The 61,454-nt window shown below is 34.2% G+C and overlaps 5 protein-coding genes, 2 long non-coding RNA genes and 1 pseudogene across 8 annotated transcripts; 4 read left to right on the plus strand and 4 right to left on the minus strand.

Annotated features, from left to right (window-relative positions):
* Window positions 1-8,140: 8,140 nt before the first annotated feature.
* Window positions 8,141-14,668, plus strand: LOC132064480 (disease resistance protein RPV1-like). Of its 2 annotated transcripts, none has more exons than XM_059457473.1 (6): window positions 8,141-10,370; window positions 10,701-11,805; window positions 11,877-12,278; window positions 12,367-13,272; window positions 13,361-14,024; window positions 14,116-14,668. In XM_059457473.1, the coding sequence occupies exons 1-6, from the start codon at window positions 10,207-10,209 to the stop codon at window positions 14,238-14,240; spliced, it is 3,366 nt and encodes a 1,121-aa protein (XP_059313456.1). In that variant the 5' UTR covers window positions 8,141-10,206; the 3' UTR covers window positions 14,241-14,668. The 2 variants fall into 2 exon arrangements, with proteins under 2 accessions (XP_059313456.1, XP_059313455.1); XM_059457472.1 differs by having other exon boundaries at window positions 8,151-10,370; window positions 13,361-14,030.
* A 539-nt stretch (window positions 14,669-15,207) lies between these two features.
* On the minus strand, window positions 15,208-16,361 carry LOC132062721 (putative germin-like protein 2-1). The gene is made up of 2 exons (XM_059455239.1): window positions 16,177-16,361; window positions 15,208-15,933 (listed from the first exon to the last, which is right to left on the minus strand). The coding sequence occupies exons 1-2, from the start codon at window positions 16,304-16,306 to the stop codon at window positions 15,371-15,373; spliced, it is 693 nt and encodes a 230-aa protein (XP_059311222.1). The 5' UTR covers window positions 16,307-16,361; the 3' UTR covers window positions 15,208-15,370.
* A 1,374-nt stretch (window positions 16,362-17,735) lies between these two features.
* On the plus strand, window positions 17,736-18,929 carry LOC132062722 (putative germin-like protein 2-1; annotated as a pseudogene).
* A 936-nt stretch (window positions 18,930-19,865) lies between these two features.
* LOC132062723 (uncharacterized) lies at window positions 19,866-20,735 on the plus strand. The gene is made up of 2 exons (XR_009416242.1): window positions 19,866-20,030; window positions 20,274-20,735. It is a non-coding gene; the product is annotated as an uncharacterized LOC132062723 (long non-coding RNA).
* A 1,620-nt stretch (window positions 20,736-22,355) lies between these two features.
* Window positions 22,356-30,019, plus strand: LOC132064481 (uncharacterized). The gene is made up of 12 exons (XM_059457474.1): window positions 22,356-22,413; window positions 22,875-23,021; window positions 23,347-23,520; window positions 23,962-24,044; window positions 24,165-24,363; window positions 25,152-25,273; window positions 25,894-25,960; window positions 26,962-27,012; window positions 27,886-27,938; window positions 28,089-28,299; window positions 28,519-28,689; window positions 29,588-30,019. Exons 1-12 carry the CDS (start codon window positions 22,360-22,362, stop codon window positions 29,648-29,650), a joined length of 1,395 nt encoding a protein of 464 aa, XP_059313457.1. The 5' UTR covers window positions 22,356-22,359; the 3' UTR covers window positions 29,651-30,019.
* Window positions 23,378-23,770, minus strand: LOC132064482 (uncharacterized). The gene is made up of 2 exons (XR_009416560.1): window positions 23,593-23,770; window positions 23,378-23,551 (listed from the first exon to the last, which is right to left on the minus strand). It is a non-coding gene; the product is annotated as an uncharacterized LOC132064482 (long non-coding RNA).
* Window positions 30,020-30,321: 302 nt separating the features above from the next.
* Window positions 30,322-42,384, minus strand: LOC132064487 (dynamin-2A-like). Its single transcript, XM_059457478.1, has 22 exons — window positions 42,094-42,384; window positions 41,084-41,134; window positions 40,835-40,955; window positions 40,612-40,701; window positions 40,100-40,161; window positions 39,899-40,013; window positions 39,412-39,754; window positions 38,972-39,119; window positions 38,359-38,460; window positions 38,132-38,251; window positions 37,105-37,188; window positions 36,898-37,025; window positions 36,559-36,643; window positions 36,247-36,385; window positions 35,712-35,788; window positions 34,561-34,617; window positions 33,342-33,489; window positions 33,101-33,252; window positions 32,676-32,789; window positions 32,533-32,600; window positions 32,086-32,258; window positions 30,322-31,027 (listed from the first exon to the last, which is right to left on the minus strand). Exons 1-22 carry the CDS (start codon window positions 42,238-42,240, stop codon window positions 30,870-30,872), a joined length of 2,682 nt encoding a protein of 893 aa, XP_059313461.1. The 5' UTR covers window positions 42,241-42,384; the 3' UTR covers window positions 30,322-30,869.
* A 1,703-nt stretch (window positions 42,385-44,087) lies between these two features.
* Window positions 44,088-52,342, minus strand: LOC132064483 (chloride channel protein CLC-c-like). The gene is made up of 7 exons (XM_059457475.1): window positions 51,908-52,342; window positions 50,870-51,070; window positions 50,074-50,251; window positions 48,418-48,680; window positions 47,151-47,420; window positions 44,992-46,120; window positions 44,088-44,503 (listed from the first exon to the last, which is right to left on the minus strand). Exons 1-7 carry the CDS (start codon window positions 52,108-52,110, stop codon window positions 44,414-44,416), a joined length of 2,334 nt encoding a protein of 777 aa, XP_059313458.1. The 5' UTR covers window positions 52,111-52,342; the 3' UTR covers window positions 44,088-44,413.
* Window positions 52,343-61,454: the final 9,112 nt, after the last annotated feature.

Genomic DNA, 61,454 nt, shown 5'->3' on the forward strand with positions numbered 1-61,454 from the left:
CTGCCTTTGTTCCACTTGTGGTAGTGAATAAAGTTGCCTCCTTTTCCTCCATTTTGCTTGCTGTGTTGGGTTATTCCCATCTTGTTTTCCTGCACCTTCTACCTGCTGTTTCTGTTCCACCCCGGTATTATTAATCTCCTATGCTTTACTTTCCGTTATTTGAGGTGCCTCCTTCTTTTCGTTGGCCTTGTTCCTTCTGCATATTCCAGCAATATGCCCATATTTTTGGCATGTAGAGCAAATTGATGGTTTCCAGTCATATAACACCTTCTGTTCTATAACATTCCCCTTTTCATTCCTGAAGTATATCATATCTGGCAGTACACTCCCAATTTTAACTTCAACCAACAGCTTTGCAAAATTTAAGCCCACCTTCTTCTCAGTGTTCTTGTCGACCATGAGTGGCTTCCCCACGAGGCTCCCTATCTTACGAGAGAAATTTGAAGTCGAACAGCTTCTGATCCAAATTGGGACCGAATACAGTTCCTCTCTCGAGAAGTCCATATCCGCATCCCACGCTTTTACTATCAGTGGCTTGTTGTCAAAATGGTATATTCCACCTTGGATAACTTCATTTTTCCCCCCAGCGTTGTCAAACCGCACCATCACTATTCCATTCTTCAACATTGCTATTTTGTTTATACCCCATTTCCCCCATTGTCTCTGAATATAGCCATTGAGAACTGAGAATGGTGGGTGGGCTCCAAGCACATAACATACCACTGCGTTCTTCCAATATTCTATCTCCGAGGTGATGTCTTCCTCCTCGATTTCCATTATAAGTTGATTCCCTTCACTAACTGGCCTTACATAATCCAACTTGAATCCCGCATTTGAAACTTTTGTGATGTCAAAGTTGTCCCAGACAGATGCCACATCCTCGCTCTCCTTCATCAGACCATCTGGGTGCACCGCCGTATGTTCCACCTCATCCGCCCATGATTTCCTTCCTTCACTCGTCTGGGAACAGGTGATGTCTATCCAATCGAGCACATTCTCCCTTTCCACCGCTGCTTTAGACTTTTGCGGACTGTGATGTGTCTTTTCCTGGCCTTGCACCGTCGCCAGATTTGCTTCTAGTTGGTTCCTCTGTTCGTCCATAGTTCCATCCACCAACTTTGTAGATGTGGTTCCATGTTCATTCACTGGTGTTTTGGTGTGGTTTATGTTTCCCCCGCATTTTGTGACTTATCCCCCACTTTTGCCAGAGATCTAATTGGAATTGGCCCCAATTTCTCTATCTCACTTATTGCCCTAGTTTTCAAATTTGTTGTTGTCGGACCAGTACCTCGAATGGATTTCGCTCCATCATTACGCTTCCCAGAGTCTCCTTGTTGTGTTGCCGTCATCCCGCCACTGTTTTCCGGTGGATTCGTAGGCTTGGTCGTCTTACCCATGGTGTGGCGTACGATAGGCTATCGTGCACCGAGAGGACCAAGTCTATCCATCCTCTTTTTTTTTTTTTTTATATACCGTAATAAAGCAAGTTTCTGCAGGGAGGTGAAAAATTGATTAATTGAAATTAATGATTTTTTGGGCTATTAAAAATCAACTAAATAGATAAATGGAGGGAAAAATGTCAAAAATAAAAAGAAAAAAGATAAATAGTATTCTAGGCTGCCGCATCACCTTGTCTATGCCTAGCTTTATATTATATATAGATTAAACTGCAGGGCTCAAATAAGGAATATCCTAATTTTGACATATGTATTTAACTAAGTTTAATTGCTGAATTACAGGTGATCATAGTTTTTAGAACACATTGCGTTTCCATTTACTCGCGAGGGTATTTTTCATTTTTATACTCCCTCCGATCCAAAATAATTGAGGATTTAGCCTTCAAAAACCGGTCCAAAATAATTAAGGTTTTAGTCTATCAAGAGGGTATTTCTTTCTTTTTTCAAATTTACCCCTGACACATTCTTAATTCAATGAACAAATTTAATGCTTGTTTCAAAGCCTCTCTTAATTAAGGGTATTTTAGTCAATACACCTCTTAATTTTTAGGAGTGAGTGAATCCTTAATTCATGTGCTCAAGTCTAAAACCTCAATTATTTTGGACCGGAGGGAATAGGAGACAAGCTTCTGAACGAAGGGTGTACTAGCTTCAAACCATATCCACCTTCTACGTGAGTTAAATTCATAGTGAATATATAACGTGTTTGGTTACTTACCCTGCAACAATCAAATAGGAGGCATAAAAGCTCGATCTTTACCTTTTAGCGGGAAATAATGATGGCTAAAACTTAAACATAAGGAGGATTTGGACATATTACCCGAGGTGTGGCTTAGTGATCAATGAAGTGGTTTTAGATTCATGAGGCTTTGGTGGACGAAGTTATTCAGTATTTGTAAATTGTACGGATGAGTGATGATAGGTATCCTATAAAATTAATCATGATACGTGCAAACTAGCCTGGACTGCGGCCATATAAAGGGATTTCGACTTGTTGTTTCAAACATCTTGTAACACCACAAAATGGGGTTTCAAGAATTTGTGCCTTCACATGGAGTCGGAATAATAATATGCCAATATTGAAAAAGAAATGCAATTGTTAGAATCTGATTCACTAACGATTGTCCTTTTGACTTTGAAATCTAAAATGCAAAAGTATTTACCAAAAACAATGGCTAGTTCCATAATTTGGGCTAAGAGGGGTGATAATCATACTATATTAAAAGTGAGAAGACCCTAAGTTGAAAAATTGAATTACCAAAATGTTCATAAAAAATTAAACGACATTTTTATCCCTCATCTAAACACTATTCCAATACTATTTTAACACCAAATAGTAAATTTACCTACCAAATAATGATAAATGAATCAATAAATGAGAAATAAATCAATTAAATAACAAGATTCATGTATCAAAGACTTCTTCCATTGTCTGTCATTATATGCCCTTTAAACATCAATGCATAATTCAATTTATTACAATACGATCTTTATCCGTTTCCTTTCCTACAAAAAGCCTCACTCATCATATTATTATTTTAATCGGCTGAATGTTCATAATTAATCCATTAATTTTGTAGGATGTCAGTTGTTTCTTCAAACCTTGAAGGATTGTCTCTTTCATCTTTTTTCTTATTCAATTGTTAAGCCTTTTTAATGACTTAATCCCATGTTCCACCAACTCTACAATTCCAAGTATCCAAAACGTAACAATTATTTTTATCAGTTATTTAATCATTGAATTGAATTGAATGATAGCAATAAAAATAAAGAATTAACTGATTCTTCAGCCCTCTTTCGTTACAAATTTGGATACAATTCTATATATATATATATATATATATATATATATATATAAAAGTTGTTTCTTATATATATAAACCTTTGAAGGATTGAATTTCATCTTTTTATCCTATATATAAATCAATTAAACAATTAATTCGTAGCCTTTTTAACCAACCAATATTAAAAAAAAAAAATAGGTAAAAAAAAAAGTGCAACCCACCATCTCCAAATAACAAAAATATATATAAATCAAGCAATATATATAAAACAAACACTAATATAATAAAGTTTTATATATATATAAAAAGACAATTGTGTTTTTAACATTAAAAAAAATCAGTGAAATTCCAATTAATAAAATCAAGCAATATAAAAAAAAAAAAAAAAAAAATCCATATTAAAAATGTTATATTAATCGTGTTTTGAACATAATATATATATATATATATATATATATATATATATATATATCCAAAAACAAAAAGGACTTTGTATTAGTAAACTAATTTCCAAAGTATCTCATTTCAATAATAATGGATTCATTTCAGCCCTTTTCGTTACAAATTTGTCATTTATCCGTTATGACTAAAATAAATATACTTAAAATATTTATATTTTAAAATATATATATATATATATATATATATATATAAAGTAAATTAGTCAAATTATAATTTAATCGACGTTTTCTTAAAAAATCATAAAAAGACAACATGACAAGTAAAATTAAACCGAGAATATTTACCAAAAATTAAAAAAAATAGTATTTCATCATTTAAATAGAAAATCAATTTTTATTTTGTTTCGTTTTAAACATGTAAAATTAATTTAATAATTAGAATTAGAATTATCCAAATCAAAATTTGATAAAAAATAATAAGTATTTTACACCTTTAAACGAATTAAAATTGAAAATAATTCTCTTTAAACAAGTCTTCTCTTTTAAAAAATATTCGGATAGCAAACATTAATATAATAAAATTTTAGATACGGAGCACAAATTACAATGTTATATTTCGTGTTTTGAACATATATATATAGTCTATATATATATATATATATATATATATATATATATATACTGTTAAGACTTCAAATATATATATATATATATATATAAAATGGACTGTTAACCATTTCTTTATTTCGTGTGCGCACTGTAATTCTCTTTTCGGATTTGGACAAGATTTTTGAGAAGTACAAAAGATATAGACTTCAGATCCTTGTTTGTCAATTGAGATCGATTGATTTTATATTTTGTAATATGAATAGTTTTAAACAATACTAAGAATATTAGAAAACAATACTACTAATATTTTGTGAAACGAATCATGATCTTGAATCAAACAATAGATACATATACGTCCAATATGATTAATATATAGTAATTATTACTACATTGTTTTTTCCAGGTGTACACCATGAAATTTGGTCAATGTTATACATTGACCAAATTTTGTACAACTTTTATGTAAAACACTATTTTCATTCGGAAACAACTTCTTGATATTTATGCGACTAAAAAAAGGAGGAGGCTAGAATTTTTAAAGAACAAGACACAAACTTTTTAAGACGTGAAACACTTGCAAACATAATCGACATTGCTTATGTTCACATTTAAACTATGTGGCGTGAAATATCAAAAAACAAGGAAACTCTTTGTTATATTAGAAGATTAAATAAGAAAAAGGTTATACCAATTCAATTGATTGTGTGTAGTTACAAAATGATGTACTTCCCTTTCAAAAGAAAATTCAATTATTCATTACTCAAGTGTTTTATATTTTATACTGTATATGGTTTTAAAGTCATTACTAATGTTCAGAGATTAGTGTTATACTAAAAGTAGAAAACTCCTATCTTAAAAGTTAAATTACAATTTTACCCCTACAGTAAATCAAAATCTAATCAAATAATAATATTTTAATCCAGTAAATCAAAATCTAATTAAGTATTCAAAATTAGTACTAACATTTTAATTACATAAGGGGGGAATTAGAAATACAACAGTAGTACTTTAATGACACTCATTCAGTTCACCAAAAACACGAGTCCGCGACTTTTGTAGGACAAAAAAAAAAAAGTTGAACCAAATTAATACCAAAAAAAAAAAAAAAAATATAAGTAGGTTTCACGCACTAATTTAGTGCGTGAAAGGACCAAACTGCAAAAGTAAGAGTTTGGCCTTTCACGCACGAAATTTGTGCGTGAATGAGCCATACATTTTGTTGGGCTCATATCTTTGTCTCTTCTTTGCTCTCTTTCCTTGCACCATCTCCAACCATTCCCTTCATTTTCTTCTTCTTATTAATTACTTTCCTCCTCTTCTTTTTTTTTTTTTTTTTTTTTTTCATGGTGAACAAATAAAGGGTCCTTTTTTTTTTTTTTGAAGTTGAGAATCAAAGAATATTGAGAACACATATAGATTATATTCAAAAGAAGATTGGTTGAGAAGAAAAAAGGTGCACCTTTTATTCCTTTTTAATTCTTCTTTTTGTTTTCCCGTTATTATTCTCGCTGTAGATCTTGATCTATCTAATACTATTTGATTTATCTTTCTCTGTTTCACTGTGTATAGTTCATTTTGTTGCTTACTTGTCATACTACTGTATTTTTCCTTCTTTGTTAGATTATCTTGTGTTGAAATCAGATGATAAATCAACTTTCTTTTTTCACAAAAAGGAGTTTATTTTTTACTTTTTAATTAGTGTTAGGTGTCTAAAACGGTATCTGCTAAGTTGTCTACTTTTTGTGTAAATTGAGTTATTATTTTAAATTTATGTTTGTGGGTGTTTTTTGTTCCTTCAGAAATCTGTAGTTTTGTGAAACAAGGATTGGCCACCATGATTTGCAAGTATATAACAGTTTCTTAAAAGCTTAACAGAATTTGTTAGCCTTTAGTTTTGAAGTGGGTCACATTAATAAAAAGAGTTAAAATGATTTGTGAAAGTACAGGAACCTTGGAATGAATGTCTAGATATTTTGTTGGGCTCATTCACGCACAAATTTCGTGCGTGAAAGGATCATTTTAGCCAAACTCTTATTTTCGTATTTGATCCTTTCACGCACCAAATTAGTGCGTGAAACCTACTTATGTTTTTTTTTTTTGGTATTAGTTTGTTCAACTTTTTTTTTTGTCCTACAAAAGTCGCGGATTCAAAACCCAAAAACACATAAATGTTAGCAATAGAGAACGTGGTTTGGTGGGATCATCTTAATTAATATAGGGAAAAGGGTCAAATATACTACTCTACTTTTTGTATTAGTCAACTTTGTCCGCTGTTAGCGATAGTGTTTAAATATACCCCTGCCATCAACAAACTTCACACATTTGCCCTTCCCCATATTAATCAAATTATCCAATTTCACTTAAATTACTTGATTTTAACCCGACCCGATTCACCTAATTAATTTTAACCCATACAAAATCACGGGCAATTTATTTTAAAAATTATTTTAATAATTAAAAAGAAACTGAGTAATATTTTATTTTATCAAAAAAAAAAATTGAAACCCCACCCCCTTTCCGTTTCTAATCCCGCCAGCCAAGTAATGAAGATTTTGAACTTGAATCACCATTGAAACAAAGAAAAGGATCTTCATGCTTTTTTACTTTCTTGGGTCCAATTTGAGAGTATTGAGACCTACGACAAAGAGTATCCTGCTTTGACTTCTCTTCGTTGCCATATTTTGACGGGAAAGGCTGGTTGGGTGGGCCGCTGGGTTTAGAAATTAGGGTTTTTTTCTTTTCAATTAATAAATTCCACGTGGTTGCATTTAATTGGACATGTTCCCATATGGGGTGTTATTTAATTAATTAGGTGGGTAAGATCGGGTTAAAATTGCTTAATTTAAATAAAATTGGGTAATTTTATCAATTTGAGGAATCCGTTCAATTGAGGGGCAAATGTGTGAAGTTTGTTGACGGGGGTATATTTGAACACTATAGCTAACGGAAGGCGAAGTTAACTAATAAAAAAAAAGAAGTAAAGTGATACATTTGACCCTTTTCCCTTTTGTCCGTTTTTTCATTTTCTACTTGTTAATTTAGCTTCCATCAGTTTGTCCTTTTCTTTTTAATTTACCACTACTATTTCTACTTCTTTTAAGCTTCCAAAAGTTAAAAAACTTTTCAAATTTTTTTACTTTTGTATAAATTCCACAGGCCACTTTAAATCAGTAGCTTTAGCCTTTGGTCCATTATCAGATTATTATATATTTTTGTCTTTAAAAAACTCAATGTTTGGTGTATTCTCAACCCTTTCTGCAACAAAGGTATACTGTTTTAATGTTAGTTTCTTCACTTAGCTTTCCTTTAATTTAGCACATATAACCGGCACTTTTAAAGCTGCTTAGCCCTTCGTTTTGCTCATAATTTTCGTTCTCTTTTGGTCTTTGTTGTTGATTGTTTGTGTTTTCAATCTTCAGATTTTGTTCTATATTTTTTTTCCCGGTTATCTTTTGAAATTGTCGCATCCGCTCGATTTCTTCATTCATTTTCCTTTCTTTTAGTGTTTGTGTAGTTTGCGTTAATTAGTTTGGTTGGCTCAGTACATAACAATTCTATATATATATAAATATAGTTGATATATACACTATATAATTTATTGTACTGAATTACAATTAGTATATCTTTCACTACATTTATGAATTAAGACGAATACGATAACGAGAGGAAATTTCTTTTAGATGGACTCAACAAATTAAAGGGAGTGAAGGATAAAAATAAATGGACTAAAATATTGGTGGACGGACTTAGTAGAGAAGATGAAGTTGAGAATAAAACCCAAAATTTTAGGGCATTTGGTGATTCTAATTGATAGGAATGAGATGCTTAAATTTTTGGGGATTCTATTTGAATCTCGATTGACAATTTAGCAAGATAGTTATGAAAAGTATCCTTTTTAATAGCTCAAAATACTAACTGGTACGGTTAACCATATTTAATAATCCATTGCTCTATAGTTTATCAAAGACGTTTTACGTTGATGGCACAATATATTCATATATATTGTCAATTTTAAAGTTCCTCATTTATTTCCATCGTATAACTAATTCAATTTAAAATTTTGTTCTTTATACCTAGAACTAATACAATCAAGCCTGAAAAGAAAAAGAACGATCTCGTTGATAAAACTTTTAAAATCCATCCCGCCAAATTTTAAGATTTCGTTATAAAGAAACGTAATGATCACAAAAAGTTTGGCTTGATCTAAAATTTGAATTTATTTTGTCTGATTTGGTGTTGTATGCTGGCATAAACACGTCTTCCCTTTCAAAATTTGTGCAATTCACCATGCACTTATTATAATGTTGTTTCAACTATATTAAGAAATTTGTATTACTTAGCATGGAATACACGTGCGTTTCAAAAACTAGTTTGTTAAAAAGCTCTGCTACAATAAGAAATACATAGGGCAGACATTTTTTTGTATTGGAAATTCTATAAATATGTTATTGTAATGGAAAAAGTTCTGTGTTGATACGATGAATAGTACATAATGCTATACATTCTTACATAATAATAATTACAAATTAATGTTTAAAGTTAACGAAAAACGAAGACAAGACTCGTCTAGGTGATACCAACTAGATGGATTGCACCTTAATTATTAGTTGTGTACTTGTGTTGGAGTTTTTAAGCTAAACTACAACTCTTGAAACAGAAATAAAGGCAAGAAGAAGAGAAGTAATATTTGCTGCTGGAAAGATATTTTTTCATTGAACTGAAATGGTGTTTAAATATAGAAAAATTCAACAACTAGAGCCTAGATTTAAGCAACTACTTTGCACATGATTCCATGATCAACAAACTCCTAAAAATCCCAACAAACTCTTAAAAATCAGCAACTAAGTTAATACTACTGAAAATGGCTAAAAAACAGGAAAGAATCCAACAACTTTTTTTGAACTTTTACTGCAGTAACAGAGACAGCTAATCAACAAGTTGTCATTACTCATATTTACCTCTTGCTGTTTGTAAAGAGTCTTTTTAATCTATAAATGTCAAAATAAGGATAGGTATGGAATTTAGCAAAACTCCAATATTAGTGAACACTTAATTTGTCTTAAGAGACAAATCTGTTTTATGTTGGAACAAAATTTAGCTCAAATAGAGATACATGGTGGTTCTTTAAGTCTTAATCCCTGAAAGAAGAAAATAAACAAATAAGATATATTTTTCCAATTTAAGTATTCTAGAATATGGTTAATATCATTGAAAAGTAAATGTTATTCTACTTTCATATTGCTAATTTAACCCTTTGTTTTTCATAAGGTTGACATTGAAAGTTTGCACATAGGAGCTAGGAACTCTCACTCTAGAAGCTGTACTATTATAGAGATGTGCCGAAGTGGCATTTTCTTACCTTGTCTTTTCCAAATCTATCTGCAATAAATAAGAGACAAACTATATAGTAATAACTACATATATGTGTTGCAAATTTGTTGTCATTTACTAGGTTAGTTAATGATATGTAGACCTTAGGTTAGGTAAACTTTAGAATATATATATTTCCTGTTGATTTTGACATGCAAAAACAATATATGTACCTTCTTACATTGCCTCCTGATGCAAAATCACCTCTTTATATCTTCAAGGCATCTAAACATTTGCTTCTCACAGAACAATCTTTTATCAGTGGTTGATCAAAACAAATATAAAAAATGTCTCAGTTTGCTTATCATGCATTTCTGAGTTTGGCAACAAAACTAGGCAAGTCCTTTGGAAATCATCTTCATTCAGCCTTATCAAATCTTTGGTATTCGAGCATTCAGCGTTGATGAACCTGAGATAGATGAAAAAGGGTGCAAAGAATTGCAGAAAACAATTCAAGGATCAAGAATTCTCATTGTTGTCTTCTCAAAAGACTATGCCTCTTCAGAGAGGTGCCTTGATGAACTTGTGTTTATACTTGAGAGCAAGAAAGCTTTTGGACGTTTCGTTCTACCTGTGTTTTATGATATGTATCCATCAGAAGTCAGGAAACAAAAAGGGTGTTTTGAACAATCTTTTTTAATGTATGAAGAGAGATATAAGTCTGGGACCGATAAGGTGAAGGAATGGAAGGCTGCTCTATCAGAAGTTGCTGATTTGGGAGGAATGGTATTACAGAATCAATCTGATGGGTAAGCTCTTACTAGCTTTTTATGTTTATGTAGATATTCAAATTGTTTCATCCCATTTTCTAAGATGATCTTTCATGTGACTGGAAATGGAACTCATTGTACTAACAAAATGGAGTAGTACTTTATCCTCACTTTTAGAGAGTTGCATATCAAATATATAGCCTGTTATCCTCGCTGGTGCATGGAAACCTTTATATTTACTTCCCTCTTTTAATATAGTTTCAGTAATTGATGAAAACTAAAGAAAATTTATGAATTATAAGTTACCTTTGGCTCAGTATGTGATTTATTCATGACTTTAGATGGTATTGGATATTATCTAATTTTCAGGTGTGAGTCGAGGTTTATTCAAGAGATTGTGAAGGTGGTGGCAAGAAAACTAAATCGCGCAGTTTTAAGTGTTGCTGTCCACCCAGTTGGAATAGATTCTCGAGTTAGAGACATAAATCTCTGGTTGCAGGATGGATCAACAAGTGTTGATATTATGGCTATATATGGTATGGGGGGAATAGGTAAATCTACACTTGCGAAGACTGCTTACAATCTTAACGTTGACAAATTTGATGGCAGTAGCTTTCTTGCCGATGTGAATAAAACTTCAGAAAGACATAATGGTCTGGTAAGTCTACAAAGACAACTTCTTTCAAATGTTCTAGGGAAGAAGGTGGAAAAGATATACAATGTCGATGAAGGAGTCATCAAGATTCAAGAGGCCATCCGTTGCAGAAGAATTCTTCTTGTTCTCGATGATGTGGATGATAGAGATCAGTTAAATGCTGTTCTTGGGATGCGAGAATGGTTTTATCCTGGCAGTAAAATTATCATAACAACCAGAAATCAGCACCTGTTTAATGCTAGTGAGGTCTGCAGATGTAAGATGTATAAGGTCACGCCATTGAATGCTCAAGAATCGATTCGACTCTTCAGCTGGCATGCTTTTCTAAAAGAAAAATCTTCAGAAGATCATGAGGACCTTTCAGAAAATGTGATACTTCATTGTAAAGGGATTCCTTTAGCTCTCAAAGTTTTAGGTTCTTCTCTTTGTGACAGAAGTATAGAGGTGTGGGAGAGTGCATTGAGGAAGCTAAAGGAAATCCCTGACAATAAGATCCTGGAAAAACTCAGAATCAGCTACGATTTGCTGCCAGATGATGATGTACAGAATCTATTCCTCGATATCGTCTGTTTCCTTGTTGGGAAGGATAAAGACTATGCAGTTACTATACTCGATGGATGTGGTTTTTTCTCAGTAGTAGGAATTCAGATTCTTTCAGATAGATGTCTGATCGAAATCGACAAGGATAAGCTGAAAGTGCATTCATTGATTCAAGATATGGGAAGAGAAATTATCCGCCTAGAATCCCCTTGGGAGCCTCAGAAAAGAAGCAGAGTTTGGCGATACAGAGATTCCTTCGATATCTTGAGTGCAAAAACTGTAAGAATCTTATCCTATATTGTGTATGCACTATAATCGCTATCATGACTAAACAATTGTTCTTCTATCAGGGAACTGCAGAAATTGAAGGCCTAGTTCTTGACAAGGGAATGCCCACAAAATTGTCCAAAGTAGTTAAGTCTATCAGATCATATTACTTCAGTGAAGATACTGGTCTGGTAGGTCCTAGAAAACGCTGTAAGAATATGGAGCATTTTGATGATGCCAGCGCAGAAGTTTCAAACAGTATAGAATTTGAAGCTGATGCATTTTCCAGAATGCAGAAGCTGAGGATATTCCAGCTTAGTTATGTAAGATTCACTGGATTCTATAGTATGTTTCCAAAAAGTCTAAGATTACTGTGTTGGTCTGGATTTCATATGAAGACCATTCCGGAGGATCTCCCTCTAGAGAGCCTGGTTGCCCTTGAAATGAAAAAAAGTTGTTTGGAAAAACCTTGGAAGGGAATTAAGGTATGTTATAAATGTGTTTCCTTTTCATCTACTAGAGGAAAATGACTTTTGAATCAGACTTAACTTCACCTCTTATTTCATGTTTCAGATTCTCAGATCATTAAAGATCCTCAACTTTAGTCATTCCCATTTCCTAAAAAGAACTCCTGATTTTTCTGGACTTCCCCATCTGAAAACTTTGATCCTGAAAGACTGCATTAAGTTGGTCAAGATTCATGAATCAATTGGATGCCTTGACGGACTCGTCTATCTGAACTTGAGAGACTGCAAGAATTTAAGGAAGCTCCCTGGAAGCTTTTGTAAGCTCAAATCTTTAGAAAAACTTAATATCTCTGGCTGTTCTAAACTAGTTACATCAGCAATAGAGTTAGGCAAGTTAGAATCTTTGACAACCCTACAGGCTGATGGAATGAATTTTGGTAATGCAAATTCATCGAGGGCCCGCTGGCAAACTTGGTCATCAAAGTTGAGAAGATCCCCAGATTATAACCAGTTTTCATTCTCTTCTTTATCAAGTTCGCTCGTTAGATTAAGTCTTGCTAAATGCAACTTAACAGATGACGCTTTATCCTTTGGCCTCAACAACCTCCCCTCGTTATGCTTCTTGAATCTAAGCGAAAACTTGATTTACAACCTGCCTCTGAGTATCAAAACTCTTGGTATGCTCCAAGACCTTTGGTTAGATGGATGTCCGAGCCTCCGTTCTCTGCCAGAGCTTCCTCCAAGCCTAGTTGAGCTGAAGGCAGTTAGATGCTCATCACTGGAAACAGTTACAAATCTACCAAACCTAATGTCAAATCTCTTTTTAGATGTCATGGAAAGTGAGAATTTAAGTGAGATTTCAGGAATTTTCAAGCTAAAGCCCATTGATAATTTTGAAGTGGAAATATTGAATACTCTAGGCCTGCTTCTCAAGCTGGATAACACAGCAGATACAGTGGTGGAAATATTTAATAGGTTCACTAACACAAAAAGGATATATTCAATTCAACAGGTAAGTTTTTTTCTTACTGTAAACTTTCTCCTCAACCTGTTGAGCAGATCCAATGTAAAATACCTTTTTTTTTCTTGTTTGGCATCAGGGACTCTATGAATTTGGCATCTTCAGTACTTATTTTCCAGGAAATGAGGTTCCAAGCTGGTTCAACAACAAAAGTGAACAGAGCATGTTGACCCTGAAAGTAGATTCACTTCCTTATATCAACATAACAGGCCTGATCATTTGTGTTGTCTATGCACGTTCTAGTCCTCGCAAATTTCGCTATTTTGGTGACGGGCATACATTTTATATCAAAGTCCAAAACATTACAAAGGGCCTTAAGTGGATTTATGCCCCATCATTCATTGGCATTCCAGGAGAGAACAACAGGTTGACATTTTTATGCCACTGGAAGTTTGGGAAGTATTTACAAACTGGTGATCAGATTAATGTTTCATTGCCTTGTTGGAGTAATACTTTTAAGATGAAAGAGTTTGGAGTTACCCTTGCATATAACAAGCCAGAATTAGACCAGTCCTCAGCATCTACTAGTGAAGCAAGAGTGCTTGCAATACAACGTATTCCAATTAGTGATTATCAATCCGAAGAAAGTGTCATGGTAGGCTTTATGCCTTCATATCAGTTGGCGGTTCATCGTTACTACCTTTCTCACCCTGACTACTTTGTGATCCGCGACAATGCAGATTCAGTTGTGAGGTCAATTTTGAATGACAAATTGTTTGAGGATGATTATGTGCAGACTGCAGGTTCAGGTCTGTGCTTCATATCTTGCATATCAAAAACTTTATCTTGACAGTTACTCATTTATGTACTATTGGATGATCATGTTTAATGTAGGGTCTAGTGATGAAGCAGGACCAGAAGAAGTAGATGATGATGATAGCATCTTTGATTACGATGAGGATGAAGATGATGAGGCTACACTAGCAGAGTTAGAGAAGATATTGCAAAGATCTTGGTGAAAGAAATGAAACAATGGTGCAGCTAGCAGCGTAACACATTGGCTGACCAACTCAAAATAATGGATTTGTTATACTTGAGGTGAAAGATTATAAACATATTGGCTATGTATCAAATAGTGTAAAATCATTACTACTTTTTCACCCAGAAATGTTTTTGCTTAAAGGCCGAAAAGGGATAGGCAGCTGCAAAGTTGATGTTATACAGATATGTTTTAACCTTAAACCACAATAATCTACATTTGTTTGTTTATGTAACTACTAGTTTATGATTAGGTGCGTTGCACGTATATGTCAAACATCATATTGAAGGCAACAAAATTTGTCTGGCTTGTGAAGTATCCTCCTTGGTTATGCTAAGCTTACTTTCAACATTGCATGTACCAAAGACATCCAGGCTTTGGTGCTGGTGATTTTAATGTTGAGGAAGACAGTTGTCGTGATTATCAACAAGTTTTTTGGTCGCTCATGCAATATTATCTTCATAAGTTGAGTTATGAAACCAAGCTAATAATCAGAACTTACTTCAAAAATGTCCTGTGCACCTTGCAGTTCAAAGGGGTACCGGTTCCAGAACTGAAATGCAAATATCAATTGAATTGCAAATATCTTACGCTAGAGTTTCATATATATATATATATATATATAGGAAGGTTTTATTTGTATGGAGTAGTTGGCCTTTTGCGAGCCTCACCTCATGCTGAGACGCTCAACATAGACATCGCGACTACACCTCATGATTATTCCCGCTGCCACTTTGAGTTAAGATATTTGGCCAAAGGAGATAATACTGATTTGCAGAGTTGGATTTCAAGCTTCTATTTTCCAGACATCCGATAAGCAGATACAGGACAATATACTATCCAAATTTTCAAAATCATTAGAGAAGCATCATATTTCCTTCAAAAGTTAAATACGCTATATTTAATTCCATTAACCAATCTTTGTTCAATACATCAACCCCAAAACGTGAATGAAAATCAGTCCAAAAGACCAATATTCAATCTTATTGACATATAATACTATATCTTCATAACATGTAAGAACATCATCAAATGGTATGTTTCAAGAAACAACCACGAGTAAATGTTTCAAGAAACAACCACGAGTCCACGAGTAATTGGTTTATACTTTTAGTTATTATCCCACCAAAACTGTTCTTGAAGATGATCAATTGTTTTCTTGCCAACTTGGAATGCTTTAGCAAGGACAACATCATTAATTGGCGGATCTGAGCCAAATACTGCATTTGCAATAGTGATAACTCCTGGATTTTGGCTGCTGAGACCAGCAAATGCAATAGCATTAGTCTTTCCCACATTAAGTTGAAAATGGATAAGACCCTGAGGAAAAACGAAGACATCGCCAGGATTCAAAATCTTGGTGAGTAACTTGTTCTTCATATTTGGGCCAGGGTTAGAAAGGACGAAACCAACATAGAGTCTTCCCTTAAGAACAACAAGAACCTCAGTTCCTCTAGGATGTGTATGAGGCGGATTAAGACCACGTCGTGCAAAATCAACACGAGCTAAAGAAATGCCAAGAGTGTTTAGTCCAGGCAAATTGTTCACGTTCACAGCAGTTACAACTGATCCAAGTTGATTTGACGTATTTCCAGGAACGTTTAAGCCTGGTCTGAAGAAGTCATCAGCAGTGACAAGTTTCGGATCCTTGCAAATTTTTCCATTGACAAAAACTGTAATAATAGTTAGAAACCAAAAAAGAAGAAAAAAACAAGTAGAGAACAAACAAAACAAAACATTACACACACACACACACACTATATATATATATATATATATATATATATATATATATATATATATATATATATATATATATATATATATTTTTTTTTTTTTTGAAAATCATGAGATAAATACGTTATATATAGGCACTTAAAGCGAATAAAAATTGAGTAGTTATTAATCTCATTTACCAGTTGCTTTAGAGTCATTAACAGCAACACAAAAATCCTGCAAGGGACTAGGATCGGAGGCAGTGCTAGGTGAAGATGCCAAAGCCATTATGACAATATTTATAACAAAGAACTTCAGGGCCAAAGCCATAGTTAGACAATTATAATCTTCTAATTAGATCGATGCTGCTTTAATTATATTTCTGGTAAGCTTGAATTAAGGTGATAGACTTTGCATGGGAATGGTGGCTATTTATGGATGAAATTTCTTGAATGAGTCCTCAAATTAAACAATGAAATAAGCTAGCCTCTTAATTACCAAGTCATCAATGATTAGTTTATAATAAACCAAAATCCTGAACCCTTCTTCAACAACTACAGAGACTAATTAATCCCCGGGACATTGGAAATGGTCAATATTAGGAAATAAGAAGAGTAGCAAAGAAAAACGAAAAAACCTTAACTACAATCATCCCTTTATTTCATCCACTCTGCCAAATAAACAAATATAAATGATTCAACAAATCGAAGTAACAAAGTCAAAATTGGAAAATTAGAAAAGGTAAAAGGACTATACAGCTTCAAAATTTTCAATAGTTTATATGCTTAGAGATGGGAAACGTATGATCTAAGTTTAAAGGAAGGGAAATATTATGCCAATTCAATAAATTCACATTTATTTACCAATTCAAACTTCCCTTTATTTAACCAATTTCTTATTACTGCTAATATATTGTGTCACAATGTACTTGTGTCCCCATGTATTGACCCAACTTGCAAGTGTTTCTCTTAATTCTATTACTATTATAAAATGATTATATGGAAGTAAAGTTTAGCTTCTAGATGATAGTATATGGTAGCAGATTCTGGATCACCTCCTTAAATCAATTAAATCATATTATGTTGATATGATTAAGTGTAAACACCGGCTTCATGTAAATTTTTATTCTTAATTTTCCGTAATTCTCAATGAGCTCTTGATTTGAAGTGGAGACAAAGAAGTTCATATGGACACAAGTGTGAAGAAAGAGTAAAATTGCTACACAAATTTTCATACCGTCAATTTAACAAATTTTATTTTAAGAATTCAAGTAATTGATCCGGTTATTGAATTGATAAATTTCAAACTTACCAAAATAAATATTAGCTCTGGATGTTAATTAGGAGTTAGAGACAGTAAGTTCATGTTCAGATATTCCGATCCTGTTTTGGCGGCTTATATATTTTTAATAACTTCTATATGTTGTAGGGATTCAATTTTCTTATTATTTCTATTGTTAGAAAGTTTCTATAATATTAGTTATACCATTAAGTCCTCAAGAAATGTGATTTAGTCATTTATAATAGGGAAGTAGTTGTTAACTGTTTTTATGTTCACAAAAAAATTATAGTAAGATTTAGTCATTATAGTGGTTGACGGAACGTCACGACATATTTGTTTAAATATACACCATTGAAGACTTGGTAATGCAGAAGCCAAATCCACACTTTGTTTAGTGGACGTTTGGATACAATTTTGATCAAATTGTTATCTATAAATAGGTACACCTCTCTATTCATTACTCACACAGATAAAACCGAGTACATCAATTAAATTGTCTCAATATATATACGCCGAGTTTCTAGTTTGTGATGGCTCTCAAATACTTTGTATTAACCATTGCCTTATTGGCTGCGGTGACTTCAATAAGCCATGCATTTGATCCTAGTCCTTTGCAAGATTTTTGTGTTGCTGTTAATGACTCCATGGCTGCTGGTAAACCCACAGAGTTTGATACTTATTTTCAATGATGGCTTCCCACTTCATGCCTATCTTGTTTGTTGTTTTACTTCTATAATATTTATTGTTATTTTTACTTTCGATTGTGATTTCTATACTGAGTTTTCGTGAATGGAAAGTTTTGCAAGGATCCAAAGGATGTACGCTGATGACTTCTTCAAGTCGGGCTTAAACGAACTGGGAAATACTTCCAATCAAGTTGGATCTGTCCGAATCTTTCAGTAAACGTCAACAACTTACCTGGACTCAACACTCTGGGCATTTCTTTAGCTCGTATTGATTACGCACCATACGGTCTCAACCCACCTCATACACACCCCCGAGCAACTGAGTTTCTTGTTGTCCTCGAGGGCACGCTCTATGTTGGCTTTGTCCTTTCAAACCCCGGTCCAAATATGAAGAATAAACTATTTACCAAGATTCTACATGCTGGAGATGTGTTCGTTTTCCCGATAGGTCTCATTCATTTTCAATTTAATGTGGGAAAGACTAAGGCCGTTGCATTAGCTGGACTTAGTAGTCAAAATCCAGGAGTCATCACTATTGCAAATGCAATATTTGGCTCGACCCACCAATCCGTGACGATGTTCTTGCAAAAGCATTCCAAGTTGACAAGAAAGTTGTCGATTATCTCCAATCACAATTTTGGTGGGACAACAACTAGATTAGTATAAGCTAAATAATAACTATGGTGCTATTATTTGTGCTTATGTTTGGAATTTAAAATCAGAAATAAATCTCATGATCTAGTCTTGTGGACTGGTTTCATTGATCTTTGTATTGGATGTATTAAATGGGGAATTCTTATGGTTTGTGTTTAGCAAAATTATGTTTATCAGTTTATCGTTTCCCGTGGTCATGTTCATGTTCTCAAAACTATAAACAAGCGTCAAATTAAAACATGTTATAGTATTTGTGATATTTTGCTCTAAACTATTATTGGCATGTTTATGATAAACAAATGAGGCATTGCTCTTTGCCATTTTTATTTAAAGAGAGTTGCAAAGTGCATTAGTCCAGTGGCGTACGCAGGATATTTTATAAGCGGTGTCGACATTTTAACATAGGAGATGCATCGTTGTCACATTGGTTCATTTGAATCAGTACTTTCAACGTGGAGCATAAATTTGAGTGTAAAAATCTGCTAAACTTGCAACAATATACATGAGTTTTGCCAACCTACTACATGAAGGTAGACACTAGGTTAGCGCCCTCCCCAATATTTTGATTTCCTTAAATATTAAACTCATAAAATTTAAATCATGGATCTGCCTATGCATTTTAAGGAAGTAACAGTAAATGAACAAATCATTAAAACAATATCGTGTATAAAAAAAACGCAATTCAGATCATATTATTAAGCATAATGCAAATATATTACTAGAAACCATCTAAACAAAGGTCCAAGTTTAAAAAAGAAAAGGCAGCTACTGGGGTTTCAAACTCCCGACTTCTCACATGAAACTAGTGCTCAGACCGCTGCACTAAGTAGTGAATACTGCTAGTGTTATCTTCATTATACATATTATATTATTACTTTTTTGCATATTCTCTGTATGTGTATTTAGTAAAAAATTTAAACCAAGCAGTGTGGGATGACACCCCTTGACCCTTCTTAAATCAGCCCCTGAGTCCACCCATTATTGGAAAAAGAAACGGTAAAGAACTGTTATTTAGTCCTTAAGCATTTAAGAACCTAAGTTGCATTCATTTTTAGGTCTCAAATGTGAACTTTTTAACTGGCACTTCAAAATTTGGAAGTTAACGAGGAAGAAACTTAATGTATGTGAAGCATTACCAGAATAATATTGCAAATGGATGATGAAAAAGCCTATTTAATTAGATTTCCATTACTAGCTTATATCACTTCCAGGGGTCCCGAGTCTGACTAAAATTGTTGAGACGCGATTAAATCTTCACTGGTGGCACCTTATTGTGCTTCAAAATGGGCAATAGAGGGTTTGACGGGGTCAGTTGCGAAGGAGTTGCCCCCTGGAATGGCAGCTGTTGGACCTAATCCTGGTGTCATCTACACGGACATGCTTCAGTCGTGCTTTGGCAATTCAGCATCCCTCTACCAGACACCTGAGTCATGGTGCTTAATACCTTCCACTTTCACCTTTTAATCCTCAAACTCGTGAAGAACTAAGAATTACTCATATATGATTGCTTTGGCTGTTTAAAGGCAAGTTTGACAGCTTTATCCAATTGGTACGTGGGGCTTGTCTTGGAATATTGCAATTTGGCTTTTAAGTTTGAAGTTATTGTATTTGCTTCAAGATGAGTTTCATACTCCTCTACAAGTTTGCTAATTTTCAGAATCCTTCTACCTTGGCAGGGCTCCCAAGGCAGCTAATATGATACTAAATCTGACCATGGCCGATAACGGGGCGTCTTTCTGTGCAAGTTATGGTTGAGTGACATACTAGCTTTAGTAGGTAGCAGAGTGATGGAAACCTCCAGCATTTGACTCCATCGAGTATGATATCATTATCCCCCCAGAGCTGTCTTATGTTTTTATGAGTTTAGGAGATTTAAAAGATTTGTAATGTTTTGAGCAACTAAGAGGGGGTCAAAGGCAGTTTAGGCTTATGTAAATTTTTGTCTATTTGTTTGATCAAGTAGGTCATTTTTTCCGAGCAATGTTCTTGTTTTCATTGCTATTTGCTAATGTATCAGCTGGTCATCCTCCTAATCATCCATAACACAACCAAATTTGCCTGATAGCTAGTACTTGGTTCGTGTAGTTATTGTCACTCTGCTATTATATAATTCTGAGGTGCATTCTTTCATTCAGTAATGTCTTCTAGTACGGGTTGCTTTTTGTTTGTTTGGAGCAGTTGGTTGGGCTCTTTTTTCACTTTATTATTGTTTGGGTTTTAAAAAAATATTTTGCAGGAAGTAGTTATTTTTTGAATCCCTTTGGAGGAATTGTTTTGGGTTTCTATGTATCGTTAAGTTCCAAATCATTTCAGTCTTTTATATGATTGGTTAACTAAATCGACCGAGCATTATTTGTTATATAATGTATCAATTATTTAGAACAAAAAGATCACGTTGAAGAAAAAAAAAACGATCAGAAGAGATAAATGAACAAGATCTATTTGGCTCGAAGTCTATCCAGTTGTGCCAATGGCACTTTCAAACAACTAAAAAAGGTTGGTTAAAAAGAACATATGTAAGCAATTCTTGTCCAACAGATTTTTGCACGTATATAAGAGGAATAACACGACTTCAAAAGCTTTGTCGATCTAGCTTTTGGCACCTGATTGTCTCCAAGATCGGAAAATATACAAATGTCACAGTGTTTGGGTAACAAAGCCGAGGAGGGTGTAGTCAAGGAGAGAACTCCCGAGGAGAGTGATTTGGCTCATAGAAGCGAGCATCTGGAAGAGAGGGTCAACTATGGTAGTGACTGCAGGGGACTTAGGTTATTTGTCCAATAGAAAGCGTTCTCCTGCAGCCATTGAAGTTTGTATATCGAAAATGGACGATCTCTTCCGCGCTCTGGCAAGTAGGGGCTTATCTATGTGATTCGCTACGCGTTGCCGCGCCTCTATCACCGATTCTATCGTCTGCGCTTCGATTCTTCTCGCAACCCGGAAGATGAAGAGAGGTCATCAAAGGGATCAATAGTTTTCCTCAGTCTTCTTGTCTGTGATGGGGAATGCATTCCGGTGCGATGTCTCCGGTTTAGACACCAGTCGCCAACCTTCCACTTTAAGGTGTGAAACCTGCTAGAGCTCGTGATTCAAAAACACAATTTCTTTAATATGGGAGTTTAATTTTATTTTTAAACCAATAAAGAAAATGTTTTTTCACAATAAAACGAGACCCCACTTGTTTAATTTCAGAGAAGTTTTAACAAAATCGAACAAGAATTGGTATATAACAAAGTATGAAGAATGTTTCCTCAAGAAGTTCTTTAAACAAAATTTAAAGTGTATCGTATATGGGTTTTTATTTTAAAATTCAATAAAAATAGAGACCTAACGACGAGGTTCATGTTTAAATTCAACATAGACAAAATATTATGATTTCTTAAAAGCTGACCCAAACACCATTAAAACAGAGGCCTTCTTTAATCTTGTTTATTCACTTTCAAAATACATGCATATGGGAAAAAAAAATAGTGATATTTACATGAAACTAGATAATTTTAATTTAATGGTCGTAAATTGATGCAACACATATAATATTAATTAACTAATATTAAGTGTTTAATTTTTATTATGCATCATGCATATATTGATCTGGAATGGAAAAACTAAAAAAATTCTTTCTTTCTCGATAACAGTTGCGCAAAAATCCAAACACCATTATGTTCCTTTGTAGTTGACGTCTGCAACATTTTTGGTGGCTACAATTTCACGCAATAAATAGATAGTAAAACACTTTTAAACCAATAATAACAGTGGGAAGCCATGGCCATTGCTCCTCCTTCACCATTTCTAGGCCATCTCCCTTTCCACCTCAAGGTCTATTCTTCTCTCAAAACTACTTGCTATTGCTATTTACACTTTTTCTGCTTTGAAATTGACTTAATAAAACTGCTACATTCATTAGCAAATATAGTTGGTTCTACTTTGCAAAGTTTAAATAGACTGAGTTCATTCAGAATAGCTTTTGCTTTCATAAATTAGACTTTATTAGAAATTGCTTCATTTAATCAATCAATTTGCTAATATAGTTAGGTTGTACTTTGCAAGCTTAAATAGGTTGAGCTTTTTCTTTCATAAAATTAGAAATTGACTCAGTTTTCACTTTAAAATTGCTTTATTTAATCAATGAATTTGCTAATGGAGTTGGTTCTACTTACATAGTTTAAATAGGTTGAGTTTATTCAGTATAGCTTTGTTTTCATATAATTAGAAAATTCAAGTCCGATTCTTAGTCGTAGAATTATCATATCAATGGATTTTTTCTGATTGTATTGTAGGGGAAATCCTCGTTTGGGCAGTTTACCCACAATTCAGTTTGCTTTTTCAAAGTAAAGGCACTGTTTTGGGGCTCAAGAAGAAGTGTGAAGCCTGCTGAGAAGAACCTGTCACTTGGGGAATTCTCTTTATCAGGTGCAGACTCACAGGTAATTTTTTTTTTTTTTTTTTAATTGTTTGTGTGTGTAGTTGAAACCTACCAGTGATATTATTAAAACAAATCAAGAATACAATGTACAGATATACTGGTATTCTATGTTGCTCGGACTCTTTGAAAATGTCGTCGAGTGCGTGTCGGATCCTCGAAAAGTAGTGAATGTTTGGAGGATCTGACACGGGTGCAGGAGCATTTTTGGAGAGTCCAAGCAACATAGCTAGTATTTATATAGTGTTCCTTTTGAAAGTTATGGTAGCTATACTGATAGTTTCTTCTGATATTACTTCAAATGCTATTAAGTTTATCTTTTGTTTTAGGGGGATAAAGGAACTTGTGAAAAGATATCCATTTCTGTGGTTTCCTCAATCACAGAGGTTTCACCAGAAGAGTGGGATTCGTGCAGTCTTGATGCCACTGGTCGTCAGCAGTTTAATCCCTTTCTCTCACACGGTTTTCTTTCGAGCTTAGAGGAGTCTGGCTCTGCCGTGGAGGTTATCAATTATCACCTTCTACTTGAAAATTCTATGCTTAATGGCTATTTGTTGCATGGTCACGAGCACTACACCTGCCATTGTTTGTCTTTTCTCTCTTTGGCTGTCTTTTTGTGTTTAGTGATGTTTATATACGTAAAATTTGTTTCTGCCTGCCTATGTCAATAATATCTGTTGTGGAGAATATTCTGACTTTTGCTTATTTGTACTGTTTTGTTTATTCTTTCCATATCTTCTAATATCACTGTAGGAATAGCCGCGAGCCTAATTCTCGTTCAATCAACTTATAGAGATCTAGGCATCTAATCATTTTTTTTTTTTTTTTGTGAAGTCTAATCATGTCTTTCTTCTATCCTCTATCTTCATAATCTTTAGTTTATGCTGCCTTCGTCCTTGTTATGACCTCATTTTGATGGAACAAAAGCTTATGTTCTCTCTCAGGGAACTGGCTGGATACCGCAGCACATCATTGCTCAAGATGAAAGTAATAATATTTTAGGTGTTGTTCCTCTCTATCTCAAAAGGTTCAACATCTGCCATGCTATATGTGGACTATGCTTTTCACTTGCTTCTTCTGCTGGATAATTTCTCAACTTTTTGTCATGAACATGCGTTGGCTAATTCCTTCTGATCCAATTTTGCAGTCATTCTTATGGTGAATATGTGTTCGATAATTCTTGGGCAAATGCCTATTATAGTTATGGTTTGAGCTATTATCCAAAGCTGCAATGCTCAGTGCCTTTCACTCCAGTTACTGGCCCGAGGATCTTGGTCCGTAACACGCCACATAGAGATCAGGTCTTTGACATCTTGGTCTCTGCAATGAAAGATTTGGCAGTCAAGGTATGCTTTTCTTCGTGTCCAAACACACTTAATAATACTTTGGATTTTGTAAATTGTTTTTTAACTCGTTTAGTTGTTAATTGTTGCTCGTTGGTTATGGAAGATTCTGCATATTAAAGCCAATGTTTTTGTTATCCTTATTTAACGGAATGTATCATTTCTTTTAGTCTGACTTGATGAAGATTTGTAGGTTCTAAGAAGCCAGAAGATAAATCTGTTCTGTGGAGGAGATCTCTATTGTCTATGTCAAATAACTTGTTTGCGAATTAAGGTTATGAATTTGATAAATCAATTCCCTAAGAAGGAGAACCCTCATGATTAGTGTGATCAAGGGAACGTATATGCATGGCTGACAAAAGTGGAGGCACATGGCATACGACATGCTAAATGTGTTGTTGGGGCGTCATACTTGTAAAATGACCAGTACCATCTTGGTCAAATTGCAGAAATTCTGATAGGGGAATTAAAATCTCCAAAATTCTCATTTGGTTGAAGTTACTTCTTGGGCGACAAAGCTTATGAATGAGCTCCTCTTGTTGCTTTCGTCCTAATATATTTCCTTCTTTTGGCTTCTTGAATTGTAACTACAGTTAAGTTACATAGTTTGATGATACATAAAATAATTCGTGCTAAGTGGTTAGCTTGAGAATCTAGTACATGATTTCATATTTTGCCATGTGGTCCATACCTTTATTAGTAAAAATAACTGTTCTGGACTGCATTAATTAATTTCATATGCCTAAAAGTACTCCATTTTTCTGTATTGTAATGACATTTTACCTTGACAGTTTAATGTTTCATCTCTACATATTACTTTTCCCACTGCAAATGAGTGGCAAAAGTTGGAGGAGAAAGGTTTTCTGCAAAGGATTGGAATGCAATATCATTGGAAAAATCGTAATTATAAAAAGTGAGTATGTAGATCTCCTTCATACTTGAGAAAGTTGCTTTGAAATTTAGAGGAACGAATTTCACATAGTTGTAGCTTGTAGTTTATTCTTTTTCTTCTTCTTGCTTACCATAAGCATCAAGCTGTAGATTCCAAAGGCCTCATCTCCTGGTTGATGTGTGGATGAAGAAGCTTGATGCTTATGATAAGCAAGGACTTATTTGTAATTCGGTTAAATGGGTTCCTACTAGAACTGGTAGTACTTTTATCAAAAATCCATTAAAGGGGGTGGCCTCGCTGTCTTAGAGTTGGAGTAACAACCTTGGGAACCAAGGTTCAATCCGGCACAAGCGACACTATGTGATTTGTTTTCATCTCTCTAGACCTAGCTTGTTCCTGTGCTGGTGAGAGGTAAAAAGGTGCCCAGCGGATTAGTCTAGGTGTGCACAAGCTGGCGAAGACACCACAATTAATCTCCAACAAAAAAAGTCACCAAAGTAATTGAGATTGCTTCATCTGAAGAGCATTACATAGACCTTTACATTTTGTCCACACTTCTATGTGTTCATATTTATCACTACATCATGTTAATGAGTTTTTATTTTGTTTTGATTGTTATAAGTTTGTTCTTGCATATTCAGCTTTGATGAGTTTTTGATGGACATGAAGCAAAGTAAGAGGAAAAACATTCGTCAAGAACGCAAGAAGGTTTGTAGAAGTAGTGCTCTTTTTCCTTGAAAATTGCATGGTCAGTCAATAGCTCTAGAAGGTTTTCAGAAAACACTGTATAAAGAAAAGTATTTGTATCCAAAAGGGAATCTAATTGAACATGCCTTTAGTCACACACATCCATGCAAAACTCAGTATCATAAAACATTTATTTAAAATATAGCAAAGGAGAACAAGTCTGCAAATGACCAGAGGACTTGGTCCTACATCTAGATAATATCCGATCCTACTGGAAACGTGTTTATATGTTTTTTTTCTCAATAATAATTTTAGAAAGTTCACCACATGAGCATTCTCTGGGATGAGGGGTTAGGGCATTTTGTAGGCCCCTTTAGTGGTTTTATCAGTAGTCTAAGCTTGGAGAAAGTAAAAAATAAATGTGGTGTATAGTAATAATTAGACACGCCCTTTTGGTCGCACATGCCCATGTGCGAAACTTGTATCATAGAGCAGTTCGTAAGAATATTTCACATGACAGAGAACACATTTGCAGTACGCGGAATACATTAAGTTCCCTGCTTCAGAAAACCTAATGACTAGAGGATTTTGGTTCTACATCTAAATTATATCCAATCATACTGGGAACATGTTTATATTTACTCTCTTACAATCAAGAACAGATCTTTTAGTGTTGTATAAACAAGGCTTTATTATTGTTTATTTAGTTTTGCCAAATCTGCAGCGTGTCTATATCTACGAGGTAGGGGTAAGGTCTGCATACACTCTACTCTTCCCAAACCCCACTTGTGGGATTCCACTTGACATGTTGTTGTTGTTATTGTTAAATCTGCAGCTTCACTTTATTGGCATGACGGTATTGCTGCAGTGCCATTTTTTCTTCATCCTGTGTTCTTACTTATTTCTATCACATTTAAGATTTTTTCTTAGAGGAGTCTAGTGTTTCCTTATAGCTAAATACATCTTTTACTTCCTCTCTCTTCAAATATGCAAAATACTCATAAGATTTTTTCTTATTTCAGATATCTGCTCAAAATGTGACCATGAAACGCTTAAGAGGATCTGAAATCAAGGTGTGTTTTTGCAGCTTTTGACTTTCCATTTAATTAGTTACTTGAGCATAGGTGACTTTGTTGGGATAGGGTATATTTTTCTCGAGAGTAGTAGCAGTAGTTTATGTATTGTGATACATTGCCTGTCTAATTCTTTACTTATAACAAGGTAAGTAATTATCTTCCTAATTAAGTAGATAGTATCCTAGAATATCATATAGAATAGGCTACAGTGTCAGTTATTTAAAAACAATGAATACATATTGTGAATCTAGAAACATCTTACCATCGGACTATATTGATGTTATTGATCTTCAATGTTAGATAGAAGACAATCTAAGTAGCTTCTCTTTTTAGTATGTGGTGTTCAACTTTATTTTCTAAGCTTAAATAGACTAGTTGTGCAAATACATAAAAAAGAACGGATTAATACTTTTACTAGCCTGATTTATTTATATGTTTATTTGTTTTTTACTTATTCTCCTTGAGCCGGGGGTCTATCAGAAACAAGCCCTCTGGCTCTACCCGTCAAAAGGTAAGGGTAAGGTCTGCGTACACTCTACCCTCCTCAGACCCCACCTGGTGGGATTATACTGGGTATGTTGTTGTTATTCTTTTTTTGGGATAAATGACCTTATTGTGATCATGTCATCTACTAATATCCTTTCCCAAGGATTTAAATATTGTGTGCATATCATTTATCTCTTTCTTTCTGTGTTGGTTTGGTGTAATCCGCAAAACACTTTTTCAATTACATTGTGAACATATGAGGTCCTTTACAGCTGGACTCCCTCCACCCAACATCCCCTAAATTAATTATGATTTTGCAGCTATTATTATGTCCCTGAATAAGATTGAAATTCTCATTTCATGCTTGTCTATTGGTATTGGCAGGCCAGCCATTGGGACACATTTTATAAGTTCTACAGAAATACAACCGATAACAAGTAGGAGTTCTTTTCTTTGGACCATAACTTTTTTCTCTTTACGATGCTATTTTAACTAAACTTTAGTTAGCTATATTATTCTACTTAGTGTACTTTACAGCTGTATTTCAGTAACTGCATTATCTAAATCTGTGTTCTCTGTCTCTTTAGGTGGGGTACTGCTTATTTAACGAGAGATTTTTTTCATCGTATGGGTGCAAAGATGGGTGACAATGCACTGCTTGTTGTTGCGGAAGAAGGTGATGAGCTTGTAGCTGCAGCCCTTAATCTTATTGGAGGAGATACCTTGTATGGACGACTATGGGGATGTCTCCCAGGAGCCTACTATGCGAATTTGCACTTTGAAGCATGCTACTACCAGGTATTTTAAACCTACAATTAAAAAAATATAAAAGAATGCAGGTTTTCTTGACTTATGACAACAGTGTTCACAGATATATCTACTTGTGTTTTTCACCATGTAGACTCGTATTTTTCAAGAATTAGCCTCTAGTGGTTCAGAAGTAAAACAGGCTCCTCTGAGTCTTCAGTGTTTCCTGCTGGAAAATTGATATCTAAGTTCCCTTGATCTGTTTTTCAGGCCATAGACGCGGCGATTGAACTTAATCTTAGCACAGTAGAGGCTGGTGCTCAGGGTGAACACAAAATTCAAAGGGGATATATGCCAGTGACTACTTACAGCTGTCACTATGTTCTAGATGAGGATTTTAATCGAATCATTGATGATTTCTTGGTACGAGAAACTGCCCAGGTGATTATTCTTCCCAATGAAAAGCCTTTCGCATGACTGTTGCCTTTTTCTAGGATGTTTCTTTGCTCAAAGGAAAGTTAAAAAACGAAAAACTTAATTCTTCCCATAATAGGTAAAGGAGACATTTTATGAGCAGAAGCACCTAAACGACGAGGTCCTAAGGTTGTCTTGAACTTAGAAAAATGAAACTGTAGAGCTCTTATAAGACTTCTTTACCCAATCGAATACCAGGAAGCCTGGAAGCCACATTCTCAGTGTCATTGTAATTTCCTGTCCTTTTAAGCCAGTAGGTTCTAGATATTCTGACCAGTTTGTAACCTCATTTTATGCTTTGTTACCATAACTTGGGGACAAGGTATCATCCAGATAAATCTGCTAAGGTTGGATTTGAAGGACTACATAAAAAGTTGTCTGCTGTAGTCCCAACACACTGAAAACTCTCTATCGGGATATGAGTAGAAATCAATTATAAAACCACTACGTTATTGTGGTTGACGGGTAACAACAATATGGCGGTCAATATGTTTTTTTGTGGGTAACTCCTATAATTAGTTTTTTTCTTCCCTTAGTCATATAGCCCTGGAAATAAATCAGATGAAAGAGGTCTAACAACAGACTTCTATGGGCTCTCTTTAATGGACTCTTCCCATCACTCTGAACAAGTTTGTTTTGTTGTGTTTCTTTCCCTCCAAAATCCTCCAGCTGTAGCTTAGTTTAGATTGTTATACAAAAATCTCTACATAATCGGTTAAGCAAAATATTTGTGTTGATGAAATAAAGGTGTTAAGTTGCTTTTGCAAGATTATCTTCAAATTTCGGAAAATGGAATCGCATCAATATGGATACTGCAGCTTTGAGGAGCTTTTACTGATGTCTGTCTGCTTGCATTTTCCTACAGGTTAAACTTGTTATGAAACTATTACAGGATTCTGGTCCCTTCAAGGAGGATATATTGAATTGATTAAGGTGTTTAGCATCCGAATTTATATATGGCCAGCTGTTCCCTGTTGAAAGCTTCTTATATTTCACCAATCAAAGTGGCATCTTCTGTTGGCTGTGCTAGCAGTCAATTTTAAAAGCATCCAACCATGTTTTCTGGGAAAATGGCATTTAGTCTTCTATTTAAAGCATTAATCAGGACAGATGAGATTATTTCAAGCTGTTTCCGCAGTTTATTCACAATATTAAAAAAATTAAACTTGGAAAAACTGTAAATATCGAACCAGAATGCAGTAAGAATCTTTGCCATGTACAGAAAACTGATCAATGTTCTTCTTGTATAGAAATCATTATCTTCAATACGTATTCACAATATTGTCCTTAGACCTTAGTCATGCACTTATCATAATTTTTTATTATCATTTATCTTGTTTTCGCATATAAGCAAGGAATTATTGCCGTATTGATTTCTGGAAAGGAAAGTACTAGAGAGATGACAACACGTTTTAAGGTTAATTTAAGTCATATTAAATTATTAGTCTATGGGAATATCTTTGTATGCACCTCAAATGAAAGAGAATTTTATGTTTAATGGAAACAAGTAGTGCTATATTCCACCCCGCAAAACCTGAACTCGAGACAAAGAGATGAAATGATCCAGCACAGCAGGAACAAGTTGCAAGCGCTCAAAACTCGGGTAAATGATTTTTAAAAAAATACGAGGGGAAGAATGTAATGATTCAATTATAGAACTGTGACAAAAAGAATTACTACAAAACTTTTGTCTTGGAGTTTGATGGAAAGTTTAAGCTAAAGGTCAAACCTAAGGATGCAACTGCAATCTTAAAGCATCAAATTAGATTATAAAGCAAGGTATCAACTACGATAGAAGTGTTTCACCAACTTCACTAAGCAATCTCGTCAAAATTTAAGTCCAGTTAAAGCTCAACCAACACTAGAGACAGCCACCCACCCCGACAAAATTATACATGAAGGTTGTCCTGAAATTCCGAACAATGGAACCAATATGTAGCGCCAGGGTTAGGATCCAGTAGCAACTCGAAAACTTTTTCTTCGTCCGTGAATGAAGGCCACTGGACCAATAGCTAAAATATTACCTAAAATATGGAAGCTATGTATACAAAGATCTCGTGACAAAATCCGAGCACATCAAGAGCCCAAGAAGAGAGCAGAAACCAAAACCTCCTCAGCTGCCAAGAATATGAATCAAATGCCTAGGATCATCTATATCCAGAACCAGGAGGTGCAGGTGGCAGCCGGCTAGGTGTACGACGACTTCTAGACCCTGCATCATCATTTTGAGCGCCATTTGGAGCACCATCAAATGCAGATCTCCAGTCATCAACTGATGACCGTCCGCCAGATCTTGGGCCGCTTTCTGCAGATTCCAATATAATCCCCAATTATAACTTAAAAAGAAGCACGATGCATCAAGGATAAATAGAATATTGGTGATAAACTAACTTTGTAGAAAGCCCTTCGCATAAACATATGAACTTGGAGAAAGAGGATGAATTGAAGATTGAAGCATAGTGGTCTACAACGTTCAATTGTCAGCATTGATTAATACAAGGTTCGCAAACAATAATTCATGCTCTAACTGCTATTTCAGCTCTCTCTTATGCTGTTAATTCATTTACAAGTTTGCAGATTAGGGGCATGGTGTAGAGTGATGCTTCTACCATGTTATGTTTTCACACCATAAAGAGTCTAAAATCTTAATACTTCATTGCATCTACTTCATTTGTTATTTAAAGGCCCACAAAATTGGAAGTCAGCTACAACCTTACTTGAACAGGATCTATTGTACAGGCTCATACCACTTTCTTGAGTTCTAAGTGTGACACCCTTCTTTTCATTGTCAAAAAATAAAAAATATTAGAAGTCAGCTACGTCAGCTTGTGGTATTAGACTAAGGTTTGTGTCCCAGGTTCACTAGACCTATCTTTTACTGAATTGTGGTCCTGTGGAACTTAAATAACATCTTTCTAGGGGATACTTAATCATATACTTAATTTTATCATGGCTTACTCAAGTTTCTAAGGGCAAGTGTTGGCCACTTCCAATCCGTGTAACTTCAGCAAATATCCTACTAGGTAAATACACTCTAACTCATGGTCTAGGCATCGATATCCAATATAGTTCACCAGACGGCACATTTTTGGAATTCTATTAGTTCTTTCTATTTTGCATCATCAATACTAAGTTGTCGTATTCAAAAGCAGTCATTTCAACTCATGAGCATACATGTGCTAGGTCATGCTGAATTACACATTAGAGGAATCCATTTTTCATTTTATTTTCATGGAGGCCGTATTATACCACAAGAGTTCGTTTTGATACTTTGAGATGGCAACATATTAACATGCTGGAAAGCAGTCAAGGAATTGAAGATTAAGGCTTCAAGTAAAAGCTATCAAAGGGTTTGCCAAATACCAGCTCCATCACTATCTGAGTAGCTAGACACAGCAGCTGCTCGGTTATCATGAACACTGAGCTGCTGAGTGACCTTAGCAAGAAGAGAGGATTGTTTCTGCCAGTGCTCCCTCTTACGCTTCACATTATGGTCTTCCAGAAGTAGCTCTTCAATCTTTGCTCTACTTTGTGCGCTACAGTCCAAATTTTGATACACGGGTGCAGTCAGAAGATACTAAGAAAGAAGCAAAGATGATAAACAATAAAGATAGTTTTGTTAAGACAAACGAGGCTGTATGCACAACAATTTCATGTGCCATAGATATTCTGGGTTGATCAGTTTCGCGTAAAGTAAAATTTGTGAGATTGGTTTCTTATATGAAAAAAAAATCCTCAGCATACGTATGCGGTGAAAATCAGATCTCCTAGTATCCACGATTCCTGAAAGGAAATACAGCTGCTGCTAACCTGACAGAACTGTACAACTTATTAAGCATATCTTCTCTGGCCTTCTCTACTTGGCAAAGAACAACTGCCTGAAAACAGGTAACCAAAGTTAAACAGAGTATGGAGAACAAAACTGCAGGGAATAACGATGACACTAAACTGACCTTCGGTACATTAGCAGCTAGACTGTTGAGAACAGCTTCAACATAACCACGTACTTCTTGAGCCATCCATCGAAGTTCTTCTTCTGGATCTGCAGGTTTCCTAGTCATCGTGTCCTAAATAGCAAAAGATCCAAGTATTTTCCATGTTAAATATTTGAAAACAGAGATTATGGAAAGAGAATATTCCATAAAAAGATGGTGTACAAATTAAATGATCTCAAATCAAGTCAAAATTTGAAGAGATTCTTTAAAGTTAAGATAAGAAGAATACTCCTGGCACTAAAAAGCTTTGTGCAGTAAAACATTTGAAAACAATGGTAGTAATCTGGTAAAGTAAACAGAAGAAATTGTTTCTGATGAAGTAAACTGAAGGAACATTTATAGGCAGTATCTGAGTCTTCAACAAACTGTATTTTGCTACTTACAAGTGACCCCTCTGATGAACTTTGCTTCATAGGTTGACTAGAATCAGCAGCAATAACTTGACCACCTTTAGAACTTATGACAGTTTTAAATTTGTTTAACCACTCAGTCTTCTCAGCCAAAGTTTCTGCCTTAAAAAGAACAGAACTTTGGGCTGCAATACAGAAAATTTGGTTTTAAAAAGAATGAAAGAAGGAACCATATAATTCCCTTGCAGAAAAAGTATGTAGGAATGTGCACCACCTTTAAGAATAGTCTTGTATTGAACCCTGCTTGTTAATTTGAACACGAGACTAGGTCCTTTTCCTCCATCAGGCCCAGTTGCCTTTTTATCTTTTAAACTTTTTGATGGTGCTTCGTCTTCTTCAGAAACCTCTTCAAGGTTACATTCCTGAAAGTTCCGTATAGTATGTTACATGATAGGCTAAGGGCAAAACATATCCACAAGATGAACGTTATAGAAATACAAACATTTAAAGTGGATGTTCAGCCAGTCAGTCGTACAAGATTAGACAAGATTACAAAGGATCATATTCAGATGAAGATGCAAGCAGCACATACAAGAAGATCAGATTTTTGGCCATATCCAACGTAAATCTCAATATGAGTTGGTCCATAGGTGCAAAACTGTGATAATTGAAAGGTGCTAAATAGGGATGAGGTAGACCTACAATCACACTGAAGGAAATTGTTTCAAGAGATCTACAATCTCTCAAAATGGATTTAGTTACAAGCAAATAAAATGGAAGCAAAAAGATCCATATAAGTTTTACCATATACGTGAAATGAAGGCTTAATTGTTGGTAATGAGGATGAGTATGAGATTTAGAGAACTTCTAGTTCAAAAATCGCCACTGTCAGCGAAATATTTTCACACGCTTGCACCAAGAAAACGAGTTGATGCTAAGCGGATGCAAAAGCTAAATGTTACTCCTATAGCTCTAGAGATGGCTCATCTCATTTTCTTGACTTTGATATGTCATGTGACTCTTCCAATAGTTGATTTGCACATGATGTGGTTCCTATATCGAACACAACCCTACAATCTGATGCGCAAAAACCTCCGTAAGTGTTTTTTTTTCTGACAACTTAAAGACAACCTTTTCTGGGCCATAAGAGAGCATGGCAAGAATAAACTATCCTTCAATGATGTACACAACCATGAAGCATAACATGCCAAGCAGTTAGACCAAGAGCTGTGTTATATGTATTGGTAGTTTGTTAACTTTAAAACAGCTGAAAAACATTTTGGCATTTAAATACCTCCAATTAAGGCAGACCACCAGATTGTCAAGGCTTACCCAGAAATATTGGCAGAGTAACAATTGGAATAAATGAAATGAACTCACAGAAGGCTTTTCTAATAAATCTAGAAGAACAACGTGCAAAATACTTATCGAAAATTGAATGTTAAATATCAAAAGAACTTAGATCTCAAAAACAACAATCAGCATTTTAATACCTCCAAAGTAATTACACCATGGAAGTGCCGTTCTTCTTGCTTCTTGGTATATCCAAGCTGCAAAAGCATAACTAAAATCTATGAAACAGTTGCACAAACTAATTGGTATGATATCTCATATATATTTTGCTAGAATGTTTTTACTTTTGATTTCCTTGATGAGGCACAAATAACCAAATAATATCAAGACTTATATATAAATACTACTTATAGCGATGATATGGCCTTAGCAACCATCTATATACATCCTAATAATGAGTGAAAAAGGGTGAAAAGCCAGCAAAAAGTAGAGAAAAGCTATAATCACTTTATTGTTAACTTCACCCTGCTCTAAAGAAAAAATAAATCTTAACTATTCGAGAAAAAATAAAAAATGTTCCAATATACCACATACGTCAACCCCTAGAACTATTTTTTCATTCTCCCTTCTGCCCCACCACCCCCCCCCCCCGCCCCAACCCACCCCACACACAGAGATATATATATTGTACAGGTCTCTATACTACTAGTGGGAACTCAATTTTAGCTTTTTTCTTTTTTAGGGGGGACAAATCTCATGTACAAGAAATATATAAGGTGACCAACATGGAGAACAATATTAAGTCATATTATATTGATCTATTACCGGTAGTACACAGGTTTATTAGTGCCCAAAGAAAGGGTCCAAGTAAAGGTTCCAGTTTTTGTCTGTTCGCACTCTTATTGCACAGATAGTGCCCTACTTGGGGACGGTTTGTCTTCCAAATTCTTCCAATTGAAGTTTGGCTTTGGACATATAAGTTCTTCTAGGTTTTTGAACAAACAGTTTATGAATTTTGAATATTAGGAAAACTAGAAAGATGTATAAAGAGAAAAGAAAAACTTCGAAAAAGCAGACTTTCAATTTAAATAGGCCCAAATACAGGTGAAGAGAAACTAATTTGGAATTTCATTGGTAGTATCAAAATACAGAAACATATTATCATTTTGTTTGGAATACAAGTAGTAACCCTACCATGAGCTGTTGCTTCATGAGCTGTTGACTCAGTTATTGTTCTCAAAATAAATGGTAACTCCTACATTTAATTCTAACAGGAAATACTAATGATCACATACATATAGTTAGATCCCATAAAGCATGTTAGCATGGCTTAAAAAGCTACAACGCTGACCTTTCCAGTCTTCTCATTTAAAACAAACCATCGTTTGCTCCATCCACTTTTTTTATCACTTTTCTTTAGCAGAAACCCTGCATGTACAGGAAAGGTATGTGTAAGAACAAACAAAGCTAGCACTTCGGTACAATAAGAACTCCAAATAAGACAACTGGGAACCATGTTACAGTTTAAGGGTCCAGATAATCGCATCAGCTTGGAGGAATGTATGTGACTATAAATTCTCACTGCAAGCAAAAAGACTAATCCAGAATGGCATATAAATTCCTAATAAAACCACCTAAAGCATTTTTTTTTAAAGTTCTGTACTTTTTGATATCTTTTAATGAGTGTCTAAGGTCAAGAATCATCAAAAGTTAGTGTGAAATATTCTCAGTGAAAATGCTATTGTGGAAAGTCAAAAGAATTGTTAGGAATGCCATGTAGATATTATTAATGGCTATGTCTTAAGTATTAGGAATTTCAGGAATTAAGTAGTTCTCTTATTTCATGTACTTCAGTATAAGATTTTATTTCTGTAAGCAGCAAGCACCTGCTGTTATCTCCCCATCGGGTCCTGCAGTCTTCAAGACTGGTCCTTCTTGTGAATCCTTATCTTGCTGACCTGATTTATCCTTCCCTGACTTTGAGTTTCCACCACTTTGTTCCCCTCCAGACTGGGAACTGGTTGCCTATATTGAAAAGTTGTTGCAATTAGGAGAGCTTTTCTACTCACTATAACCATGGAAGGAAGAAAAAAAAAAAAAAAATGAGAAAATCCAAGTAGTTCCAAAGCTCCAGAACAGGAGGAAGGTAAAGAACTCAAGCAATCAGTACTCTGTACTCATTGGAAAGACTGGCCTACCCTATTCAACATGGATTGCTCTGCCTCCGCTGCCTTTTTGGAGGATTGGTTCTTCAGGCCGTCGTCACGCCGCTGCCTATCCATCCTGGAGAAACCAAAGATGTACCGTTCACCAAACAGCAAAGAGCAAAAAGTAAAGGACAGAAATATCAGAGAAACATGCATCTCCCAGTAATATTTGTATCACATTCTGATAAGCCTTTTGGAAATATAATTATTAGACATTTTGACATAAACGTGGTTATTGCTGTAATCGAGGTAACAGAAGAAATACAAACCAAAATGTGATAACAATATATCGGAAAGAGACCAATGGAAGGAGCTAGATTATGAGCATACCGCCTTTGCACCAAACGGATAAAGTGCTGTGGGGGAACATACACCCTCTCCATGTCAACAAGGGCAATGACCATATTCTTTGCTTCAGCTCTAAAACCATCAAGAGCAGTAGTCGCAATTGCAATTACCTAAGATGAATTATTTCCATAAGAAGCCAAGAAAATCACAAGATTCAACTTGTAAATTACAGATCCACATAATGGTCACCTCTTGCTTAAAAGGAGGATATTTTCCAAGACCTGGTGTTGAATTAGCAGCTTTTGCGACAATATCGACAAGTACTCGGTGCACCTACCAAAATTTCTAAAGTGACTTAGACTGTAGAAAGAGGAACATACAGAGGGAAATTGAACGGATCGTTGGAGAAATGTTCAAGCAAGCATAATTCTTACTAATTGTCTCTGGCATAGATAAATGTTGCAATCAACTTGGGTTCATTTTATATGAGAGTATTGCCAAAGGCCAGCCAAGCTATTGAAAGGAGAAGAACAAAAACAAAATGCTTCTGCAAGACAATTGTATAGTGCCAAAATTGCATAATTTCTTATTAACATGACTGTCTCAAGATAAAAGTTGTGGGATTTCACTGGTATGTTGTTGTTGTCGTCGTCTCAGGATAAATGTTGCCAATTAACTTGGGGGCATTAGAGTATTGCCAAAGGCCAGCCAAGCTATTGAAAGGAGAAAAATGAGAAAAAAATGCTTCTGCAAGACAATTGTATATTGCCAAAAATTGCTTAATTTGTGATTAACACAGTTGATATGAGTAAATTAGTACTACCCAAGAAATCACTTAATGAAACAATGAAAGGGTATTAAAAGGCTGGAGGCAAAGACTGTGAAAAGGTCCTACTAACCACAACCGTTGTCTTAGTATCATGTTTATAGGAGCTACGATCATGAAATTAGAAATTTTCATTTTTTTTGGTTAACCAAATAATTGATATCCACGTGCAAATGAACTAAAAAGATCATAAAGGAAAGGGGAAAAAACATGAGGTGTTTCATGCGGCCAGGAAAAAGACATAAAAGTTGCAAAAATATTTTCTACATCTTTTCCCTTTTGGTGGTTGTCAAGAACAGCGAAAGTGACAACAGCTACAACAACTATTATGCCTCAATCCGAAATTAGTTGGGAAGAGGGGGATCGTGAGATACATGAAAACTACTGAATCACTCAAGCAAAAACAAACAACTGTCTTGATTAAAGCAGATAATATTGAATAGGGATCACCTCTTCGACACAAAGTGTTGAAGGTTCTTTAGCCAACTCCAATACACCCTTTATTAAAGACCTTAAACCTTTCTCAGGAGAAATAAGGTAAGGTTGATAGCCATCTGCTTCTAGCACAACCTTCAACCAACATGAAAGGATCACTAGAAAAAAATGAAGAAGAAGGAAGTATTCATTAAAGAAGGAATATGCACTTGACTGAAGCCATGATGGAGTAAGAAATATACCCTCTTCACATTTTTTAACTCAAAGTGTCTATCCAAAGGAAGCTGCTTAATCCTATCAGGGAATTTGCCTTCAAAACTTGCAATTACTTTCCAACCACCACCCTATAGATTTAGCATACATGCAGTAAGTATATAGCCAAAGAAATTACACTTTTAACCAAAATAACAACTAACGTAACACATGGTTCTGTATACCAATCACGGATCCCAATTGCCAGAGGGCCCTTTAGGTTAACATTATAAAAGAAAAACTGAAAACTGAAACTTGATACATGAATTCTCTTTTGATAGATGAATGTGGCTACACCATGCACTGAATCTGGACATATTTTGACACTCTCTTGGTGTGCCATCAAACAAAATACTTTTGATGTATTAGAAAAAAGGTTTCCCACCGGCTTGTCTATAAACATATACTAACAAGAAGGAAAAAACAAATAAAGATAGTATTCACTTCCAGTAACACATAGCTTGATTTCTCAGAGGACAATTCACTTTTAAATTGGACAAACTGTTTTGACAGAAACTTTAAGCAACACGTTAGCAGTATCATGATTACAAACTTTAAAAGGAGTAATTTGGCTTTCATTCTTTTTCCTACTCCAAGACTCACCTCTCCAGTTGTAAGATGTTCGAGAAACTTATCCTCGAACTCACGACAAAGCTCAAGGGCTAAAGCTTTTGTACCTTCAGCACTATTAACCATTTGTTCGCCAAACTTTACCAGTTCATCCTTTACTGCTTGAGATTTTCCCTGGAGCCTGCAGGAATTATAAAGCGAGGATTAAATCGTGTGTCCTTACAAGTAGACAATGCAAAAAAAAAAATAGATAAAGGCAAGAAGATGGAGACTACAAACTCAAATATACTATACAACAATGAGCAAGCTGTTGCAACTTTTACATAATTTTTGGAGGCCAAAGTATGTAAAAAAGAAATCACCAAAGCATGCTTAGCAAACTAAATTGAAAAAAACTGAAACATTTGTATTGAAACTAATTTTACCAAATGTAAATCAAGAACGAGAAATCAAACAATGGAATAGGCCATCACCCTGAGAGTAGATTTGGAAGTCTGACTTTCATTCGGTTACGGATCTGTTGAGCAAGGGTCTCCACTAATGCTAGCCTACCAAGCTTGCTTTGAGGAGCCTTTGTTAATATTGATTTAAGACCTTCACTCTCAGCACGCCACGCAGTTTCTAACGAATTGTCATTGCCTACACTTCCCGACTGGGCTGAGGCTATAGAAACAGATTGACCAATCAAAGCAACCCATGGTATATCGGATGTGCTTGGTGGTCCCTGGTTTAGCAAAAGAGCCTGGATAGCTGCAAGAACTTTTGGATCTGAAGCTGCTTGATCTACCTTGCTAATAATACCTATAGTTCTAGTACCTGAAGCATTAGAGAAATATGCTTTGAGTGATCATGAGATAGGGAGAAATGAAGAAAATTTGCTGTGAAATACATATTTACTCGGAAATGTTTTATTTCTTTGAAACAAATAATTGAGGCACAAAATTTGATAGTACAACTCACATTCTCCATCATGCTCCTTCACAAGTCTAAGTGCTTTATATGTGGAAATTTCTGGTGCTAGAGCAGCAGGAATAACAACTAGTAATATGGCATCGCTGCGTGCAACATATGTACTCTGTAAGCAAAAAATAACAGCCTTTAAACTCTTATAAGAAAAGAAATTTCATTCATGGATTCCATGATGGGCAATCTCGCACTAACCAATGCATCATCAAGATGTCCCTTATCCACTCCAGGTAGATCAACCAACTTCAATGGAGGAGCTGTACAGCAAGGAAAAACAGAAGGCAGTTGAAACAGAAAATTTTGCCACAAAAACAACAAAGAAAAGTAGAAAACTATCTGCTCATGCAATTTGGACAGAGAACATCAGTAAAACAGAATCCAAATTTCAGATCCAACATCAAATAAACAATCAACATAGGGCAAAACAAAGAGAATTTAAAAAGATTTTTTTTCCATTGCAATTAAGGTGCAGAGCAAAACTAGTATATCTCCAGGTACTATACCAAAGTTCAGCTAAATCCAAAGACAAGTATCAGCAGAAGAATCAAGGATTGAAAACTCCAATAGGAAAAATAATGTCAACCAATAATGGAGTTGGTATCCTTCTAAATGTGTTCAATACTACTACCAGATTAACACGGAAAACACAAAGCGAAAACATCCACACCACTCCTAAACTTAGCTGTAAACATCAATCTAAGACACACCTGTACTAGTTCGAAGCTTCAAATATATCTCGTCTCGGCTCTTGCTTGAGATCTTGCTTAGTCTATCCTGTAAAGAATGGCGAAGAGCACCTTTTGTTGGGCCAAAGAGTGAACAAGTATAATCAGAGTATGACCTATTTATAAGCCTTTGGTGAAAATAGATTCAAAGAGAATTGTACTATAATATGAAAAAAGGATATTGCAGCTTGGTAAAAGGCCTTACTTGCAGAGACTTGTTGGGATTTACTGTCGATTTGCAAGATAATTGACTTGCTGCTTAAGGAACTATCCTTTTTAAGTTCAATGCATATAGGAGCACGAGTAGCACCTCCTTCACCAGTTGGCTGGCCAAATCAAGGTAAAAAAAAGTATGGAAACATGAACAGAGAGTTGCAGCAATGTCTTATCGTATGAATCTATTTGTACCTTAGACATTACAGTTAAAATAAAATTTTAAGTAGAAGAAACTAACCAAAGCAGGATGTCCTATAAGACTGTTCAATACAGCTGATTTACCAGCACCCTGAGAAATTGTCAAAGATTAGATATATTATCCATGCAGTAACCAGAAGTGAATGAAGAATTAAACTGAAGATTCTTTTCACAACATCGGGAACAATTCAGCAATCATGCTATAAATATTTAGTTTGTATACAAAATTCAAACTCATTTTGGAACCAAATGGAGTGTGTGCGCTTTTGTTGTGGGGGGGGGGGGGGGGGGGGGAGATGGGTATTGTGAACAATTGAAGCCATTGTTAAATAACTTTGTATGTCTGTGACTTTATCAAGAAATAAAATCTATGTGTATCTTTTGTTAAACTTAAAGGACAAAAGTTACCTAAGTTGAGCTCTTTAAAAGGACAAAGGCTCACAAATTTATTGGACAATCATTTATACTTGTTATTGCCAGCTAGTTATGCAACTGCTTGTTCCACGAGCAGGTGAGAGCAAATACTACAACAGCAACGACATACCCAACAGTAATCCCACAAAGAGGCCCTGAGGACAGATGTGACGCGACCTTACCCCTACCTTTTGTGAGGTAGAGAGGCTGTCCCCGGTAGACCGTCGGCACAACGACACATAACCAAAACAGGCTAGAAAGAAAAAAAAAAAAAAATATCGGCAGCAAATGAAGCAACAGATAACAATAAAAAAACTAAGTAAACAATACTACTATATAAGGACTAAATAGTAATACTACTAATAAGGAGAAGAGGAGACTAGCCCCCTGTCTCTCCCACATAAAGGTGCTACAACACTCAGCAAATACTATAAACCACATATAGAATGTTGCCATTCCTCGGTACGCGAAAAAAGCTCATATTTACATCAAATTGACAAATACATATCCTTTGACAGAAAAATACGCACGTAGTACTTCCAAATTCCCATACAAAGTTGCATTGCATTGCATTTAGGAAAAAATAACATAACACAGATCACAGAATATAGCAAAGCAATCACAAATCAAACTTACAGTATTTCCAAGCGCTACTACATTAAGGAACGTTGAAGGCCGTTTATTAGACGAAGCCGCCACGTCATCAATATCTTCATCGGCTAACAATGCAGCCGCTTGCCTCATCGCATCGCCGAGCTGCTCCAATTCCTCAATCGCCTCCATTGATCCAAATCAAACAATAACCAAAACTACACCGTTTAACAATCAGATCACTCGTACACCAATAAATTCCTACATTACATGCATAAATACATTTGTAATTTTTTTTTTTTTATCTCCTTCGAGTAATAAGATCACTGAAATTGCACAGAATGCAGTTACAAATTACGAATAACTATCTCAAAATTTGTTGAATTTAGAGCTGGTTGATGGAAGTTATTGACGGCGATGCAGGGATAGTTCGTTGTTGGAGATTTAACAGATACCGAAAACGGCGATAATGGAAATGCATTCTCTGATTTGGTATTCGGTTTTTATTACTATTATTTTGTGAAAAGGATTTTTATTTTTTCTTAGAATTTGATTTGATCGTTGGACTGTCATATGGGCAGTTACTACAAATTAAATATCAACCGACTAATATGCGCCTTTACGTAAGGGGGGAACACCACCTGCATTTTGCTTTTACGATTAATTACGATGAGCCCTATCTACTTTTGAAATTACACTAATTGGCCATCCAGAATTCCAATTGTATTTTCCTGCAAACATGCAATACTCCCTCCGTCCCATATTACTTGTCTACTTTCCTACGTCCTTTAAGAAATTATAAATAAAAGTGTACTTGTACAACATTACCCTTGTCTCTCTCCAATAAATTATATTCTAATCAATATTGATTACTTTAAAAAACAGTTAATCTTAAGGTCAAAATAGGAAAACTTTAATTAATTCTATCTTAGTTTTGTAAATGGACAAGTATTTTGGGAGTGATATTTTTAGTGTTGTGGACAACTAATATGGGACGGAGGGAGTAAGTGCTTCTGAAAATTAGAAATGTTCAATTTTTATCATCTTAGGAATTCAAGACAAAAATTAACAAGTGTTTCCAACTATGTCCTTAGCATTAAAGAAGTAGTCATGTTTAATATTGCTCAATTTTAAAAAAAAAAAAAAAATCTAATAAATATGGGTGATTTAGTAAACTCTACATTGTATGTATTAATTTCTTAATGGGCGTGATTTTTACTAAGATGACATTTATTTTTGGGGCGGAGGGAGTATATTCTTGTAGGATTAATATGAAGATTTGAGACCCAACTGACTCAAGGTGGTGTTGAGTCATTTGGATATCATTACTAATTCGAACTCGTAGTATTGTGATACAAATGCATTATGTGATTTTTGTATTGTTCATTGGGATATCATTGCTAATTTTTGTTCTTTTCACACTAACATGCTACTATACTATTTTTCTTTCTTTATGCTTTTATTTCCAGCAATCACTACTGAATCATGTATAAGTCATCCTATGGTTGGTAGTCTGTGATTAACTTTTAAGAACTATATGATATTTTCTTTTCTTTTTTTCCCTAATTTATCACTTATTGCCTGGCAAATTTTAATGCAAATTTTCACAGATTAGTAAATTAATGCATTTTAATTTTAACAAATGTAGATGCATTCTTTACAACTAATTTCCCTATAAAGTGTGTTAATTTAAGTCCATGCTTTCTTCTGTTTTTTTGGGGATATAAAACTCCTCATCCCAGAGTGGGATTATACAAGCATCAACCTAAAGCTCTAAATGTGGCCACATATCTTTCATTTGTTCACTTCTATATTTCCTCCCCTACTCATTTTATTTAAGTTCTTTATTTTGTTCTACTTTATTGACTTATATTTTTGTTTGTTATGTACACTGGATAACTGAACCTGTCACTCTTATTGATATGATTAATATTCCAAATCAAATCGTATCACTTACAAGCAATAATACAATTAAAAGACCCTCTTGATCTTTTACATCAAAGATTACAGAAGAAAGGTCATATTACCTGCAAAACATACACCCAAAATAACTCGATGCCTTATTTTTCCATCATTTCCAACAAATTTTTGCAGTTCTATTAAATTAACAATTATATTATCTATCTGGGTATATCTTCTGTCGATTAGCAATTCAAAGAGAAATTTGTGATTGATTAATGTGCTGTAAAACTTTTGTAATTCGATTCGTGTGCTGCTAAGATCATCTTTCTTCTATTTATTTAACAAAATGAAAATTTAGGAAGATTGTACAGAGCTCAATGGTGGAGTGTGTATCACACTTCTCTAAATAATAATATGGCTGGCCACTGCCTGTTGAACTGTTGAAAGAGTTAGGTTCTCCTGTTTACTTGTGATGGACCAAATGCGGGTACAATCCCTTTATATGCTCTGGCATAAAGTCATGCCTTGTCAAGATTCCAACAATTGGATCCCTCTGCATATTCAAAAGAACAAAATATTGAGAAATTGCATTGTAGAGTTGAATGCACAAACAAACATCAGAAACTTCAAACTATATGTCAAGACATTCATATGATGATTTTGTTATGTCATGCAAATCTTTCTTTTTTCCGTATTTAAGTTATATACACTGACAGTGTAAAGAATTTCAAACTATCTGTGTATTTTAACTACAGTCAAACCTCTCTATAACGGAGTAGTTTGTTCGGATACTTTTTGGATGCTATACCAAAATGTAGTTATAGAGAACATATAATATAAAATAACATGAAAAATCGGTTCCAGAAAGAATTTGGCCGTTATAGTGAAATGTTATTATAGACAATGGATGTTATAGAGAGGTCGAGTGTAGTGGTATCAGGTAACCTGTTTTTATTATTCAGATTACTGGTCTCGCTAATGGAAAGTAACGTGTAATTATCCCGGACGGAGCCGGGGATGAGAAGGCAAAGATAGACTTACCCCGGTAGTCTTTGGGACGACACACAAGTGTCTGAGACCGAGTTGTCGGAAAAGGATTGCAGCCTTGGCCAGAGACATGGTTTCCACTACTGTATATGGAGATGTATTTGTGATAGGATGGAGATCGACGTACATTTCCATCTCCTCATGGGAGAAGGACAAATCCTCAAACTTAAGCCCCTTCCCTGATCCTGGCTTAGCGAAATCAAATGCATGAAAACTCTTCAAAATATTGGAGCCGCTCAATACACTATGTTCCGTGAATTTCTTCCCTTTGAGCAAAACAAGTAGATGTGACCTTAAAACAAGTCCACAAAACTCCGGCGCGTCTGAGAATGGCGGCACATCAATCACTGGAAACCCATTGTGTCTAGTGAACTTCAACGCATGTACTATGTTCCCTACCTTCTCAACACCTGAAAATGTTACTAAAGGTCCAGAACAAACGTCTCCTGCAACCAATTGCCTCATGTATGGCTCGGCATGTGCTTCCAGGTAAGGCAAGCCTTTCATTTTCACAATCTGGTCGTAGACACCCTTGTTAAAACTATCGGCCACCGTTTTTGATATAAGTAGAACAAGCATCACCAATGGAAGCATTAGCAAATTATTGGTGAGCTCAAGTAGTATGACACAGAGTGATACTGTCATCCTCATAGTACCACCAAGGAAAGAGGCAGCCCCAAGGAGAGCAAACAGGCCGTTATTAAGATTAGAGACCGAACCCAAGACAGTCCCAACAAAACGTCCATATGAAGCTCCAGCAAGTATGACAGGAATGAATAGCCCAGAGGGAATAGCAATTCCATAGGTAATAACACCAAGGCAATATACTCCAACGAAGAAGACAAAAAGTGTAGAAAAGTGGAATTCGTTTGAATTGTCTGACCTAAACAAATTGCGGATGGCGTCGTCATTGGTATTCATAAACAGGGAGGCCATATCATTGTAATGCCCTGCTGGACACTGGAAATTCTTATAGTTTCCAGAGCGACCAACAGTAGGGCATTTTTCCTCCAAGCCAACAGGACACGGTGTGCACGTTGCAAACCATGGAAGACCATACGAGCAAAGAGAACTCAGAATTGAAATGGTCATTACGAGCAAGACTTTGAAGGCAGGACCTCTCCTGCAATCAATTGCAAAATATCAGCTACCGAGAAAAATCAAAAGCAGCATCCAAAGCTCAAGCACAAAGAATATTCAAATAGTAGAACTAAAATAGATAAAAACCAGTGGTAAAAGTGATAGCATATATAAAATATAGAAGCAACACATAAATAAAGGATATCTTTGACAAGCATCAAATAACTTGGGGAAGGAAGAACATTAAGAAATAGGTTTTGATAGAAAATAGCAACGGGCCCATTTAAAGTGAGCTTTTTAAAACTAATGTTTTGCCTATATGCCCTGACAAGTACACTTTTACCCACCCAGGGCGGACCTAGTGCATTAGCTATGGGGTTCGACCGAAACAAGTAGTTTTGGCTCAGACCCTATATGTGTCAAAATATCGACTAAGTTATTATAAAAATATATTTTGAACCCATTATATCAAATGGAATGTGGTAGAATCCCGAACCCAAACTCATAAAAGTTCAAATTCTAGATCCGCCTCATAACCCACGTTATGGAACAGTTGTATTTATCTACTCCAAATGGGTGAGAAAGACAGGCACAAACGAAGAAAAAAAAGCGGCAGCGTAAGAAAAGAAGCAAACACATGCTTCAGAAAACTTTAAACACTTCTTAAATTTGCGGTTGATTTCCTCAGGTTAGGGCATGCACACTGATAAGTTGCATACTAATAACTAGTACCAAGAGTTGAGGTAACTAAACATGTTGAAATGTGTGCCATCTCTTCTAAAAGCTTAAGTTGTTAGAGAGCACGTGTTTATTTTCTTAATTATATATATTCTCAACACGTCCACTCACATGCGGGACTGATTCTACTTTTAATAGGCCAAGCATATGAAAAAATTCTATTTTATAATGAGTGGCAGTGAGATTCAATTCCAGGACCTCTGCCCGCTCTGCTACCATGTTGAAGTGTGTGACCATCTCATCTAAAAGCTTAAGCTGTTAGAGAGAGCACGCTTTTATTTTCTTAATTATATTCTCATAAAAAAATATTGTGTCAGCAGAATTAAGAGACTTACTCATTAATGATGCTGTAAGTCCGGAGGACCTTGTCCACGAGATAATTATAAAGGCTTCCCAAAAGGCCTCCAAAAACTCCAATTGACAATACTGCCAGTACATCTACAGTGTTATAATTAGGTACTCCTGAATTCACATCATACATTATCAATCCTCCTTGACCAAATAGTCCACATTTCCCACTCCGACAGAATTGAATGCAAGATCTGAGCACCATAGCTACTACAGCAGTCGTGAAAAAAGTCCTCCAAAGTAGAGCACTTCGCCACCTAAAACAGAAAATAGAGTAGTTGAATATTTAAGACTGTAAGCCTTCTCACAACAATTACAAGCCAATAAGCAACAAGAAAAGAACAGGAGAACAATAGCATCTTCAAATGGATTATTGGTATGCTGTCCTTATAAGGTTCACGAAAGCCACAGAACCACATGATGTTGAATCTTTGACACTCTTGAAGACACATCACACCTACGGCCTTATAACATTCCTCAGTCTAAGTTTTCTATGTATCTAAATCAAACAAGTATAATGGGTGGGTCATAGTTACAACTTACAAACAATAGCTACAATACTCAAGTTCAAAGTCTATTGATACAGTAACTCCCATTCTCCCTGAGTGGTTGACAGGGAGATATTAAATTCAAAGTATTCCCAGCAAAACCCCTCCAAAGCAGAATTTGATACTTCACAAATTCTACATGTAAGATCGTGTTCCTGAAACCACGGGAGATGGAGAGAAGTTCTTCTCCAGCATTGTCCATCGATTGGCATCAATTGTCTGAATTAATATGCAGAGATGAAAATTTGCGAAAAGTTGTAATTTACAGTCAAAATGCAATTGAGCATGCTTTCACCAAAACACGTGGAATACCCTTCACATATCAGCCCATAGCACTACACTGACAAGTTGTCCATGGAAGGACATCAATCCTCTGAATTAATATGCAGATTTGAAAACTGAAAAAAGTTTTGATTTACAGTCACACTGCAATTGAGCATAACAACAACAACAGCATACCCAGTAAAATCCCACCAAGTGGGGTACACTGAAATTAAGCATGTGTTTGCCAAAACACGTGTTAGGAATACTCTTCACATATCAGCCCATAGAACCATAGTCACCACATATCAGCCCATATAACTACACAGATGTTCTTCCTATTGATTCATAGGTCCTCCATTTAATACAACAAGGTACTAGTAAAAAGCTTTTTTCACTTTAATCTCATTAAGAAATCAAATACAGAGATAGGAGGGAGACAGACCATGAGGCTACTTCTTCGAGAGCAAAAAGAACACCACCAACTGGGGCACGGAAAGCGGCTGCAACACCAGCTGCAGCACCACAGGTGATCAAATCTCTACGGTCACGGTCATTTTTGAAATACTTCAGCCACTTCCATGTCAGATGATACTTGCGGGAGCCACCCTGCCCAAGTAAGTTTGCTATGCAAGCGCCAGTATGGACCATGGGTCCTTCCTTGCCAACGACAAATCCAGCAGAAACACCCAAAGCAGAACCAATTATCTGCCAAGGTGTTAAATACATATGAATTAGTGTTTCCAGGAATGGCTTTCAAAAAGCATCACAGGGTTTAAAGGCTTCCCAACCACAGATGACAGAAGCACAAGCAGAAGTATCACTTGAGTCTGCTAGAGGAATGACAGTTTGCTTATACAAAGATAATTTTTTTAATCAAGAATACTTAGCAAAGGTACTAAAGCATCTTTGATAGTTCAATGTAATGATTTTCTTTAAGTTTTTTATTTTTTGTATTTTATGATATAAACTAACCCCATCTGTAACAATAGTTGAGTTTCCTCCATAACTTTAAAAGAGTTCTATTAGAGAATACCCAACCATGCGGACATTTGCTTTATTAAATGTCTTGAACACTATGGAGCAAGTTCATAAATCCATTATCCTAATCCATATCTCTTTTTCTTAATCAAGATGGAGCGGCATGCTTCAAATACTTTTCATGGAAGAGTACAACAATTGCCACTACCTCCAACACTTTACATTCTTATTATCGGTAAGTCGAAGAACTTTTTTCCTTCCTCTTTGTTCTCTTTTATGGTAAGGTGGATGTAAACTTCAGTCAATCAACAAGGCTTCAATCTCAAACTAGTTGGGCTCGGCTAAACAACTTATATCTATTCCATTCTACTCAGGCTAATCCCGTTCCAATACTAAATAAGTTTCTTTCAATGCAAATCAGAAGTATGTAAGATTGTAAATTACACTTATCCCTATATGAGATACGTCTTTAACCAAAATAATGACAAACACTGGACCTAAGCTCTCTTCTTAGCTAAGTTTGCATTTATTTCAAAGAGATACATACATATTTAAAATATTATATATATATATATATATAGGTTTTTCAGACAATTTCAAGTTTTACATAAGTTTGTAAAATAAAATAAAAATTTGCTTTATCCAGTCCTTTTACCACATCTAATCACCATGACATTGCACTTTTTTCTAATGACGCACCATAGTGCTACACTTATGCGCTTGTGCACAAGGCGTAATATCAAAAGGCTATGTGAATATGACTAGATGTTATAATTCATCTCCAGAAATAAGTGATTCTTATTTTACCCTCTATGTGTGCTACTTACACCCTCTATCAGATATGATCACTTCTAATCTAACTTAATTCGTGTAACCACATATCCATTTTAACATCTGCACTTCTCTTCATCAAAAAAGAAAAAACCTGCACTTTTACGATGTTCATTTTGAGGACACATTCGGTCTAGAGGTACGACAATAACTCTCATATAACACTGTTTGCTTTGGCATCTGAACTGTGACTAGTAAGGTCAAAAGCCCTACATCAGTTTGATAAGAATACCCTATCACCCATGTCTGCATTCAAACATGGAAACATGACGGAGAGAGAAAGACCCACCTTCACAAATAAAGTACTTGGAGCTAAAATGGAATGAGCATCCACACCGTTCAGATATGCTTTAACTTCAGGTATTCCCGACCCTGCAGCTGCAGGTGCAATATATGCACATATGATACCGGCACAAGTCGCAAGAACCATATTACAACCTGCAAAAGCAGCAAATGCACCAAAATACCTGCAGTAGAATTAAAATTACTTTATAGTTACTTCAATGAGGTTTAACGATCAAAAAGAAGTACCGGAAATAAACCAGTAACTATCCTTCTAACTTGAAAGGATATCAAAAATTACTTGGACATTGCCACCCTCGCAACAATGAGAAAAAGTATCCATGATATCTACATTAACTCAATCCTTTTAACTTAAAAGGATAACTGAGCTAAAGTTAACGCAGTTTCCATCCAGATGCGATTTTTTAAGATATTAACTACCAGTATAAAAGACTCCCAAACACCTAAAGATTCAAACCAAAAGTAAAATGAAGAAATGTTTGAAAAAATAAATATGCTGGTACAATTGGTAACTACTTTGCTTTAGAAACAAGGCTGAAAGATGTTCAAGGCTCCTAAGGCATCTTAACTATGACATCACTCAAAAGTTGCAACTCAGTCTCGAAAACCTTCAATAGCATCTTTCACAGTTTTAAAATAACTTGAACTATGTCAGTTGCAAGTTTTTATATTATGAAATTTAATTAAATTCCACATTTGTGTTTGTGTTTATACAAGATAAACAAGTTCAAAGTTACCACAGATATTGAGAAGCTATTATCATGGATGGAAGTTGTACTTACTTATCCTGAAGCATTAAGTCACTAGCGAGCAGGAGTTTGAAGCCAGCAATGTTTTCCACTGCTATGTTTAAGAAGAAACCAACAAGTCCTGTACTCAATCCAATAAGAAGCACAAGTGTCCACTTTAGGAATACATATTGAAATATCTGGACCTTTTTCCGAGACCTCCAATCTTGCTTGAATAGGTCATTTTCAACAATCCTGCAAAAATGAATTAGCAATGAGACTATGTCAATTACCAGGGGCGGATCTACAGCCCATTCGGGTGAACGAACACCCTCGACAAAAAATTACATTGTATATATAAGGTATTTTTATATGTTTTATGTGCATATATATATATTTTGAACACCCCGGACACAAGAGTAGGGGATGGTTCAATGGTTTAGGGGGTTCAAAATTCACCTTGACGTTCCAAGTTCAAGCCTCGGGCTCTACATTTTTTTTTTTTTCGAACCCCCTCATAGAATATCCTAGATTCGCCACTGTCAATTACCACACTTCACCAAGAACTTCAGCTCTCAACATTCACTGGCAGGGACCACTACCTACTACCTTGTTAGAGCAAGGAGGATGATTCAACTATAAACAGACCCTCCAGTTTGTAATTAACAATAGAGACTATAATATTTAGGCATAAATAGTTCTTGATTTGCTAGAGCTCTCCTCCTTTTATTAATTTTTTCCCCTGTTTTTTCTTCTCTGCCATCACCTAGATTAAAAGACCATTCTTTTATCATCCCCTTATTCACTCATCTAGCTGAACAAAAAGAACAGAACTTGGAGAACCATATAGCAAAATAGAGTGGAAATGAAGAAGCCATGATTTTCAACCAGATGATCAGATATTTAATAAAGATAGGCAACACCATGCAAAGTACTTACTTTTGACTTTACCAAAAATAACATTCAACAAAAAAAAAAAAAAAAAATGCAAGAAGATTCAATGATCAAGGAAGAATAAAAAAAAAAAAAAAAGCAACCCCATAACTTTTAACACTCCAAAACATAACAAGCAAAGAGAAATCAGAATCATACTCATAATCAAGACTTTCAATGGGGCAAACATTGGCTCCTATAATTGCAATTTGTGATGTATTATTAACTCTGCTCTTGGAAATAAGCAATGGCTCTCTTAAACCACTATCAGAAATATTTCTTTCTAAATCTTTGCCATCTTCCATTATCACAACCCCAACTCCTCCTTCATTCTCAATACCATCTTGATGATCTTCCATCATTATTACCTCCCAAAAAAAAAAAAAAAAACTCTTTTTTCTCTCTCTATGTATTACTGTACATCGAATCTATACATAAACCCCACTTTCAAGAAATCACCTAATCTTTAAAAAAAAAAATCTAAAATTTATTTGATGATATAATACTAATTATGTAGAGGTGCATAAAGAGAGAAACAAGCGGGAATTGCGTGAATGGTGATGATTTTATGAACAGTCAGCGGTTTGCTATATATATATATATATATATATATATATATGAATTATATTTCCAGTCTTTTTTTATTTTTATACGCGGATTGAGAAACATGTGTTGGTGATTTAGTGGCCTAAACATTGTTTAATTAAGATTAGGAAAAATCTTATTTTTGGGAAGTTATATTTTTTCTTTTTTCTTTTTTGGATATAGACACCTAGGATTTCCATTGTATAAGACGAATCTATCATATTCTTCTAGATAGGACCAAATTTTAGAAAAGATATTAGGTTAACCTAATCATACGTAAAGTGCACATTGAAATTTAATGAAGAAAGCACAGTTACCTAAATTGTTGTGTTCCACAATAGTGGATTAACCGTTGGACGTTTTACTAGTCTGTCGGTTAACAAGTTCATTAAGAAGTGACGGGAAAAAAAAAAAGTTAATTAAGAGGTGAAAATATTAAGAAATCGTCTAACTTTTAAATTGTGTCGGATAATACTATTTAAGGATATCAATTCCTCATGAATCAATATTATGCTGGTATGAGTTTAACTATCGTGCACAGAATGTGTACAATTTTTTCATTATCAAGTGAAGATGATATGTGATAACATGAACTATGTTAGTAAGCTTAATCTAGTAACCTAAATTGTACTAATTTGTTATAAGAGGTTTAATTTAATAGTATGAAAGTAATTTTGGGATAAGCTTAAGAGTCTCTTATGGTAATAAGAACTTATTAGCAACCGGTATTAACAAAAAAAAATCGAAGTATTTTGAAAGTATTAGGCCGTTGGTTAACCAGTTAAGCAAAAAGTGACGAAAAAATAGGCTAATTAATAAGCTAATAGATTAAGAAATCATTTAGCTTTTATATTGTTATTCTTAAGTAATACTATTATTATATGAGTATGAGTTTAACTATCGTGCACGAAATGTGCACTATGTTTTCATTATCAAGTAAATGTGATATGTGATAACATGTAACAATGTTAGTAAGCTTCATTTAGTAAACTAAAAATTATAAGAAGTTTAATTTATAATATAATAGTATAAAAGTGATTTAGATAAAGAGTTGGCGAGGATCAGCCTAGTTATACCAGGAAGTATAAATGGTATATTTATCTTTGTTTCGGTGTGTTCTATACAGAGTGCTTTTTGTGTTCTCTTGTCAAGTTCTGATTTGACATTCGTGACAAACAGAAAAGGGAAACAAACTAATCAATAATCACCATTCAAAATCTTTTTCCTGGTCGTCGCTATTACAGTTCACGTGTCCCCACTTTGCTACTACTAGTTTTCCAACTTTGGCTAAAGACTGAAAAGGAATAATTGAAAGCAACAAAAATTAGAAATAAGAATATAACCTACATAATATATACCAAAGTAGCACTGGTATTGATTCTACAAACCTTTTTTTTGGTTCCTCACTGAGATTTTCATTACATATCCGTTTTGAGCTTGCTTAGTCTGAATTCGTGTCGAAAGTGTTTTCTACTAAAATCAACTTCATTCTCAGTAAGGATGGAGGGTACTTACCACCCCAATACAACCTTCATCAGTGATTCTGTAAACCGCTTGGTATAATTTGTTAATTTGCTGTGAAAATCACATACAACCACAATGTTGTAGTAATAATTTATCATTAATTAACTTTTACATTGATCAGTAATTAATGCAACTCTTCTTCTTTATATGGATTTGAAAACAATGATGTGAGCTCACGTAGTATTGAAATATTGATAGTCAATTCTGCTTGGTTTATTCATTTGTAATTCATATTTTACGCTAACCTTCCATAAATTGTAAGATGTCAATATCCAACAATATGTCAATCATCTCCCACAGGCTCAGTGTAGTCAAAAGCAAGCAAACGGCATAAATTTTTACCAGTCTACTGAGGTTCTAAGCACAAAGTACAATTAAAACCTGAACTTAAGTAAAAGCAAAGAACTAGGGAACAAAAATTAAAAATATAAGTTCTAGATAGAAACAATAATGAGTCTGATAAAAGAATGGGAAAATGTAATTAATTTAATAATATAAAGTAAAAATTATGTCATTACTAAATTCAATAAATAATTAAAATTTCTAATTTAGAAGAAACTATTGCTCCCCACCAAACGACGTCCGGGTAGCCGCACAACAACCCAAAAAAAAAAAAAAAATAGGTCAAGGAAAATAGCTCGTGCCTTTTGAGTGCACTTGAAGTTTTATTTTATTTTACTCTATATTGTATGGTATTAAATCACATCTAAGACTACATTATTGCAAAAGTGAGACTCTTCGGATATACTTAGGTGGTTACAGCGCGCTGAAAGTCATGGGCAACGTTGGCATTGATTGCACATGGCCAAAAAAATCTTACTTGTACTACTAATTAATGCTAAACACGCAATAATTAAAATAGATGCACATTAAAGTAGTACTTCATCCGTTCTAATTTATGTGACACCTTTTTTTTAGTCGGTCCCAAAAAAAATAATATCTTTCTATTTAGTAGTAATAATTTAACATTAAACTTCTCATTTTATCCTTAATGAGATGATTTACAGCCACACAAATATTTATGATTTATTTTTAGACCATAAATTTTAAAAGTCTTCCTTTCATTCTTAAACTCTGTGTTCAGATAACCACCTTCACATAAACTAGTATAGAGGGAGTAATATTTTTCCGAAGGGTAAGTATCAGAAAACAATTTCGAACATTTTTTATGCACGCAAGGCTCCTTTAATTAAACAATACTCGTATTCAACAAACCGAACTAAAACTATTGCTAAATCTCAATTTCAGTTTAATGTTCTCACAAAAGATAAAAGAAGTACATATTGGTCTCGGTATTTAACATTAATTGATAAGGAAGTAAGAAAAACTGAGTTGTAAGGACAAATTGCTGATAAATTCCGTTATTTGTATGTATCAATGCGAATGTTAATTATTGTTGGATAAACTGCTGATATAGATTCCGAGACAAAAATTGTACTGCTAGGTTGTGTGCAACCAACTATCATATCTTAAAAATTGAATAGATTCTATCTATAATCATTGTTATGGTTTGAAATGTCATACTATTCGACCCTCTCTTTGTATCAATGTATTCTCAAATCATTTTATGGTCGTTTTTGAATTTCCAAATTCACCTTCTCTTTCACATTCAAAACATAATAGAGTTGGTACATCTGAAAAAATTGTGGCAAATCTAGCCTCCCAAGTTATCATTTTTAGAGCGTGGAAAGTCTCTCTTTTTCTTATTAGAAGTATAAATAAACAAGAAAAGCATCCATCCAATAAAATAAAGTCAACAGACTTTTTTATTTCACCACTAATAATTCTTATAAGGTTAAGTCCCCGTCAATATATCAGCAGATTTAATTTTTTTTTTTTTCTTATATTATATTTTGCTTTCAAACATTATCGTCATATTGTCACCGGCCTCTGCCCTAAGCAGATGTTTTAATTATCATGACGACCGTCCACACCTAATGACAATTTGGGGAAACACAATCAAAGAGTCAAAAAGGGTGGTTTATTTTTTCAGATGATATCATTACTAAGCAAATCCATGTGTTTCACGTTTCTTCATTGTCACTTTTTATTTGGATCTACCCTTTGACAAGTGGAACTGGATCAATTGGACCTGCAAAAATTTCTTTATGCGTTATTTTTCAAATTTCTTATGGCCTTAAGGGGGGCCTTTGTCCTTTTGTTCTTCATTATAATTCCACACCCCATTACTTTAGTTTTCCTTCATTTTTCTTGCCACAGGTAAGTTCTAGAAATTCTATTTATTTTTTATAATAATGAGATTAGAAACAAACACAAATGTTTCATTAAGAGAGAGTGTATTGATTAAAAGGAGTTGATTCATTATGATAATTATCTCAGAAAGTCATTTTTTTTGTTTTGTAACAGAAAAATCATTAAATTATTGTTATTTCACCTATAAAGTCACTCAACCAATTCAAATAATATTCCCGGTACATATTGTGGATGTGTGATTCTTTTAAGCCAAACTCTAAGAAAAATAACTATCCATTTTAACCGGTAAATAGTCACACAAATATTTATAACTAATTTTAAACCAAATTTCAAAAGTCTTCATTTTCTTCTTAAACTCTATGCCTAATCAAACACTTTCACATAAATTGGGACGAATAAAGTATTATGCTTTTTACTGAAAAATTTCATGAAAACACCATGTGATTTTCAATATTATAGGAGTAGTGATTTTTAATATTTCCTTTTCATCGCCGACAAATACCCAATGAGTTAACACATATGTGACCATGTCCCCACACTTACACAAAGGCACCTAACCTTAAATCCCAGACGACTTTTATTCATGTAAAAAAATACCAAGTCTCTATCAATCTATTTGACGATAAATGCCCTTTCCCCTATGGTGGCTAGGAGTAATTGTAGTATTGTACCCACAACTTTCTATATTGAGGGGCCAAATAGCCAAAAAGAAAATCAATGTTTGCCATTAATCATGATCACTCTTGAGAAGTGTTTTTTAAAAGTGTTAATTTAACAACATTATCTGCCAAGTCACTTCCGTTTTTTCCTTATTCTTTTTTTAAAAGTGTTAATTTAACAACATTATCTGCCAAGTCACTTCCGTTTTTTCTTTATTCTTTCTTTCGGAGCTCCTAGAAGTTAGGAATAATTGTTGTTCGAATATTTGAAAGATAATTTTACTTATTTTTAGATTTTAATATTTTTCTTTCTCTTGCGTACCTAATGAACGAATGTTTAGTGCGATTAGATTATCACGCCAGGAAATGGGTGTCTACTTTTTTGAACGGTTTTAATATTAGCAAATTTATATCTTTTCACATTAGTTGGATTCTTTTGTCCTTTTATGTTTTTATAGCTTTATCGTTGGTTCTAGAGTTTTTTTTTTTTTTCTTTCGGTTAAATGTTCTAGAGATTCTCTAAAGAGAAAAAAAAAAAAAAAAAGGTGGCCAAAGAATTCCTTAATTGTCCAATTTCAACTTGTCTAAAACTAAAGTTTAAGTGACACATTTGAAATGTAGTTGGAGTGATCAAATGAAATAAGACTAGGATGAGGTGTTGAAATGAAAAGTGATGTTAATTTTACGGGGTCACTTATGAGTTTGGCCATTAATTTATTGTTATTCTTGAAACAGTAACTGTAGTGTTATTATGAGTACATTGTCGTGTTTAAACAGAATCTCATCCTTTTTAATGGGTCTACAGTTTCTACGGAGTAAATGAATTTCCAGTACTTTAATAAATCTTTAATTTTAAGAAAAATTTAGGTGGAAGCAAAAAGATAATATTGATTATTCTTTAATTTGTACTTTTTAATTAGTTTTCTTAAAAGATGATATGTCACACCCCAAAAATTTATTTACAAGTATTTTGAAATGGAGGGAGTAGTATTTAAGTAAAAGAGTCAGACAATTAATGTGGAACATATCAATCAGCAAGCATAGTTTCCTTCTTAGAGGAAAGACCATTATTATTACGTTATATTTCTAAAAAATCGAACATTAAGAGCCTGTTTGGATGAGCTTGTAATTTATGATTTATAAGCATACGCCATAAGTTAGAAATCCTAACTTATGCATTGCGGCTTATTTTTATTATTTTGGTATAAAAATAAGTGATTAATAGCACCTTTTTATCTTTACCTAAACACTATAAAAGTACTTAAAAGCACCTAAAATAAGTCAAATCAAATGGGCTCTAAGTCATTATTATAGAGAAGAGTAATATACTTCCTACGGTCCATTTTATTTGTCCTGTTTTCTTTTACACACATTTAAGAAAATATTAACTAAAATGATAATTTGACTAAGTTATTTTTATTTATTCTTCGATCTAAATTTAGTACTATTCTTCGATCTCAATTTAGTACTATTCTTCGATCTACATTTATTGCACAAAGAAAAAGTTGAAAACTAATACTTCTAATTAATATATCTTATTTTTCTAAAATAATAATCATTTTGGACTAGTTATTTTTTATAATCACGACAACTAAAATAGACCGACAAGACTAACAACAGCGGTGATCACACCTTATTTCAAGATTAGTGGCATTTGGCCCAGGTCCAAACTACTTTAAAATTTATATTTGCAGCTTTTTTATGTGTTTTTTTTTTTTTCGCTAATCTAGTTTTTGTTTTGTTTTTTGTAATATTTTATCATTTGTAAAGGTAGTTCAATAATTTCTCGATGTTGCTAAAATATTAAATCATATAAAAAAATTGTAAGTTAAAAAACAACATTTTCCTTAGAGTATATTTAGACCTCCTTTTTATTTTTAAACAAATGCGTGCACCAAACTCTTCTCCTTTTTATTTTGCTGAATTTTCTTTAGATTAAAGTCTTTAACGATTCAAATTGAGTTTTGCCTTCTGTCAGATTAACTTAGTTTCTTATTTCTCAATTAAACTGATATTGGTTAAACCATTTTTGAAAGAAACAAATAATTACAGTATTCAAGTAATATAAAAAATACTTATTGTTATAAATTGTTGTATGATAACGTCAATGATGTTAATTTATAAATAAAGATAGCATTTAAATTGAAACAACAAAATACTTTTTTAGATGTTCCTTCAAATTAAATCATACAAAAGAAATTGGAAAGTAAATGAAATTATTTGTTTTTCTTACTTTAGTCTTTCATAGTCCTTAAGAAATGATGTATTTTCTAATTGTTCTTAATTTAATTTAACTTTTTAAGAAATCTATATTGTGATTTCTTAAACGATGTAGTTTTAGTATATGTTTAACTAACCATTTGTCCTAAATTATATAAAATATTGATTATCTCATTTTTTGTAAAACATTCCAATATCCAAAAATGTGAAAAAAATCACTCTCATTTGAAATTATTAGTATTATTATTATTCAGAGAGCTTAACTATATTTTGAAATTACTTTGTTGAAATATTTTTAGTTATATATGAAAATAATTTAAATTAAATAATTAAGCATGTATTAACGTAGAAAGGGAATGTCACGAGAGCTTTTTTATTTGTCTATAATAAATTTCATAGGAAAACATAATTTGAAACAAATTTAATAATTATCTCCACATAAAAGAAAGACAATAATTTTTTGATCAATTTTAAATTTGGTTGAATAAATAGATCTTTGTGGAGTCAATATCACTTTTCCACATCATCACTCCTTGTAGCATAAGAACCCATATAGTTATTCAAATTTACCTAAATGGATAAGAACTTGCAAGGTAATTAAAGCATCAACTAAGGATAAAATGGACCAAAAAATTCATGTGAGGACTACAAAACTTTGAGATCCTCTCTTATATATAATACTATATCCACATAAAAGAAAGACAATAATCTTTTGATCAATTTTAAATTTCGTTGAATAAATAGATCTTTTGTGGAGTCAATATCACTTTTCCACATCATCACTCCTTGTAGCATAAGAACCCATATAGTTATTCAAATTTACCTAAATGGATAAGAACTTGCAAGGTAATTAAAGCATCAACTAAGGGTAAAATGGACCAAAAAATTCATGCGAGGTCTACAAAACTTTGAGATCCTCTCTTATATACAGTAGTAATATGTCGTAATCGACTATAAGATTTCTTCCTGACAATTATATAAAGGTAAGAATATCGAAGGAAATTGCGGGACATTGAATATTAATTTACCAAATTAATTTCAAGTAAGTTTGGAAGATACCAAAATCTTTACTTTCCAAAAGAAAAAATCAATCAAAGGATAGTTTTTCACTTATTAACGGACCTCGTGTAAGTCTCTCCGTACTGTGAAATACATCAAACAATATCCCCATTCACCCAACCTCAGAAAAGGAAGACATAGTAGAGTTTATTATTATAGAAAAAAATTAAGTGTAATAACGAACTTCCTTCATTATAGTAAGACATTGCAGTCTCATATACAAATAGCGGACCTGAGATCTATACAAACCAAAGTTCTGGAGCATCAATCAAGGATTAAATGTCGCAAGCTAAATGAATTACGAAGCAATAGAAGTGGAAATAGATTGCTTAATGGCCGTCAAGCTTAAGAGGAAGTACAACATTATCCACTTCAACCTATTACTGAAGATTATAGATATATGTTGCAGCCTTGCAGGTCAACAAGGTCATGATCAGATATGTCTGGAGAGAAACAAATCAGTGTGCCAATATTTTAGCAATTAAAGGACATAAGTACATAACTATGACGAGACTTTGATATTCGAGAGTAATGTATTTAAGGACATGAAATTTCTTCTTCTAATAGACTTAAGCCACGTTGCTTATGAACGATTTTATGATCTTTACTTAATTTGTTATTCTCTATAAAAAATAAAAAATAAAAAAAAAGGTAAATTGAGTTATACAGACACATACATACACTTAAGGGTCGGTTGGTTTTGAAACAAATTATACTATGATTATAATACTAGGCTTATAATAAAAGAATTAAATAATCATATAATTATTTAATGGATATACTTCTTAAGATTTCTAGAGGTTGGATAAAGAAAAACAAATATTCCAACAAAATTTTACTTTGAAACAAAAATTATAACTCCAACAAAATTTTACTTTGTAATAATACCATCATATTCAGTGTAATCACACAAGTGAGGTATAGTAAGGATAGAATGCATGCAGATCTTATCTCTACCTTCGTAATAAATTCTCTCAAAAACATTTTTCTAAAAAGATATTTTAATCATTCAAGCCCTATGTTTAATAGAATTGTGAAAACTTAACACTTTTTTTTGTAAGGAACCCTTTTCTTTTAATATTGCCATGTGATGAATCTAATAAATTTGGTCTACTGAATGTCTAAAGGAAAGAAATCCTGAACCACTTTGAAGGGGGAAAAAACTAAGCTCCCGTTTGGCCATAGATTTTAGGAGCATATTTTGAAGATTTGTTTTCAAATCTTTATTTGGCCATAAAATTTGACAGATGTTGAAAAAAAATGTCAAATCCCAAATTCTGGTTCAAACATGCTTTTGGGCCAGGATCTATGTTTTGGCCTTTTTAAAACTTTTTAAAACTTGTTTTGGCCTTTTAAAAACTACTCTAAACTTTTATATTTTATAAAAGGCAAAAGTCATAGATAGCCCCCTAAACTTTGCCACATTTTTCTCTGGGCTACCTAAA

The sequence above is a fragment of the Lycium ferocissimum genome, chromosome 7 (genome assembly GCF_029784015.1).
Source record: "Lycium ferocissimum isolate CSIRO_LF1 chromosome 7, AGI_CSIRO_Lferr_CH_V1, whole genome shotgun sequence".
NCBI classification, from domain to species: Eukaryota; Viridiplantae; Streptophyta; class Magnoliopsida; order Solanales; family Solanaceae; genus Lycium; species Lycium ferocissimum.

What these genes read in the sequence shown, in the direction of transcription:
- LOC132064480 (XM_059457472.1), top strand. Translation starts at nt 10,207, where the DNA reads ATGTATCCATCAGAAGTCAGGAAACAAAAAGGGTGTTTTGAACAATCT. An exon ending in ATATCTTGAGTGCAAAAACT is followed by an intron (nt 11,806 to 11,876) that starts GTAAGAATCTTA and finishes TTCTTCTATCAG; the next exon opens with GGAACTGCAGAAATTGAAGG. An exon ending in AACCTTGGAAGGGAATTAAG is followed by an intron (nt 12,279 to 12,366) that starts GTATGTTATAAA and finishes TTCATGTTTCAG; the next exon opens with ATTCTCAGATCATTAAAGAT.
- LOC132062721 (XM_059455239.1), bottom strand. Translation starts at nt 16,306, where the DNA reads ATGGCTTTGGCCCTGAAGTTCTTTGTTATAAATATTGTCATAATGGCT. An exon ending in TAATGACTCTAAAGCAACTG is followed by an intron (nt 15,934 to 16,176) that starts GTAAATGAGATT and finishes CTATTATTACAG; the next exon opens with TTTTTGTCAATGGAAAAATT.
- LOC132064481 (XM_059457474.1), top strand. Translation starts at nt 22,360, where the DNA reads ATGGCCATTGCTCCTCCTTCACCATTTCTAGGCCATCTCCCTTTCCAC. An exon ending in TTGAAGCATGCTACTACCAG is followed by an intron (nt 28,300 to 28,518) that starts GTATTTTAAACC and finishes TCTGTTTTTCAG; the next exon opens with GCCATAGACGCGGCGATTGA. An exon ending in TGGTACGAGAAACTGCCCAG is followed by an intron (nt 28,690 to 29,587) that starts GTGATTATTCTT and finishes ATTTTCCTACAG; the next exon opens with GTTAAACTTGTTATGAAACT.
- LOC132064487 (XM_059457478.1), bottom strand. Translation starts at nt 42,240, where the DNA reads ATGGAGGCGATTGAGGAATTGGAGCAGCTCGGCGATGCGATGAGGCAA. An exon ending in ATCCCAACAAGTCTCTGCAA is followed by an intron (nt 40,702 to 40,834) that starts GTAAGGCCTTTT and finishes GCCCAACAAAAG; the next exon opens with GTGCTCTTCGCCATTCTTTA. An exon ending in ATCCGTTTGGTGCAAAGGCG is followed by an intron (nt 36,644 to 36,897) that starts GTATGCTCATAA and finishes TGGTTTCTCCAG; the next exon opens with GATGGATAGGCAGCGGCGTG.
- LOC132064483 (XM_059457475.1), bottom strand. Translation starts at nt 52,110, where the DNA reads ATGATGGAAGATCATCAAGATGGTATTGAGAATGAAGGAGGAGTTGGG. An exon ending in CAAGTACTTTATTTGTGAAG is followed by an intron (nt 48,681 to 50,073) that starts GTGGGTCTTTCT and finishes ACACCTTGGCAG; the next exon opens with ATAATTGGTTCTGCTTTGGG. An exon ending in CTCGAAGAAGTAGCCTCATG is followed by an intron (nt 47,421 to 48,417) that starts GTCTGTCTCCCT and finishes TTTCTGTTTTAG; the next exon opens with GTGGCGAAGTGCTCTACTTT.